The sequence below is a fragment of the Dermacentor albipictus genome, chromosome 10 (assembly GCF_038994185.2).
Source record: "Dermacentor albipictus isolate Rhodes 1998 colony chromosome 10, USDA_Dalb.pri_finalv2, whole genome shotgun sequence".
NCBI lineage: Eukaryota > Metazoa > Arthropoda > Arachnida > Ixodida > Ixodidae > Dermacentor > Dermacentor albipictus.
The window spans coordinates 36,090,980-36,163,068 of record NC_091830.1 but is presented as its reverse complement, the minus strand read 5'-3'; the positions used below and the strand labels follow the sequence as shown (position 1 = coordinate 36,163,068).

Below are 72,089 nucleotides of genomic sequence, written 5' to 3'. Positions count from 1 at the left end.
AGCTGCAGGGCAGTATTTGTGGCATTCAAGCAGAGAAACCGTCGGACTCGTGGGGGACCACAGTCCAAGGCATTTGTACACGTGCATGCTTTGTCTTTGTGGCAGTTCTGTAATACGCCGCGTCATTAATGACTGGTCACATGTGGCCGAATTTCCATATGATGAACCCTGACGCAATGAATATAACTAGTCTGAAATGTTTCTTGCCGATATCGGCACTTAGGTTTATGGGCTTATAACGATCATTGGACATAACAAAGGTACCTTCATGGCAGATGCAACTGTGCCATAATGACCAAAGGTGGGCACATGCCCTCACTTTTGTTTTCCTACCTCTCTCCCACGACGCAAGTCACATCCTCGCCCTCTTGCAGAAAAATTGGCCCACCCTCCTTTGCCCTCGCGTTGAACAGGCTACCAGCTTTCCGATCTGCTACAATTTCAAATACAGCGGAATTTCGTGGATACCGTCGAACCCACTTATTACGGTACTTGTTTTAAGAATTTTTTGGTTATAACAATGAGAAGCTGCTACAGCGTCAACTTCTGTATGTTTTCCATGGTGAAATAACCCGCTTACTACAATTCCCCGATGCCGCACCATCAGTTATAATGAAGTCTGGCTGCTGGGTGTCCGAGCCGAAAGGTAGTGAAATGCGAAATCCTCGAAGAGAAAGAAAGGAAATAAGAAATTGGAGCTGCTGCACAATGGGCCGCTGCTTCAACAGCCGCCGTGCGCTCCTTTTCCAGCATGCTTTCCAGCCATCTCTGTGCACTTCTCTCCTATCGCCCTTCCACCCCTCCAAGCACAAATGGGCTGCACCCATAGCTCTCAGTCTCCCCACCCTCTGAAACACGAATGCACCACACCAACTGCGCGCTGCTCGCAGATTGCTCGCATGTTGCTCACTGGCTCCTCATTCAGCGCAGTTCTGCAAGCAGCTTAATGGCTTGCGTTTGTCTTTCTTCGTTGCGTCAAAATCGTTCCTGGCCATGCGGTTTCTCAGCCTCGTTTTACTGTTAGTTGTTTTGACTCGCCACCGAAACGGAAGATGGCTGATGCGCCTACTGATCATCGGCAATGCACGACGTTGCTGGTGAAAATAAAAATGAAGATGGTGCCGCGGTAGCTGAATTGGTAGAGCATCACATGCATAATGCAATGATGTGGGATCGTTCCCGACCTGTGGCAAGTTGTTTCTTCATCCACTTTAATTGCATTGATTTATAATTTCTTTCATTCAAGTAGCAAGTTCAAGTAATTTCCCATGTGTTGTCCTTGGTGTCTTTGTTGGTAGCTTCTTGTTATATGATTAATACAAATCGCGCTCCTCAGTTAACCCCCTTTCTTCTCATTCATTACATAACAAGGGTCTCGAACCCAGCAACATTGATGCCTTCAGGTAGCATGTGTGGGTTTATTGACCGGTTGCGTTCTTCCAAAAAGATCGTGTACTCGTGACGCCTGCACCAGAAAAGATGTTCTACATCCACCGCCAACGTTTGTGAGTGATGGCACTGGCTAACACTCCCAGGGCTAGTTCTAGTGGTAACACATAATTGTACTTACTACCCCAGAAAGTGGATGGGAAGAAGGTGCCACGGTAGCTTAGTTAGAACATCGCATGCGTAATGCGAAGATGTGGGATCGTTTCCAACCCATGGCAAGTTGTTTTTTCATCCACTTTCAATTCCATTAATTTGTAATTTCTTTAGTTCAATTAGTAAGTACAAGTAATTTCCCCTGTGTTTTCCTTGGTGTCTTTGTTTATTCGCTTCTTATGACATGATTAAATACAACGTCGAGGTCATTCTATTAGCAGCAAGCAATTTGTCGCACTTAGATTTAAGTGACCGACCTTATATGCCTTCGCCAGCGAAGTTAAGCCATGTTAGGCCTACAAGCCATGAAATCGACAGTCGAATTCGGAATCAGTGGGTTGTAATAAATCAATTACACACTTTACTTGAGAGAAAGCGATAACCGCATTCACTTATTTTAGCTTATGAACCTCACGCATTACCACAAATCGAGCCCAATTTGGTGCTAGGTTAGAGCCATCGCTTCGATGCGTGCCACCGTTTTTGCTGACGCAAAGCTATTGGGGCAGCTTTTAGTGCTCCCGCTAAACCGGTGAAATAACTTGCCCAGCGCAAAACCTGAATGCAGTTTGAGTCTCGCACATGTCCAGTGGCTTCAATGCTATTTCTTTGGGGCCCCAAAACATTTGGGGGCCCCTATTCTAAAACTCCTTATTATACCGAATATTGGATGCAAAGAAGATATTTTCATGTTAGATGAGGGTTTGTTAAAACATGGTTCAAACAGTACTTAGCTATGATTAACTTGTTCCACTTACAGTCACTAAAGTTGCACAGTCAGCATAAAAAGCCTACAGGGCATTTGCTCCACCTGGTTGCAGGTAGAGCAAATGTCTTGGCACAAAAATATACCCCGTAGTCAAAGGACAAAGTAGACGTCAGTTTCTTGCTACTCACTCTCGGTTCTGAAGTTGTAACATGCACCCCTAAATAGAATAATTAGTGTCACTTTTCATTAGCTAACGTAACACTATACTTTATCGTGCTAGCAATGTTCGTCTTTTTAAGTTGGCCGCCTGAAGACGTCAAATTTCAATGCTTGCAATGTTTGCATGCTTTGTTTTGGAGGATCAACCAAGAACCAAAAAAATTCTGAATAAGTGTGACCCCCCCTCCCTCCTTGGCATCATAGTGCTGGAAAAAATTGAGGGGGGAGGGGGAAGGCAGCTTTTTTTGGGCTTTCACTGGGGGGCACTTGCTATATTTCAACATGCCGATATGTTTGTTGCAACCTACGTATCAGCATTTTTTTTTGCTTCTTTTTCAAGAAAAACAAAAGGTAAACCACTTTTATGTTATGGTTGGCCAGAATAGTGGCTCTCACAAAAGATAGGATGGTTATTGTATTAATTTTGCCAGCTTGACTATTTTCGTCACATGTTCGTGTCTGAAAAGTGCAGCACGGTAGTTTGTAATGTCCACATGCTTAAAGGGACTCTAGAGAAAAATAACTGCATCAGTTTAAATTGATAAAGTATTCTTTCAAAACTGTTTTCATTAATGTTGAGGTATTAGCTTGATTACTGGAAGAGTGCAGTGAACTTCAAAGTTGTATTTTTTTAATGTCTCACCAACACCCCTGTGGCAATGCGTCCATGTGACGCCATAGACTTGGACTATTTCTTGGACTTGGAATATTTTGGCTGTTGTGGCTTACTGAAATGTCCTTGAAACTTTCTAAGTTAATCCTTTAACTCTCTTAGAATACATTGGAGACCTCCTGTCCTGATAATAAGTTCACGAGGCTTGAGCTGAAGCTGTCAAAACCCGTGACATTATGGCGAGCTGGCACAGGAATTTCGATGCTGTGCCGTTTCCATTCTGTTATTCTTGCCTCTTTCCTGGCTTACCGAGTACTGTCTCCTCTTGGTTAGAGTGGCTTCCTTAATGCTGCAGAAGGGTAATTTACTAAAACAGGTCAAATAATTTTGCTCTTTAGTGTCCCTTTAAAGTGCACCTGTCAAAGATACACACATAGCCTAAAATTAACACATTTATCCAGAGTTCTCCGCCAGCCTTCTGTCCAGACGGCCGTACTGTGGACATTGACAGCATCTTGGACGTGATTGCGAGTGCTGAAAAGTTCATCCACATCGCAGTCATGGATTACATACCTGTTACGCTCTATGAAAAGGAAGCAAAGTAAGGTCCAAGTCTACTCCATCCCCTATTTAGCATTGGATGCTCTTGCGCCGGTTGTTCTCGTTTCTGGGCTACTCGTAGGGTTTAGAACATTCTTTTTTGTTTTGTGTAATTGTGATTTCCACACTGATTGTATGCTTAGTTCAATTGTATTCCACCTCAGTATAACAAATTATAGATATAAAGAAGTAAATTTAATTCATGGCTTAGAGTGAATATCAGATATAAACAAGAGTATTTTTGTATTGTGTGTAACTTTAATGAAGTTCAACTGTAATGTATATATCCAGTTCAGTAATGTGTTACCTCCTGTGTGCCATGTCAAGCATTGATCGATTACAAGTGCTTGTCAAATTATCAATATGTACACACACTATTAATCTTGTCACATTTAAGCTGCAACGTCTGCTCTCATTAGATTGCTTAAGTTAAATCTGTGTGTGACAAGCTGTTGTTGGGACGCAGGTTCTGGCCTCGTATCGACGATGCCCTCCGGGCGGCCGCGATTGAGCGAGGCATCGAGGTTCACCTTCTCATCAGCAAGTGGAACCACACCCACCACGCCATGTTCAACTACCTCCGCTCCCTGTCGGTACTGCGGTCACATCAAGTGAACATCCACGTCGTAAGTTGAAGAGATCGGCTTTCCTAGAACTGTGTATGTGTTGTGGTACAGATGTTTACGTCAGGTGAAAGGCACCTTCAGGAGAAGAGAATTTCATGGCAATGTGGATCTCCATTGCAGGGAAGCTGCACTGCGGCTTCAGAGAAATTGGCCCTAAATTCTGAATTTTCTTGATGACACTTCGTTTGTAGTTGAACTCCTTAGTTTGCCGGTGCGGATCATGTACCAGAATGTGTTACAGTAGAACTCCTCTGACACATTCCTCATTCTTATGTTTCCCCAGGTAAAATGTCACTAAAGCCCGGCCCCAGAAAAGGGCTCACAGACACTTATGTATTAGAATACCTTTTAATACTTTATTGTTGCCGCGTCATTTTCACTTGGTAATCTGCAACTTTGGTGCATAATTAAAAGAAAATTAATTGTGTGCCATTTATAATGAGAAAAATTGAAAAGAAAAATGTCAACCGTGCTAGATGCTCTGCTCCCACCTCTGACCATCACTAACGTGCCTGTTTAATGTGCCATGGTCTTGGCAGAAATTCTCCAAATTTCGGACTCCTTACAGTGCATTGTTCAATATTTGGGCTCTTCCTGCGTGACCGCCTGCCAATCTGGCCACAGAATCAGGCAAAAATAACAACATTTTTTTTTTAATATGTTGCTGGCTTCGTCCTCGGCCGTGTCCCAGGTGCCTCCACGATACCGAAACTAGCGAAGCCTAGTCGATCCAGTAGTCGCCAACGGCCCTGAAACAGCAAGACAAGCCGAGTCAAGCCACCAAGTGTTGAAAGGCTGCATTGGCTGCATTTGCGGTTTGTCACGCGAGTTCTGCGCGTCACATTCGCTCATTTACATGTTAAATAGTGACGGAGTCCCAAGCAACTTGTCCAGTTTAAAATGGCACCAAGTCTACCCTTGGCGTGTGCACTGGTGAAGGCGGTGATTATGTGAAGTGATGGGCAGTGACTGTTGCAAATAACCCCTCAATCATTTGGCTATTGCAGCTCAGTAGACTTCTGCTATGATGCCAGGGGATGAGGATTTGGTGCAGGCTTTGACTGTACATTCATCAGTCTGTAGCACCAACATGATGGTAGCCAAAATGCCGACTGACCTGGTTGCAGGCGAGCGTAGGTGCAAGCAAGAATTTGTTGAAAAACTTGGGCCAGATTCTAGGAAGGATGCTCACTCCGAAGATACTGTGGAACCCCGTTGATACGTTCCTCACTTACGTGTTTTCCCAGCTGCTATATTGCGTTTTCGTGGTCCCGAACTAATTCCCATTCTGTATTGTTCCTTCATCTTACATCGTCTTTAAATGCAGCAGTGATTCAAATTTAGCGGTGCAGAGGAAACTTTCTCTCGCACGTTGCTCCAATGACGGTAAATATACACATTGCAACGACCGGCATGTTACAAATGACTGATATGTTGAAACAAGCGACCAAAGCTCACAGTAAGCGACTGAAGTTGCACAAGCATTTAAAGGGGGAACGTGCATGGAGCAGTTGTTGAAGTCTTGGCAAAGCACCCAAAGAACTGCACCATTTGAAAGCTGGAAGTCCAACGACAGTGTACGGAGTAGCGGGCTTTGCGGCCGACGCTGTCGCACTACCAGCAGTCGGATCTTCAACAAAACACCGAATCTTTCGCTCCGTGGCCGTTGTAGATGCAATCTTGTTAAGCATAGCTTTCTCATGTGCTCTTATCCACTTCCTCTTCAGTTACGACAGCCGTGTTCAATTCTTAACCAAGTGTAACCGGCGTGTGGATATGCATGATCCGGCAAAGCGATGAGGCATCGGCGTTCGGCGGTCAGTTGCCAGGTATCCTGTGCCAACTGGCGACGATGGAATTGCTTTTGGAAGTTTATTGCATCTCGTACACTTCCGCCTTAATGATTCGTGGAACAAAACTTTGTCGGACCTCCAGCATGTCGAGCATCGCAGTTGCGAGACTGAGACAAAATGGCGGCTGTTTTCGTCGTTTGAGCGCTCGTGGTCCTTGGAGCCAGTCATGACTCGCGATCTGGATCACATGTTCAAACTGGCCAATAATAGCGTGCTCTGCGAATTTCTTTTTCTGTTGTTTTTTTCACGACCGCAGTGACGGCAATGGTGCCGCCCGTCGAATAATGAAGGCCAGAAATGTGCACTTTCATATGATACCAAAGTGACGCTGACAGAGCATGTAGTTATTGAGTTATGCATGACGAAAATCGGGCGAGATTTGTCCCCAATTTAAAGGGCAATGCTTACGGATTCGCATCTTTTGATCACGATAACGCAAGAACTACCCAGTATTCTGTAACCAAATTTCGGAGATAGGTGCAAAAACATGTCGGGAACGCGGAAAATAAAAATGGAAATTCGAATTTTGGGACGATTTTCAGTCCTAGAGACCCACGTCACCCCTTAAATATATGAACGCCATCCCCGGTCATGGTATGAGTCCCGAGGTGTCTAATAACTGAACTGCAGCCATTGAGAGCCATTTCTGATGTTTATTACTGTGGTGATGTGCGACTTTCTTTAATGTTACGTTTTCCCAGCTATTATGGTTTTTTTTCCATAGTCCTTTGAAATACATGTCAACGTGGTTCTACTGTACTACTTTCAATTCCATAGCACTGGATGCATTCATGGGCAACAGCATTACTGGCACAGTGATTAGACAGCAGGCCTGGCACAATGCCGAGAATTGCATCTCTTGGAGACACTGATGAGTGTCGTGGTAGCCACACACAAATATTGCAAAAGTGAAGGTGATCGTTATAGATACGGCACACAATTTTTGGCTGCTTGTGGAATAGGTCACTCACCCTCCGATGAATCCGGTATTTTGGACTCCAGAATAGTCTGACTTTTGTGTGGTCCCCGTTGAGTCCAGATGAGCTGTCGGTGAGCGTAAATGTTTTAGAGGTTTACCAGTGTATAGTGTTTATACCCGCCGTGGAGGCATAGTGGCTTTGGTGATTCAATGCTAAGCCTGTTGGCAGGGGATCAAATCCCAGCCACGGCAGCCACGTTTCGATGGGGGAAAATGTAATAATGCATAGAGAACGTATTAGAATGTATTATTATTATTCTTATTCTTAAATTTCCATCCTGTGAAGGTCAGTTCTGCAGGCTTCATCTTTTTTCAGGCATGCTCCATCCTTCTTGCAATAAAAAAATAAGCACTTGTGAGGCAACTGCCTTGTTTAATCCTGTGGTGCTTGCATGCCTATGTCTGTAATACAAATGTTTTCATGCCCCACCAGCCGAAAACAATCCCATCCGTCCAAAGCATTGTGCTTTGCGTCAAAACCACCTGAACGCCGTTTATCCTGAACAGGCTCACACAACCCCTTTTTTCTAAGCCCAATGGCACGGGTTCAAATCGCGGCCGCTGTGGCCACATTTTGATAGTGGTAAAATGCAAATACACTCGTGTGCCATGCATTCGGTGCGCGTTGAGGAACTCCAGGTGGTCAAAATTGATCCAGGCCCCCACTACAGCATACCTCATAAATCATATTGTCGTTTTGGCATGTTAAACCCCAGAATTTAAGTTTTTAACAACCATATTTCAACGGTATATTTTCTTCTTTAGCATATACAGCCACAGACTGGAACAATTTTCCCACCCGAATCGCCTTGATGACCGACCACCCCCTCATCAAAGGCTCTATTAACCCTTTCGCTGTCACGGACGTACGGGTACGTCATCGCGCTTCCCCCCCTACATGTCACTGACGTACCGGTACATTCTCTATTGCGCGTTCAAAATTTCGCGCCTGAGCGCAAAGCTGGCGCTCCTGGATTGGCCACGCTATCTGTTGACTCCTTCTACAAGTTCGTATATTCGCCCCGACCTGTCCAAGTCCATGTATTGAAGAGTACGGTGCGACTGCCACTCCCCACTTTCTCTTTGCTGAGTGGCGCGGTGGCTCCGCGTTCGCTGGATCATGCGTCGCGCGCGTGTGGTTATGGGTCAAGGGGTGTTCTGCCTTCTCCGCTGGTTTGAAGGTTTTTATTTTTCTTCTGTTGGTGTGTCTGCTACGGCGCGTCAAGTTCAGGCGCACGTGCCGTGTCCTCTCCGAAAAGAGTGACTCGATTGCTGCTTTCGCTCTCTCGCCGCCCCCTCGCTTCCGACTTGCAGCAGTAAACATAAATCCCTTCGAACTTTGTTTAGCCTTTTTCCATCTCCCTCTGTCTTGTTCACGCAACGTCCCATTTCTCTTGTGCGGGCGACTGAAAGCGCATCCTCCTCCCTGCGCGCGGTTACTTTCGGATGGCTGAGCGCGCGGGACCTTCGTCTGCTCATTGGAGCGGTGGCTCAATTCCGATTCAGAATACGAGCCGAGCTCGGATTCGAACTCGGACAGAGTCGCATGCGGGGAAGAGGGTTCTGCATCGTCAGATTCGGATGTTGAACGGATTTTATAGTCAGGCTGATGATGATGATGATGTTTACTAACAACAGCTGCAGAACACTGAAATGTGCATATTGCATTGACTATGTTATTTGTATACCAATTATAATCAAAAATAAATTGCTATGTTCATTCCCTGTTATGCTCGTTCCCTAAAACCAACCCGACACTGGGGGTGCGTCACGGCCAGAAAGGTCCGACAGCGAAAGGGTTAATAATGGTGATACTAATAGATGAATCATGTTTACTGCCATTGTAATACCTACCTCTCATTTAATACCCTTGAGCCTTTGAGGTGAGAATAAACTTAATTAAATTAAAGTAATAAAACTTATGCCTTGGGTTCTGATGCATGTTAAGGTTCGGGGCACGTCAGAATCAGTCAGACAGTAGTTCCTGGTCAGGCACACCTGCATAGGTGGTCAGTGTGACATCATTTTCTGTGGAAGTTCTGCTTATTGATTTTTGCTGACTTATCGGCATCTGCTAATCTCTGCCTTTCTTTCTTGTTTACTTTTAGAAATTGTTCGAAGTCCCCGCTTTCACGCCCGAGCAAGAGTTGATACCGTTTGGGAGAGTGAACCACAACAAGTACATGGTCACTGATAACAAGGCATACATTGGTGAGTGCGATTATATCATATATCATATCAGTTATACCATAAGGTTCCCGTGTTCTGTGGCAACATACGACTGCATTGCCGTTTCTCGTAGTCCCAACATTTCCATGCCAGCGTTCTCCACAATCTCTATTGCAGTCACATTAGTATGAATATTCGATGTCATTTTTCCTTACAAATGCACTGTTACAAGAAATAGAAATTACAAAACTTTTGCATGTATAGTCAACATCCGATGTTTTGGACTCCCGGGGGGCGCGAAAATGTCCTAAAAATCGCCCAGTGTGAAAAAAATGAATGTGTGCATTTTACTGCCCCCAAGGCCTCAAATCGCCATGGGCACATCCGAAATAGCTCTGAAGGCGTGCCAGTACACCTATTAAGTGTATCAGTGCTCATACGGTGATAGAAGACTTTGAAAAAAAAAGACTGTGAAAAAAATTTGTTGCTGCCGCGCATGTCGCCGAGCGATTTTCACTGGCAGCTTTCACATGCGACGGCACGATTTCCATTACAGTGACACCAAAGATTGAACCCTGCTTTCAATATCTTCATGCCCTCTATTGTTACAATTAGACATCAAGGAAACCAGGAATACGTCTGAATCTTGTTACTTATAAATAGAATATGCTGTATGCCTTGTGGTCATTAACAATGTTCTGCATTTATGATTACTTAGTACTTAACGGCGTAGACGCCGACACAACACGGTGTAAAATAGAGGTCAGCAGAAAAGCCTTACTTCAACGGCACTACCCATCAACCCTCCCAAAATCATGCCGATCGCTGTGACTCCACAACTGTGTAACCAACTTAGCAGAACCCAGTCATGGAGAGCTGTGACAATCGCAGCAGTCACGGAGTGATGGAAGTCACTGTGTTGTTGAGTGAAAATCGCGCCATGTGAAACAGCCTTGACACTGCTGTGTTGAGGCCAAGCTCACTTTTGGGAACTGGCACTATGCCACACGCCAAACTTTCCGAGAGTGCAAAGGCGGAGTCGGTGCCATTGCTAACAGCAGCAAATTGTTTGAACGAAAAACATGGCACCAAACAGCAAAAAGCTTGGTAGAGATCATCAAAGCAGCTTGGCCTAGCGTTGCCGCGGTGGTGGCTACGGCTGCCAGTGGATCTGCATGCAAGAGCGTCGGTCTAGGCAGTGATATAATCAAAATGGTGGTGGTGGTGGCTTTGATTAATGCTGTTTTGAACCTGTGGCCATGGCAAAAAGTCCAGAAAATCAGACGTTTTTGTACATTCGCTTCATGGGGTACATGGCGGGGCCGTAAAGGCATCTGAATTATTGGGCACGTCCAGAAAATCGGTCGACTGTTTGGTTGAGAATTAGTCAACTGACAGTCACCTGAAAATACCGCGAAGTTATAAAGCAAATTCATTAGACTTTCCCTTGCACTTGCATTCAACTGCCATACCATAACACTGGTGAAACCAAATACCAGATGCAGCAAAGTAAATCTCAAATATTTTTGGCTATGGTTTACTTCAATGAATGTTCTCCTGCCACAGTGAAATCTCGATACAACGAACTTCAAGGGACTGGGGCAAGTGTTTTGCTATTCTGAAAGGTGGTTATAGTAAAAGCCCCAAAATTAACCATTCAGCTCGCCAACCGATCAGCTCATCAGTCGTCACCATATCAGCTATGCCCGAAGATTTCACTGTTGGCTCTTGGGCCGCACTTTTGCTATTTTCCATTGACTTTGTTGCCCCACCCCATCGAAGCACCGTATAGTAAGAATAGCATGTACGCAAGAGACACTGATGCCGTGAAAACCACCGTCAAAGAGGAAGCGCTATGTCGCTTCCAAAGCACAATGTTTCTCTTTGTTTGTTTGTTTTTCACATTCCTTGCCGTGGACATGGCAACTGTCTCGCTCAGGTAGATACGTGAATTATTCCAAAGTGCAAGCGCGTGTAAACGACACCGTCTGGAAAGTGAGACCGTCTGGCATCCCTGCCAGCACAGAAGTTACTTTTCTCCGTGTGTGTATCTGGTACAGCTGCAGAAAGAAGTGCATGGGAAGGAAGAGGAGTGCTCGGAAAGAAGGGTGAAAGAAGGAAGAGACATGCCTCCATCGCTACGTGACACTTGTATGGGAGGAGCATGCGCTTGTGAAGCTTGATGCATCGTCTTCTCCGCACTAGAAAAAGAAGTCCCTTACTGCTTCTTTTTCCTTCAGCACTGTCTCAGGTTTTCTGAACCCATACGCCATGACATCTGCTTTCCGTGCCTGGTTGCCTGCTAGACTAATGTTCCAGCTGCCGTGATGGATACATGGAAATCAAAGAATTCCCAGATTTCGGAACATTAATTCGTAGTACTGAGGCATTGCTAAGACACGGAAACTGAATAATGAATGTTATTCTGAAAAGTTGGGTATCTTGAAGTTCGTAGTACAGTCGCCGACCGATTTTCCGGACTCCGAAAATTCGGACATGCCCGATTATTCGGTCAGCTTCGCGGCACCGCCATTCTCCCCATAGACCATAATGTATAACAACTGCCGAAAGTTCGGACACCTTGCAACCTCTCGTCTGATTTTTCGGACACTCCTTGAGCCAACTCGGTCGAGAGCACCATGCACCGACTCTGACCGGTGCATGGTTCGACTTGCCGAACGCCATTTTTGTTTTGAACGGAGCTTCCTTGCTGCCCCACGAAGTGGCGCTACTGGAAATCCCCGCTCATCATCATCGTTTCTGCCTGGTTCAACAGAGTGGCTCTGCAGCAGTTCCGGTTTCAGCTTAGTAAGCCATGTCAAGACAATCCAGTAGCTGATTTGTTTCTTCGCGCACGACGCTGAGAGCATGCCGCATTTTTTCGCTTTTGTGACTGGTGTCGGCACGGTGGTGTTTGCTTTGTGTGCTGTGTCGAGGTTTCGGTGATCCAACGCGGCATACGGAAACATCTCGTCAAGTGTCTAATGGCGCCGACAGTGCCCGCGCAGACTGCGCTGCGGAATGCCGGCAAGCGGGTGCCGGGAGGCCTAAGATTTGTCGCCTTCCGATGTGCTCCCTACCGACGCGAAAAATGTTCTGCCGAGACTTGCGCAGTGGTTGCATTGCGATTCCGGACACCGTCTCATTGACAGTTTCACAGGTGGTGACACTGCTGTACTGACATGCGCAGAACTCGACGACGGCGAGATCATTCGTCAGGTTTCTGCTGCACCGCCGGACAATGACCAAGTCGGAAGTTGACGCACCATGTGCTAAGCTGCCGTCGCATGCGGAGCGTGTACAAGCAGTGACTGTGCTTTCAGCCGCCTATAGTGACCGTACGACCCTCTCCGAGATTCAGGCTTATCTGATTGCGCGTAAACGGAACAGCGTGCAACGGCGCATTCGCGATTTCTTCAAGCCTACTGCCGAGCCCGAATAAGTGCGTGGAAATAAAGGATTTCATTTTTTTTTTCATAATCTGCTTTTTCGGACACCTGTTTATTCGGACATTTCCTCAGTCCCCGTGAGGTCCGAATAAACGGTCGGCGACTGTACTGAAATATTCTTACATTGAAACTACAAGCACTAAGCAGGGTATCTCAGGAAACTTTGTTAACGTGGAGTTCGTAGTAACGAAGTTTCAATGTGTAACAAAACCCAAAATATAATATCCGAGACATCAGTTCTGACAAAGTAAGCATTTATTGACTCACAGCTCAAAACGTGTGTTCTGGTAAGAAACATGTTAAATACTCGGTAAAAACAACTTGAAATACCATATTACAGATGCACATGCGCATTGTGGCCACCAGTGTGGCTTCGCTAGCTCGCAGCCAGCAAGCCAGCATACTGATCTTGTGTGATCATACCATTTGTGTGCCTTCTGTTTGACAGGAGACCCTCTGTGAGCCTCTCGGGGTTGCCACACCCACATTTCTTTCTCATTGACCCGATCGTGAATAACTGTTTTATTGCTGATACCAGCATGTATGTTTATAATGACTTCTATCAAATATATTGAAGGTATTTTCTTGTCTACTATGGCCTAATGAGGTTTGGTTCTACAGTCATGGAAGGAAAAATTGATGTCGAACTGAATCTTGCAAGGAGCTACAAAGAAAATCCATAAGAGTTTCCTCCTATTTACCTGTAAACTCTTTAAAGCTAATCCATACTTGCAAATTCTCCTGAATTTCTCATAAAAAAGAATTTGATCTCCTTTTATCATTTTATTAAGGTTGTTTTAGGTATGACAAAAACGTAGGTTCAGTTTGTGAAAAACTCATTGCAAACTCACTGCGAGATGAGAAAGAGAAAATTGCCTACAAGAAAGAAATTGTGATACAGTAGTCGCCATGTGCTAGATCGTTATTTGCTTTGGGTAAGTTTATTCACGAAGATCCTGAAGTAGGCGAAATCGGCAACAACACAGTCACTAAAATGTCAGTGCTCTAACAGTTGTTCTGTCCTTTTATTATTCAAAAGCCTCACAGGATCCAGTAAAAGTATTGTGGGATGGGGGAGATTATACAACATACTGTATATCTTCGTAATTGGAAGCATTACAAAGAATGGGAAGAGATAATGAGTATATAAGACGTATAATAAGTTACATAAAATGAGGTGACATCACGTAATAGTTAACGGAACGCGATATGCACTATTGGAATGAATGGTGACATACACAATGTAAGGTTACATCGTTTAACACCATCTAGTTTTACAAAAGTAATTTAAGGTTACATCTCTTGACATTGCCAAATACAGAAGTTAGTGAGAAGCTTCACCCGCCGTGGTGGCTTAGTGGCTGTGGTGTTGGTCTGCCAAGCACGAGGTCGCGGGATCAAATCCCCGCCCCGGCGGCCGCATTTCGATGAGGGCGAAATGCGAAAACACCCGTGTGCTTAGATTTAGGTGCAAATTAAATAACCCCAGGTGGTCCAAATTTCTGGAGTCCTCCACTACAGCATGCCTCATAATCAGATGGTGATTTATGCACGTAAAACCCCATATGTTATTTTTTTTAACTGAGAAGCGTGTACATAATTTAGAAAAGTTAGTGATAACAACTGATCAAGAAAAAATAGCGGTTATTTCATGACAAAATTTGACAGGGTTATGAATGTGGACAACATTATCAAAAAAACTATTGCATAGTTCAATTGCTATGGCAACAGTAATGAAATGAGAGCATTTATGTGCCCAGAGATGCGTTTGAAGGGGCGATGACTGCACAAACAGCGAGACGTTCTTAACGGTTGCTACACTGTTCCAACCGTTGTGTGTTGCTTGTCAGTGTAACGGTAAATTGTTAAAAAAATTACCGACGATTACGTTACTTCGTAATGCGAAATTTGAGCGCAGCAAATAAGCTGTTCCTGACTGTTTGCGAGCCTTTGTTTGCGTTTGGCCTCGGCCTCGGCCGCGCGAACGGTAGAGTCTTCTCTGCGACGGCGATGAGCTTCTGCTTCAGCCTCGCTTACTGCTGGTTGCTCTCGACGGCGGCGATGAGCCTCCGCTTCGGCGGTGCGAACGGCAGGGTCTTCTCAGCGGCGGCGATGAGCTTCTGCTTCAGCCTCGCTTACTGCTTGTTGCTCTCGACGGCGGCGATGAGCCTCCGCTTCGGCGGCGCGAACTGCAGGGTCTTCTCGGCGGCGGCGATGAGCTTCTGCTTCAGCCTCGCTTACTGCTGGTTGCTCTCGACGGCGGCGATGAGCCTCCGCTTCGGCGGCGCGAACGGCAGGGTCTTCTCGGCGGCGGCGCTTAGCCTCTGCTTCGGCGACGCGTACTCCTGGATCATCTCGACGGCGGCGACAGTAAGCTTCTGCTTCGGCGGCACGCACCTCTGGATTCTGACGGCGACGGCGCTGGGCCTCTGCTCTGGCAGCTCGTTTAGCAGCAGCAGCAGCAGCAGCAGACGGAGGACTTCCATCGGTCATCTCGCTCATGGCTCAGAAAGAACTGGCAGATAATTTCGCAGTGGCGAACGGCAGCAGCAATTTCGGCTCGGGCGGTGCACATATACAGATCCGCCGCCACCGATCTGGCTCTCTGATTGCCACCGCACAGGGCGAACGGCAGCGGCAATTTCGGCTCGGGCGGTGCACATATATAGATCCGCCGCCACCGGTCTGGCTCTCTGATTGCCACCGCACAGGGGTTGCATTGGAGGAGGAGCGAAGAAAGGAATTAAGTTCGAGCCGGCGCTTTGACAACCGGAGACTCGCAGGAAGAGGGGGGAGGGGGGCGGCGTGTACACCCAGCGGCAAACGATCGGGGCAGAAGCGTGCGCAGCAAGCGGACAACACGATAAAGGGAGGAGGGAAGAGATAGCAGCGACTGACTGATGCCGCTGACGCCGATAGTGAGTCAACCCCAGCTGCGGAGTTGGTTTCAGGGACAACGCCGCCGATGCCGACACAAACAATATGATACCCTCGCTTCCGCAGCGCTAAGAACCAGGTCTAGCCGTGGGAAGGTGGTCACGTATTCGTCGACGTGCCGGGGCCTACGTGAAATAACCGGCGCGTCGGCAACTGAAGAGCACCCTATCCGCCACACAAGAACAGGGGAGGGGGGGGGGGCAGGGGGGACCCTTTCCTCCTCTTTCTGCATGGCGGCGACGGTGTTCTATGCAGTCACATTATCTTGACTCTCTAGCGGCGTCAGCGGCATCCAGCGGTATCAGTCGGTCGCTGCTAGCGGTGGGAGGATGAAAGGGGGGCGGAGCTGGTTACAAAGCCGACGACAACGCCGACGACGACGCGAAACCCAGGAACGGACGCCAAAGAGCTGCGCTCTAAAAACTGCATATGTACCCCATAGAACATGTGTACAAGGGACAAACTCAAATGAAATTCTTGCTTTCATCTCTCCACCCAACATCTCTCTTGTCATGTCCACTAAATTTTTAGAAATGTCAGTCCTTATAGGTTGGCAGGTTGGCAGTCCAAAACTGTTCTCTTTGAACTTTGTTTTTTCATCATGATTCCGTCATGACTGCACATAACATACACATATTAAGCAATCTTAGCATCACCATTACTTTCGTGTTTCCTTCCTCACCATATTCATCATTTTTAGCCCTTTGGACTCGCTTCAATTCTAAAAATGTGTGTTTTTCAAATGCAGCCAAATTTGCAGAATATTTTAGCAGCAGACGTTTTAGAGCCTCTTTTTCTTGTGTGTGTGTGTGTTTTTTATTTGAAGACACAGGGTGCCCCTTCTCACAGCTAGCGCGTAAGGTATTGACTTTGCCTAAAATCTTCTCATTTGCAGGAACGTCAAACTGGACCCCTGACTATTTCATCAACACTGGTGGCGTCGGTCTCATTCTGGACCAATCGGGCAACAATGAGACGTCGTCCCAGCCAATCACAGATCAGCTGAACTCGGTATTTGAGCGGGACTGGAACTCGCCGTACGCCCGATGGCTGTGATACTCAAGCAGCGCCCTCACTTAGGTCGTGCTCAGCTCAGGAGAGTGCTCAGTCTTTGTTTGTGCAGCGCAAGGACAGATTGTTGAATGTATTTGTGCCTCATGATGGGAGTCAACGACGTGCGTGATCAACCAGCTCTCTATCGGTGGTGTGAAGAGGGAAGGTTGCTGACGTGTTTTCAACTTTCGACAATGGATTCATTACAGACAAGCTTGTACAGCAGATGAGAGCAGAGTAGAGTGGATGGGAGTAGAGTGGAGTGGAGTAGAGTTGGCTGATTGAAATGACACAGTGCATGTCTATGCGCCTACTGTTTGTCCAGTCCTGAGGCGTTGTTCTTTAGCGACAACTTTAGAGGAGCATTGCAGGTGTAACTATACAAGACACCTAGGGGTGTGGGCCGATTGATTGTCATGCGTTATGAGCATCATTGCCGTTTCAGGTTCTTTCACTGAAAACCAGCATGCGTTTCGACGTGTTTTACCCTAATCTTTCTCTAACTTGCCCCATGATACACCTGCAGCAGGTGTACAATGCCATCTGACATGGATATTTTGAACTGTCTCTGTTGAGTTGGCGCACAGGATGTTTGACGTAATTGAGTTCTGCAAGCACATCTTTCTAAGTTTCTTATACAAACTCATGCCTTGCATATTTACTTCAGCATGCAATATGGCCGTAAATGCTGTTCTGTTTTCATATTTTTATTATATTCTTGTACGTACTAATGACCTGGTGCAAAGGCTTTGATTGCACCAGGTTACTTTGGGTCTTTAAGCCTAATCAACTGATCTATACTGAGGGTGGCTGTGCCTCGTGATTAACACCTCAACTGCAAAGATGGTGCGCTCTGAAATAAACAATAAACAGCTGTGCTAGCTGGGAATTGCAACGCTGCATCATGCTAAACCAGCACTAAATACAGCCGTGACATTGCCAGAAGTCCAGAAGATGATTGCTGAACTATAAACGAAGTCCGTCTGTTCATGTTGCTTGGTCCTATGGTGTTTTGCTGAACAAGAGGTTATTAATCTGATTCCCATGGCAACAGTTTCCTTTGTTCTGAGAATGCAAATGCAAAACCACTCGGTATATGTTTGTGTTAATGAAGATGAGGTGTGCATTGTGACACCCCTGTGCTGTGCCTCTCATAGCCCAGATGTTACTTTGGGTCTTTAAGCCTAATCAACTGATCTATACTGAGGGTGGCTGTGCGTCGTGATTAACACCCCAACTGCAAAGATGGAAATGTACTGCAGTAGAGCTTAGTTACAGTTCAGTGTTTCACCACTGCACTTATATCTGGTCTGTGTTTTGTGCTGGTTAATCATGACAGACAGCTTGAGTTAGCTGTTAAGAGTTGAAAGGGGTCATTGTGTGGAGAGATCACGTTTTAAGCCGCACTTCTCGGGCATGTTATGGGCAATTTGCGAAATATGTTGTCACGAAAGCATATGCAATGCTGTTATTGGCCCGGTGCAAGTAAAGTGATGGTCATGTAGGCTGAGTGACAGGGGTACGTACAGAAGAATTTGTGGGCTGTGACTGGCGTAGTTGTAAACCTCGCTAGTACGAGTTGTGTTGGAAGGTGAATGCATTTGGGTGCAAGTGTCAAGAGTAGTTTTCTGTTGTACATTGTTGCAGCTTCTGTTCCAATACTCCCGTCTTGTTAACTGATGTCCAGCTACTCATTGAGTGCGATTAATTTTTTGCCTTGTGACATCACCATTGGGCACAGCATGGAGGGACACTTTGATATATCGTAGTTTCGTGCATTTAACCCGTACCAGAAATTTAAGAAATTTTAGCTACACAGTGCAAGTGCGGGTCGTAGTGTATTCTGCCTTCAGGCGGGACTTTGGAGCAATGCATCGTGCATTGCCGTGAAGCCACACTTGGAGGCAAACATCACTTTATAAAACTCTTAAACAGGAGAGAGGTTGAGGAAAACGAAGGCTGGAAGCAATAAACAGTTGTCGAACAAGAAATGTCGCTGGAGCTAACATTGTCCTCCGTCCGGGCAGTCGTACCCCAAAAAAGGACAGATCCCCTTGTCGAAACGTTAGTTCCAGCGATATTCTTTGCTCGACCATTGTTGAGCATTGTCAAGAAGCTGCACTGCTCATTCCAGCATTTAAAGTGGCTCAATGTATGAAACGAAACTGTTGCTTAGGATTTGTTTTGCACCGACAACTGTGCTGGCATTTCTTTTGTAAAGGTTTCAACACTTGTATGCAGTCAATTGCGCGGGTTATCGTCAGTCTTTATGTTCAGCTGCACCTTTCCCTACAACTCTATTTTATTGCTGCTCTGCATCAACCTTCCCCATCATATCCCTGCAAATTTTCCTACCTCGTCCCACTCTGCCATTCTCGACTGCATTTCACCTTTCCTTGGCACCTGTTCTGTAACTTAATTTAATTAGTAGTGGAATGCTAATCTGTTCTGTGCATTACAGAACGCTTCGAACTTCACCTCTTCTTTTTAATTTGAACCATAACATCAGCTACTTGTGTTAGGTCTTTAATTCATACTGGCATATTCCTGTCCCCGATGTTTGTTGGTTATACATGCATAAGCTTTCTTTTTTGTTTTATTTTTTTCAGTTGTAGTTTGGGGTTCACATTATATGTGGAATCATAGTATAACCAAAAGAAAAATGCAGATGAACTTTCCAGTGAACTTTCTTGGCGTGTTAAACATAGCAGATTAATTTTGGTCAAGTTCTGACCAACATTTAGAGAACATGATGGCTAAGGCTTTACAGGGTCGAAAAATGTTTTCGATGCGACATTCGGGCACTTTAATGGCACCTGTAGTATACGCAGTACAAGTTATTTCTTTGAATATGTGCTTCTGTTGTGAACTCTTGTCGATTATAGCAGTTAACTGGCAAAGGGGACTTGCTGGGCTTGTATCATGACAAAGAGCAAACCTGAAAGGCTTAGTACTATTTAACTTAGCCACGAACAGTGCACATAAATGTCTGCGTTAACACGATCATTAACTAGTTACTGCCTTTTCTGCCTTTTTTTTCTGTACCTTGCATCATCACTACCATGTGACGTGCCCGCCCTTCTCACTGAACCACCACATGCGACTCACTTCGCTTGCGTTGATGAATTCTCAAAGCAGTTACATGCAGTGATTCTTTTACACTTTTGTAATATGGTGAGCTCATGGTAATCCAAGATAGGGTGATTCGGACTTTCTTTGAATTGATTCAAACAAGTCTTAAAATTTGATCTAGATGATGATGTTTTGACCATATATTGAAGCCGCTTAATAGCAATAACTCGAACAAAGATTTTGGTTAATTCAAACTAAGTATGTGGCCTCCTAGGGACTGGTCATCAGGGCAAACATGAATGCTTGGAGGACATTTATGAGGCATGATTTCGCAGTACAGTTAGAGAACATAGTAGAGTTCCCGTTTCATACAATTTCCCAGCACCAACGTTTGCGACTAAGAACACGAAAGATGCCCCATACAGTGGCACTTTTTTTTACTACTTGATACATTCCCGAAAGACACAATCTTTTGGCACTAACGTTCAGCACATTGCCAAATTGCAGTCGTATCGTACGTTTTTTGGCCGCTAGATCCCGTGTAAAGAAGAACTTGAAATTTTTGGTTGGGTCAACTTCAAATTTGGAGGTAGGCCAACTTAAATTTGGGGGTTGGCGAACTGAAAATTTGGGGGCCAACTGAAATTTGAGGCGAGCCGACTTCAAGTTTCGGCAGGGGCCAACTTAAATTTGGGGGCAGGCTAGTGCACAATACGAATTTCTCCAAGAAAATGCATAGCTTATATAATATGTAAGGGTGCTTTCCATTTGGAGGTGGCACAATAAACAATTTTAAAGCTTTTTATGCTATCCGGTAGGGTTTTTTTTTGTTCATTCACTACCCTCCTTTTCCCCTCTTAAATTCTTGCATTCTTTTATGTAGAACGTATGAATGAGGCTCTACTGTAAATGTACAAGGTGCAGGTTTTTGGCACTAATACGTGAAGTTGTTGATAATGCCTTAATTTACACTTTTATTCAGAGATTCTGACTACTAGATTTCAATTATTTTGTGTTGGTGATATTTTCATGAAATATAGCTGCTTACTTTAAGCTATCATCATCATCATTGGCCTATTTTATGTCCATTGCAGGACATAGGCATCTCCCTACAATCTCCAATTACACCTGTCTTGCTCTAGCTGATTCCAACTTGCGCCTGCAAATTCTCTAATTTCATCACCCCACCTAGTTTTGTGCCGTCCCTGACTTCCCTTCCCTTGGCATCCATTCTGTAAGTGTAATAGTCAACCGATTATCTACCTTACACTTTATATGGCCTGCCTAGCTCCATTTTTTCCCTCTTAATGTAAACTAGAATATCAGCTATCCCCGTTTTCTCTCTGATCCACACCATTCTTTTCCCATCCTCTTAACGTTATGCCTGACATTTGCATTCCATCGCTCTTTGCGTGGTCCTTAGCTTGTTCTTGGGCTTCTTTGTTAACCACCAAGTTTCTGCCCCATGTGTATACCTTAAGCTATAGCATTGTAAAGTTTTGATGTCATTCGATGGATGCTTACATTGCGTACCCAAGATTCAGGGTCTCGTTTAAGGTAATGATGGGACAACGATCACACTGCACACAAATTTTCAGTTATCAGCATGTTAAATGACTTGGAGGCATGCTTGCGATTAACATTTATGCACATATTTGTTTGCACTGTTGCTCTAACACTGAATGCAATATGTGTCGATAGATATACAAGTTAAAGAATGTGGTAGGATAAAGCGGGGAGAGGTTGGCCAGGTGAGCTGCAGGTATATGTATTATATACTTGCAGGTATACGTGTTGATGGTACACATATGTACCATCAACATAGATTGGAATGCGAAAAGCAAATAACTGATCAGAATTCCTGCTATGCGTAATTTCATAAAAGTGCAACATGTGATCGCTTTGTTGGAAAAATCTGTGGGAAAAGAAAAAATTTTTAACTACCTGACAGGAGCACGAAGCTGCAAGGGAAACCGAGATGGGCTTCTCAGAAAGCCTCGCAGTTGTTGAAAAGTGCATCTTGGTTCATTTCCCTTTCATAAAGCTTCCTCCACCTAGCAGGTTTTCACAGAACTGATTTGCCATATGCATTGCGGGAATGTTTGAAGAGTGATGTTGCACGAGACTGCATTGTCATGCGCACATCGTCACGTTGAATGAAGAAATGCAAAGTTTTATATGACTGGGCAACAGTGCTCACAGAAATATGATCGAGCGGTAGCATTTGTTACAGGTACATCTAAGCATGTGCAAGGCCGGTCTGACGTACGCCCTACGCTTGGCCAACATTTATCAAGCACTGAATGGCACTCTATGTCACTTACGTATTCTCCTCTTATCAACTTATTTTGTATCATTACTATTTTAATACTTAAGTTCACTCAGAACCTGTTGCATGCTGCTGATTACCCCGCCACTGCTGCCAGAGTGGTGGGACAGATCGCAGGTTTATAGCCAAGCTGTTAGAGTGAAGATGCTCACTGCGTTGACCATCAACGTGTGGTTATTGTGATTTATGTTACCACTGCAGGCCATTGCGTCCTTGCACTTTGTTTGATCTCATGCACTCTTTCGAAACGCGGCAGCATATCAGGCCTGCTTGAGGGTGGCGATTGGTGTGGTATTTCCTTTCGAAACGGTGCAATGGCTGGCACAACCATGCTCCAGCGTACTATTCAAGTTTTTATGCAACTTTGTAATGTTGCTATGTTTTAATTCCCACTCCTCATTGTCTGTATAATAAGCACATGATTACACTATCCTGTGGCCACGTATTGAAATTTTTCATTGTCACTTTGATTCTTCTCTACTTGTATGCCACCAATTTTCAACGTCTTTTTCCCTCTGTCCGTCTCAACAACCTTCAAGGCAAGTGAGCTCCCTCTTGTAGCTGCCATGCAGTGTCCTGATTTTAATCAAAACATGGCACAAGAGTTGAAATTAAGCTTATATGGGATTCAATATGTTTGAGTTTGGCATTCAGATAATCCCATTCAGACACGGTAAAGGTTTGCAATTTTGCTGAAATATGCATGGCAAATGTATTACTTACTGCGACGAGTTAATTTCTTGATAAAAATATTCGTAATAGCAAGGCTCTTGAGTGTTCACTTATTGAGCATAGTATGTCATGTCTCAATGACAACTGGTTTTACAAGTTTGACCTGTAATGACCTTCGTAATGAAGTGAGAGCCCATATTTCTTTGGACTATATGCCAAACAGCAAAAATGTATAGCTTTTTCACTGCTGGACCATTGGCATGCACATTTATTATTGATTTCTTTAATGTCATGCATAAAATCATGTAAATGACATTCAGTATTCCTAAAGGAAATCACTTGTATGTCTGCACGTAGTTTCACTGCTGTACTATTTCTTGTTTTTGCATAGGCAGCTGAATATACTCGACAGTAAGTTTTCTTTCTTCTTTTTGCACAAAATCTAGTTGACATATCTCCAGAACAAAGGTTAGCTAATTTTAGATTGATTCACTGGGAACATTTACCAGTAATCATGCGTCTAAGGAGCTGGAGCTTCTTGTGTTAAGCTGGCTGATTCCTATTGTTTTGTTATTCCTATTTCTATTGTTATTCCTATGAGCTGTGCACCTTTTCTTATGCTATTTTGCACGATGCAGAAAATGCAGTGGAGGCTACTTCACCCCTACACTTTTATGTTCTTTGTTAAGTTTCACAACGCTTTAAAGATGTGTATTTTGTTTGGGGCCTCAGTGGTACGGTGTACTGTTGCGCCAGGCCAACTGTTGTTAGTGCCATGAAAAATCCCGTACATAATGGTCGGTTTTGTATAATGAACTATGTAGGCAATTCTTTCTATTGTGACTTCTTCCTCTGTGTTAGTGCACGAGACCAGATAACGTAAGTGAGTGAACCTTTGTAGTGATCTGTGCTCCAGATTGTGTCTAGTAAAACCATGTAATCCGAGTAAATAGTGGCAATTCCCGCAGAATTTGCTTGAGGCAGGCTGCTCTCATTTGTATAACGCTTCCCATAGGCTGCAAGCATGTTTTTGTGATTTTTCATTGTTTTATTTTCTCAGTCTTCAATTGAGTGTGCTGATTTGAAGGATGTTTTGACATGGACATTCACTTGTTTGTAGTCTTCGCGGCCGAGCAACACAATGTTCACGTTTACTGAATGCTAAGCCACCTCTTCACACCCGTCTAGTGAGGAATTGTTCAAATGCCACGGGAAGTTTGTTTTTGTTTTATTTTTTCTTGCAAGGTACTTAGAAATGAGGTAATGTAATGGTTGGTTGCGTATACCAGACCATAAAGGTTACAAATGCTTCTGGAGGAGAAGCCACTAGAGCCACCTCCAAGGACAGGTGAAGCCATAGCTGCATAATCCTGGGTCTGAAAGACAATGCCATGTCTCAATGACAATCCGAGTAGTATGCAAATCATGTTTCATGATAAATTGCACAATTAATATTCAATCAAAACTTGCGGCGAGCAGTTCAAATGCTTACTTTCCATTTGCTACTTCCTACTGGTGATCTATTTCATAATCATTGGTAGAATTTATCTTCATTGACATATGTCAGACAACACGTACTCAACAGCTTGCATGCAACGTGCAACTTGATTTCCAAGTTGAGGTCGCAGAATATGCTACGGGTGTGTTTTGATTGTGACCAGCATTGGTGACAGTCTGTGTTGTCTGCTAAAGAAACAGCTTCGAGACCAAGTAATGGAACGGATCTGAAATACGTCTCTGCAACTTGATGCCATTTCGTGTCGACAAGAAAGAGCCAAAGACACATATTATTGCTTTCTTTTAACTTTGTTCAAATGTATTGAAACCACAGCGTAGCATGCATAGAGTGCATGAGGAAATGTGACTGCATTGTCTTGTGTGCAGAACAGCCCTCCCGTCGAGTTTCAAGATATTCTACTTGGCTGCCATCATGTTTGGACAGAAAAGTAGTCGGCATTGTTTTTTACTTCAGTGCCGTCTTCATGAAGCTGTCTCTTTTGCCGGCTTCATCAGAATTGGAACAAGACTTACAATTGCTCCTGTCCGCTTAGCTTTCTATTTAGCCATCTCCAACGGGCATTGCTGCAAAGCCTAAGTTTTCTGTTGCTCGCAGGGCACTACAGATTTTCGTGCTCATAATAACATGCTGTTTATACTTTGCTTTCTGAATTCCTTTTCCACTCCAGAAGTCATTTTGTATCCTCCTTGGGGAAGTGGTATGAAATTTAGAGGATGTTTAAGCTTTGCCTTTAAAGTGGAACACGACAGCATTCAAAGATCCCCAACTGCTTCTCATGCTTCCGAGCAACTGCAGCATATGTAACCATAATGTTTTCCCGGAAACGCTGGCAGCGAACGCTATGTACGAAGGCAGCTTTCTGTGGTGCGCCGCAGAAGACAGACCTCAAGGGGCAGCTGGAGAAGGGGTTTGTGTCTGCGTAACGGAATTATGTTTTCTCGTATATTCAGATTACACTCCGACGTTATCATGCCTGGAGGCTGTGTGTGAATCGTACTTTACGAATTTTCTGACGCATTTTGCTTTGAGAAATTCAATTTGTTCAGTAATGCCTATGCACCATGTGGAGGGCCTGCGTGGGTCAGGATGCGGGGATCAGGGTTTTTCTCGTACAGACAACGGCGCCGACGCCAGATTTTGTGCGACACGGGGCCCTTAATGCTATCGCATTAAAACACATCGCAAATGCCTAATGCACTACATGATGATGCACTTTGTATATATGTACAATGAACATCTGAACATCACATCTGACAGTGTTGCCGAGTGCCAATGTATTATCTTTGCTGTGACCAGACGTAGTGGTCTTTGGCTGTAAAAATGGCAAAAATGAATGTATTCAATACGCCTCTGACTATGCATAAGGTGCACGGTGACTGTCTCCCTGATACATGCACCAGTGGGGTTCTGCGTTGATGTACCATCTGCATTTTCACTTGCCTGTTATTTTCCTCGCATTTCCCTGAGGAGCACATAAGAGGAATGTGAACTTGAGACTCCTGCTGAAGCATTATGCCAGAAGGCAGACTCTCTATATCTATTGACAATGTACAACTACTATTTGTATAGTTAAGTGTGTTTGTTAGAATGTATAATACAACTGCAGAGCAACAGAGGGGTTCATGAACTCACTTTGTACAGAAAAGTGCCAAGTAAATAAAAATTTGTCAGTCCAAAATTCTTTCTTTCAGTCTTTTCTTCTCTCTCCTTTATTTTATTATTACTTTTGGTCTATTATTTCGAAGCATGAAAGTCAGAGTTAGCTCCACACTTTAGAGCACACACAGGGGAAATTCTCTTGTGAAACTAATAGACATTTACCGAACATTTATTTTAACATGCACTGCTTTTTCTTCGTGGCTCTTTGTAATTCCTCCTCCATCTTTGCACTTTAACATCACAAGAAAGGTCACATATGTTCATTGTCCTTGTTTTTAAAAAATGGAGGACTCTTATGTTTCGCCTTTAAGAGTGGAACGCGATAGCATTCAAATATCCCCGACTGCTTCTCACGCTACCCGGCAACTGCAGCTTACGTAACCGTAATGTTTACAGGGAAACGCTGGCGGCGAACGCTATGTGCGAAGGCGAGACTTCTGGTAGAAACGCGGCCTCTGCGTGGGCCGATCCCGGAGGTACTGCACGGCCGTGCCAGAAGATGACATACATTCAGGTTTTTGTTATTGTATCACCCTTTTAACATTTCAGTCTGAGAAGATTTAACACAAAAGGCATGCGCTAGCTGTCGGTGTTTTGTTTCATCACATTTGTTTGTGGGTTGTCAGTCTCAAAACTCCGAGGAACAACTTTGAATCTAAGACGAGGTATGAGCAATTTTAGAGATTGAATGGCGTGGCAATATAACCCGCATATGCCGCATGTCATATAGCAAGGCACTGTATGTACATATACCTAAATATATAGTTTAAATATAATCTAAATATTCTCTGGCGGGGACGCCGACGCCGGACGCTGACACTGTATTTTCTGCGATACTGGGCTCTTAACGCTATCGCGTTAAGCAGAAGGGTTGAAGTCTGGGCCAGTTGGTACATACTTGAAGGAAAAAAACCAGTCAAAAAACATAAAGGACAAGGACTGGGACTACAAAGGACAAGGCTGGGACTACACCGATTCTAATAAAGCTCAGTTGATAGTCCAGTCGTTGTGGTGTGAACCTTTCCTCTTGTCCTTTGTGTTTTTTGAGTGGTTTTTTTCCTTCAAATATCGCGTTAATATCTGTTGATAAGCGGGAATGTATGCTTCATGCTTAGCTTGAGGCCAGCTTTGATATTGTCATCTGCATGCGAAATACAAGATTGTCCTCGGTAAGTTACTGTTGAGGCGATTTGAATTTCAATGTTTAAATCTATAGAAGCTCTTGCGAACAGATTTTTACAATCTCGCCGTACACTTTTTTTTTTTTCTTACTGATAGACTGCGAAAAATCAGACCGTGTTTCCAAGGATACAGAAGCACTAACTTTACAACTCGTATTTGAATTCTGCACTCTGTATAATTAAGGCGCTTGACATACACAAATCTCATCTATCAGTTTATATGAAATTGATAGTTTGCTTATGCGACTTTACAAGTTATCTGTGTCTCACTTTCTTGAAATGTTCGGCATCTTTTGCGAAAATACTCGGTCCTAAATCAATACTCTGTTTAAAGCGGGCAGGTATAACTATTTCTTTTTCTTTATTTGACTTATTTAAAACGGCAGTAAGTAAAAAAAAATATCTAACATTTCCTTTGTACTTGGATGGGTGTCCTCAGATGCTAAAGCCGTGGTAAAAGAGCTCCTCACCGCTGTTTAAACTGTTTAAATTAGGTCTTTAACCATTTTTACAGATATTGACAAAATGCGGGGAGAATTCCAATTGAAACGTAGCATGAAGTTTCAAAATCTCTGAATCAACAGAGAAGTATCACGTGCAAATTCCCCAAACAGCATCTAAACACACACGGGCTGCTGAGCACGAGGTCGCGGGATTGAATCCCGGCCACGGCGTCCGCATTAGGATGGGGAAGACATGCGAAAACACCCGTGCACTTAAATTTGCACGTTAAAGAACCCCAGGTGGTCGAAATTTCCGGAGTCCTCCACTACGGCGTGCTTCATAATCAGAAAGTTGTTTTGGCACGTAAAACCCCATAATTTAATTTTTAACGCACACGCACGCACACACACACATATCGTCGTGTTGTTTTGAAAAATAACCAATAAATTCAATTGGATTTTTGAAACAGACTCAGGCAACAAGACAGAGGGATGCCGATCGACGTCTTCCATGCTTAGCCTCGGCGGGCCCACTGTACGAACCGCAGGATCAGCGCTCCCGAAATATCGCAGGATCCCCATGTACTAGCTGTATCTTAAGTATGTGAGCTTTGTAACTGCGCGAAAAACTGTCACTTGTGTATTTGGTTAGTTCTATATCTGTGCCCACCGATGATCATTAAGAGTTACGGAATGGATTCCAAGGGAAGGGAAGCGTAGCAGAGGGCGGCAGAAAGTTAGGTGGGCGGATGAGATTAAGAAGTTTGCAGGGACGGCATGGCCACAATTAGTACATGACCGGGGTTGTTGGAGAAGTATGGGAGAGGCCTTTGCCCTGCAGTGGGCGTAACCAGGCTGCTGCTGCTGCTGCTGCTGCTGCTGCTGATGATGATATCTGTGCCCTAGCGCCCATACACCTTCAACAGCACGCGCGAGACGTTTCACGTACCCCAGTGCGACTGCGCCCCCATACAGCATATATCCTTTTTTTTTTTGTCGGCGTAGCAGATATATTTTTATCGCCCTGTTCCGGTGCTATATAGGTTACTTCGAGTTCGTTTCTTGCAGGAGCCTCCATATCGCCGAGTAACTCACACTTTCAATGCAATGCAAATATCGCCGCACAAATATAATGCTTACAGCCAATACAGCCATGAAAACATTCAAACTGGACTCGGGATCAATCGCCTTCCTTCAGTGCTCCGCCTTTGAAAGGTAAATATTCTTTTTTTCGCTGTTCACGCAAAATATCAAGAAACGCTTCCGAGGCGTTTAAACGAGCGCGTCAAGCGAGCACGCCTTCGCTCAATACGTCAGCATTCAATACGCTAACAGCATTCGTGCCAGGAATTCTGAAAACGTCATGCACCGGGGATACTCAAAAAGAGCGAAATAGAGAGAGAAAGGGGGGTCGCTTTCGTGAGTGATAATGAAAGCGCCGCATTCAAAGCGGCCGCGCGCTGCACCAGAATCGGCAAGGTCTACACAGCTAGAGAAACCGTTAAAGCTTGCTGCGTTCCTCGATCTCAATTGGTTCGCTAGTTTTCCACAAGGTTTGTAGTGCTGAACACGCCATTCAGTCCTAGGTTAGTCCTATCAACAGTGTTTACGTTGGCCACTTAGGCTAATCACCCATGTTCATTTTATTGTCGATTTGCCTTGGCATGTGAGAATTCTCGTGCAGGCTCTGTTGCCCTTTCCCGGAGATGTCTGTTCCTTGTGTTCGTTAAGGTTCATTTCATTTATAAAGTACTTGAGCAGGCCCGTAGTGTCCAAGTGGCACCGTAGCCATCTGACCGCATGCGTGAAACCAGCGTTTAAACCTTATGCAATTGCTGAGCCTTTTCGTTAGGACTCACTTGGTCTTCTGGCGGACTGCACCCGTGCCACAGGCATCCTCGATATGAAGGCCATCACTGCCGTGGAAGCCTGGGGAGACAATCGCGAAGGCAGCGCCGTGGTGAGGCAGTATCTGAAACTACTTCGCGTGCTGGGCTGCTGCTTCGTGGAGGGCCTATTCTCCGAGGACGCGTCTCAGCTGGAAGCCAACCGATGCTCCTGGTACCTCGCCTACAGCGCGCTCGTCCTTTCGGCGCTGTGGACCACCGCGGTCGTCAACATCGTCCGCTTCCTGGTGGACGGCACCATAATGTCCGAGATCCTGGCCATCGCCTGCTTCATGTACGTCGTCCAGCTCACGAGCGTGGTCGGGCCGGCTTTCTTCAACGCGCCGACCATCGTGCGGGCCTTGGCGAAGAGTGCCCGCTTCGAGCTCGGGAACCCCAGCCGGCGCTTGGTGGACGAGCTTGGCCGAGAGAAGGTGAGGGAGCTGTTTGAAATGTTGGAGGCGCTCGGATCTTCAATGTTACGGGAAGCAATTAACGGGAAGCTTTAAATAGCTCGAGGCCAGTATTACCGCCCTATGATTACCCTGAGTGTGTATCATACTTATTATATGTATTCAACTCCCGTTAATTCGAATTCTCGCTTAATTCGAGAAACCATACATCAGTATAAAAAGAAAGCTCGTATAGTTCGAATGCGAACGCGTGTTGCCTCGGTTCTATTCTACCCCCACCGGTCGTCATCATGCCTGCAGCGGTCATCATCATCATGATGACCGCTGCGGGCATGAGCTGCTGCGGTGGCGTAGAGGTAGAGTATCCGCCTCGCGTGCAAGAGGTCCGTGGTTCGAATACCAGTGCCCCGCAGTTTTCCAACGGATAAAAAAAATCCGCGTGTTGATAAAATTGCATAAACAGGCCTGGAGTGCTGCCTGATCCCAGTGACCAGAACCGGCAACGCACTCGCTCACCAGAGTAGGATTGGCCACCCTGGTGCAGTACTTGGCCACAACCTCGTATATGAATATACAACAAGCATATTTCCAGTAATCTACATCAAATAGCGACATTGTTATCTTTAGTTTCGCGAAAGTGCGATTGGCAGCTCGTTGCTATATTTGAGAAAAAGGTGTTATATACTGATTATGTCTGCCTTAGATATCCTAATTAGAGCACCTTACTCTACCGATGTCTGTGTTTGTTGCAGAGTTATGAAGTCGTGAATTTGATACATCAATCTCTGTGAAAGTTCTCCAAATTCTATAAGATTTCGTTTTAAAAAATTGGGGTTCGAAATTAAAGACAATAAATTCTTGCAGCACTCGGGAAAATATCCGCATTTATTCATAAATGCAACAACTTTAATTAAAATTCGCTCGGCGACGGCGCAATGGGTGCGTATACAGGGTGTCCCAGCTAACTTCGGCCAGAGTTTAAAAATATGCGGGTGCCACGTAGTTGGACGAAACCAAAGTAATGTTATTTGCCGTTGCTTGAAAATAGTGAGATTATATTTTGCATTCCGCCTAATTACAGAATTTGCCTTAATTGATCGACTTCTCAATTATGATTAGATGAAAAATCTCCATGAGAAAATTTAAGAGCAACATGAAAAACTCCCAATACAGTTTTCTGTTGCTCAATACGTATACATAAAATTGTTTTTCCGAGCGTGAAAGAATCCTGCGAATACACGCTAAGGGCCTCGAGCGGCCAGTCGTGCTGCAATCTTGCGTGTATTTGCGAGCTTCTTTCACGCTCGAAAAAAGATATATGTCTCACGTATTGTGCAACATAAAACGGTATTTGGAGTTTTTCATGTTGCTTTAATTTTCTAATTTAGACGTTTCATGTAGTTAGAATGGTTCGGAAGTTAAATAATTAATTAATTATAATTATCTATATAGGCGGAATAAAAAGATCTGGGCATCTCCAAGCGACGGAAAACAATTATTACCTTGGTTCTGTCGAGCTACGTGGCATTTGCATATTTTTAAAGTTTGGCTAAATTTACGTGGAACACCCTGTATATGTTTGCGGTGCAACAAATTGGGTGGGTATGAGCTGATGCATGGTAAGAATTCAATCGTTTTTCTTTTCATCGATTTGACTGATTTTCTTGGAGAGCCCTGAAATTAAAAGAGAATGCCATAATAATTCTGCTCTTGACATAGATATTCAATTTCAATGAGCAGATTGTCTTTAAAATACTGACATGGTTCAGTTTAAAGAAACATAAAAAGCCAAGCTTACTATCGGTTTAGTCAACACTGCAGTAAGTCTCGCACTCTTGTACTCTGTTTCTGCTAGCTCTCTTGAAGTGGAAGAAACTAACAGAATGCTGCAAAAAGTGATACGTCATCGTCTTTAAGGTTCTTCCATTCGTTCTTCGTTAAGGTTCTTCCAATTTTCGTTGAAGCTTCAGTGCACAGGGGTATGGGAAACTCTTCCGGCAGTTTCTATATTATACAATTCTTTTGTAAACGCAGCAACCTTTGTTAAAATGGGTACCGTGATGAGGCAATGGGAGCAATGTTGCCCTTGGGATGCATAAAATTTGACGGCTATGATCCTAAAAGATAGCAACCATAGCGGACGGGACCGCAAGTAATGCGCAAATGAGTGAAGCCCCGCCATGAAACAGCAAAAGAAAAAGTGAAGCTTGCGACAGTACCTTACATTGTGGGAACATGCAAAATCCTTGCAAAAATTTGTGAGGGCTACGCTGTGCAAATCGCCCACGTGTCTTCCCGAAAACTTGGCCAACAGCTGGTCCGAGCGCTCGTTCCGCACGGACGTGTTTTTCCGTAGCTCCGGATTTTCGCCCCGTTTGCTGGTTTCTTTTCCCCGCTACTGGAACTCTGTTGTTTATGGACCGCTTTGGCGGTTCGTAATTACTACTGGCGCCTATCTACAAGGTACGTCGTCATCTACACCCTCCTGCTGCGCCGTCGAACTCGAGTTCTTGTGCGGCTTCGCGAGTGCGAGTGCCCCCGCGGCACTCGCCGCGCCGGCGCGGAGCATCCAAGCTGCTGTCCGCTGCGTCGAGGGAGCGGAACATTACCGATGCAACTGCCATCCAAGCCAGGGACGTCTCCTCCGTGGGGACAAGTGCAACGGGTGAAGGCGGCACCCTGAGCATGGATACCACCAACATGGAGCAGAACAGCCCTGCTGTCGTGGCGCACACCTCAGCCAAGAGGACGAAGGAAGCTACTGGCCTCCCATCGGATGAAAATGTAGCTCCAGCAGCCCCGAAAAGACCTCGCTCATCACAAGGCCTGCCTGCACGACCGACACGCACGTCTCCGGAGTCGCCAACGACATCGTGGTACAAAGTGGTTATCAAGCCTCGTGCTAGATATGACATGTCCACTCTGCACAATCGTATCATTCAAGCGGCCCTGGACGCCTGCCTCGAGACTTCCCGATTTCAAGGTTTTGCTCTACACAACCCACTAATACGGTCTCAGTATGGGTGTCTGCTATGGCACTAGTTTATAAACTCGAAGAACTGCAACAAATACAAGTCTCAGAAGAGTGTGTCCTTCCAGTCCAGGCGTACCTCGCCAGTGGTACAGATTTAAGACGCTACGTGGTTAATGGCGTTGACCTTGACGAAGAACCCGAGAGGCTCCTGCAGGAACTATCGTGTCCCACACACAAGGTCGTGGCTGCTCGCTACCTAGGCAGCGGTCGTACGTGCCTAATCACGCTTCAAGGTCCTAATTCCCCACCTGAACGTATCCTGTATTACGGCTGCGTACTGCGCCCGCGTCCGTTCAAGCCTTCCGTTGTGTACTGCTACTCTTGCTTTAGACAGGGACACATGAAATCATCCTGCCCCTACCCACCTAAGGACGACACCATGGAGCCTGAACCGTCGGCATCGTTTAGATGCGGCCTATGCCAAACAAACGATCATGACATCACTTCCACGACGTGTCCTACGAAGTTGAAGGCCACTAAGAAGGCTCGGCAACGCCATTCTCGACAGCCAGCAAGGACCCCTCGAGATTCATCAATGAAACAAGTCCCTGTGTACAACCGTTACGCCGTTCTGGCCTCTCTGGAAGAGGATGCTAGCCAGGTGACAGAAGCATGTAGAGAGACAAGTGATGCTGCCACTCGTACCTATAGCGCAGCTGTTAGGTCGTCCACTTCACGGCCGCAACGGGCATCTCAATTGATAGAAGACACGCCGCTTCCTTTGGCAGACGAAGAGTTCGAGATCGACGCTCGCCTCGCCAACCTTGAAAGGGAGATCCAACGTCTCAAGGACCGCCGTACAGTGCTCCGGCGTCGTCATGACGGAGCGCGGCCGTCGCATTCGCCGTCGTCGTCTAGTCCTGCTCATATGGCTAACCCGGCATCTGTGTCGAAGCCTCTTTCACCCCAAGAACTCCTGCGCTTCGTTGCGCAACAGCTCCAGCATCTCACCTCGGTTCTACTGGCCAATCTTAATCTATGATGGCTGCTACGTCTTCAAGAGTGCCAGAAGGCATCTTACAGTGGAACTGTCGCGGCATCGCGGGGAAGGTCGGAGAGCTGCGTCAGCGTCTCAGATATGGGAAGCTGCGTGCTTGGGCTCTACTACTTCAGGAATCCAACGGCCTGCCACCCATTCCAGGATTTGTGGCATACTCATCGCCTTCAATGTTGGATCGTAGGAGTGCTACGCCCGATGTCCCTCCAGGAAAGGTTGCAGCGTATGTAAGATGCACTCTTCATCAGACTCGTGTTGATCTTTCACGGTGGTGTACTCTATGGCAAGAAGTCGTGGCCGTATTGGTTCGTCTCCAACGCACGGACGTTATCATCGTTTCATACTATGCCCGGCCTTACAGCGGTCGTGCGGCTCGGTTGTGTCTCGGCTGGCTGGCGCACCTACGACAGAAACATCCTGGTTGCCCCATTATGGTCGCAGGAGATTTTAACGCGCCCCACACCACATGGGGATACGCTATTTCCAGTGCGCGTGGTACATGTGTGCTGGACACATTTACGGACGCCCAATTCACTCTCCTTAATAATGTGTCAGTGCCTACTCGTCGGCGAGACCACCCTTGCGCACCGCCACACTCACCGGACTTATCTTGGTGGCTAGGAAGGACGACCATCTCGTGGTCATGTGAACCCGACTGCTGGGGTAGGGACCATCATCCGATTCACCTTGGCTTATCTTCGGGCGGAACAAGCCGCCTCCGCCGCCTATGTCGAGTGGTGGACTGGGATCGATACAGGGTGGTATCAGAAAGCAATGTATCCAACTTCATGGTGGACCCGTCCCATTGTCTTAAGGCGGCATTGGTTGAGGCGACACGTACGTCGTGGGTTGATGAATCCCGAACCGCTCCTGATTTGCAACTTCTGCGTCTCTGGGCGTCGCGCCGCCAAGCAGAACTTGCATCAGAACGTGACCCTGCATCAAATACCCTTCGCTTAGAGGCCCAACGCCTTACTGCAGTAGCTCGGCGCCATGAACGCCGCTTAGAACGTGGCCGCTGGATGGACTGGTGCTCTTCTCTCGGACCTTCGTCGTCCAATGCCTCCATTTGGCGCACCTTCCGAGTAATGGAACGTGGTCGGCGCCCTCCAGAGCCCGCAGCCTGCGCCCTGTTAGCATCGGGCCAGACACCAGCAGTATTCGCAGAAACTGTCGCCCACACCTTTTTTCCCCCTTTGGACACAGCACCGCCTCCCTTCGTTGTTCAAAACTGCCTTCCTGCGGACGCAGGCACGCCACCTACGCTCTCTGACATCGAGGGTATACAAGCTCCTTTCACTATGGCGGAATTTTTAGCGGCAATCGACCTGTCGAAGCCATGCAAGGCACCAGGACCGGATGGCATACCGTATGAACTTTATAAAAACACGGAAGGCAAGGTTCTCGAAGTGCTGTTGGGGGCCATAAACGAAGCTTGGGCTACAGGAGTCATTCCCAATTCTTGGCGGCATGCAGAAATGGTCCCTATTCCCAAACCCGGAAAACCCCAAGATAATATCGCTCATATGCGCCCAATAGCACTAACCTCAACGTTAGGCAAGCTGATGGAGCGTATGCTCGCGACACGTATTACATGGTGGCTCGAGCGGTACTCATGGTATCATCCTGGCCAAATCGGGTTCCGTGCTCATCTAGGCGCAGAGGATGGCCTTGCGTACCTATCTTCTATGGTTCTCATCGGAGGCCGCTCCCGAAGAATTCGCACGATTCTGGCAATGGATATTCGTAAAGCATACGACCATGTGAGTCACGAAGCAATTGTCGGAATTCTCCATTGGCTTCACTTCCCTAGCCGTGTCTGCACATTCGTCGAAGCCTTCCTGTGCGCTCGCACCTTCTCCATTCGCCTGGCTGGCCAAGCAGTAGGTCAGTTCGTCGCACATCGGGGTGTCCCACAAGGATCTGTGCTCGCACCAGTCCTTTTTAATATTGCTCTCCTTCCACTAGCCTGGAAGCTAGCCACGATACATAACGCACAGTACATAATGTACGCAGATGACATCACTGTCTGGTCAGTTGATCCTGAAATCTGCCACCAAGAACAAGCGCTCCAAGAGGCCCTGAACATGACGCACAACTGGTGTGCTCAGATAGGCCTTGACATTTCCAAGGACAAGACGACGTACATGTCAGTAGCGAACAAGTATGGGCGCCGTCTACTGGCACTCCGGCCTCTTCAGTTAACTCTGAATCAGCAACCATTACACGAGGCTGCAACTCTCCGTGTACTCGGCCTTGAAATGGATTCCTCCGGATCTGCGGGACCGTGGGTCAAGAATGCAAAGCAACAGGCCGCAGAAACGATACAGTTGATACGTCGGATTGCGAAGAAATCTGGTGGAGCGAGCACCAACATGGCTCGCCTTCTGGTCCGTTCTGTATTGCAACCACGACTCGTCTACAGAGCCCAGTTTCATCATCTCAGGAAGGCACAATGGGCTCGCCTTGAGGCCATTAATAATGAAGCTATGCGGGCCATAACGGGATTACCACGTCTCACTCCGTTGCCAACTCTACAGGTTGAGTCCCAACTCAACACTATTGACGACCTCGTACACCAACGTCGGTGCGCGCGCGCCCTAAAGCCATCATATTTCGGCTCGGCTGCTTCACTGGCCCGGTACATGGGGCACGAAATAGACAATCCAGCATCTACGAGACCCGATGTAGCTCCGTGGGAAAGGGTACAATTAAGTGACAATAAGCCTCTTGGTCGTCTGTATAGCCCGGTTCCTCGTCAGGCGAATGCCCATATTTCCCGCCTTCATCGCGCCGATGACAACCAAGACGATACGACTCTTGTAGCATACACTGATGCCAGTGTTAATGGCACCATGATTCACACAGCTCTCGTGTGTCCATTGATACCAGAGGCAGGCCAAACGTGCTCGTATGTTGCCGATCCTGCACCACCGGCCTACCTTGCCGAGCTTGCTGCCATACGAGACGGCTTGGCCGCGTTGCTACCTACTGTTCAAGATGCTCGATACTCTCAACTCATCATTCGCACAGACTCGACTCAAGCCATCCACGACATACGTAGGGTATCTCGGTCCACCCTATTGTCAGATAGCATTCACCGTCTTGCTGCCACTACGAATATCCTCATACGCGTCCAGTGGGTGCCTCGAGCAGCCCTGCCGGGTCTCCTTGAAGCAGATATGGCAACCCACCCACAGATTACAACATACCCACTTCCACATTTTCCTGAAGACGCCTGTGGACGACTGATCCGGGAAAAGGAAAACCTCCGACGCACCACACGAGCTCTCATACCTCCGTGTGGGTCAGACCTCCCTGGCGGGTTAACCCGCCGAGAGGAGGTTACGTTAAGGAGGCTACGTGTCGGGGTCGCGCTCACCCCGTCTGTGACCGCTCTCTGGCCACAACAATACCATGGTCCTTACGGCTCATCGTGCCCATTTTGCAACACAGGAATCCAAAATGTGACAGTAACACACCTATTATGGACGTGCCCAGGGCTTCATCTAAGCCGTCTCCACCATCTCCGGGCAACAGGCCTTCGGCCTGGCCGCCCACCCGACCTTGAACGTTGGATTCATGGACCCCATCATCGTTCACTTCTAGATTTTTTGTACGAGTCGAATCTGTTCGTGTATTTCTAACATCTTTTGTATTATGCCTAAGGTCATGCTTTCGAATAAAAAAAAAACAGCTGGTCCACGCGAAAGGCCCTTTGAAGCAAACGAACTACCCGGGATTGAACTACAAGATACCATGCAATGAGTGTGACGTGTCGTACATGTGCGAGAGCGCAAATTTTAAACGGCGCTTGAAGCAACACGTGAATGACAAGGCCCATACAACCGCGAACAACCTGGCGTAACATCGCGAACTAACCGGACACAGCATTGACTGGGATTCGGCAGCCATCATCGCAACTGAAAAACATTTACCGGCCCGTTTGTTTTCAGAATCACGCTACAATCGACTGTACGATTGATAAACAGGACGCAGGGTAATCTTCCCGATAGATTAATTTTTTTTATTTTTTTTATTTACTAACCCACAGCGCCACAGTGGCATTACAGCCGCACGCTGCACCCCTCACCCTTAGATAGTTGTGCTTGCTTGCTTACATCTTCATTGTAATCGAATTGTAAACTTCATGTTCTTTAATAACTTTATTTTTTTTTATTTTATCCATGCCGTGTTCATGTTTTTTGGCACTAGTATGTTTCCTCGCCAAACGAGTTTTCTTCGAACACTAGACAATGAGCTGTACATAATGCGTCAAAAGATCCGCAGTGAATGGTCATTTCCCTCATGCGTTCCTCTCTCGTATTCATGTTTCGAGTGGCTGTCATTAAAGATATAGCTCCATAGACGCCGCGTACTATCGTCTGTTGTTCGTCTGCTGCACGCAAAAGGTATGTGCAATAGCGATGTCGTATGCTAAGTCACCCAACAGGTCTGGACGCCGCCTGCCGGAAGCGTACGAGCGCCGTCTTCGCCGGAACTGCGTGGCAGTGGCGGTTTTCATCGTGGGCCAGATCGCCATGAAGGTCTACTTTCTCGTGATGATCTTCCTCCCGCTGGACAGCGCTGCCAGCGTGGCTCGCTTCAGCGCCATCTTGGCCATCATGGCGGTGGCGACCGTCTGGTCGGGCGCTCCTGCCGTCTGCACGACTCTGGTTGGTCGCTGGCTTAGCGCCCACGTCCGCCTTATTCGTACGAACCTGGAGACTGTCGGTACGTGGTGGCAATTAAGCACAGTCAAAATATATACACCATCCGGAAAATAAATGTTGAATTTTTGAGGGTGTTTCTGGTCCCAGTGTGGTAGCCATACATCATCCTGTCGTAAATTCGTGTCCGCCGTAGTGAAATCATGTGTCCGGATCCTGACGTCTTGAAGAAAGGTCGAAAGCTGATATTGTTGCTGTGCGTCGCTACGAGCATACTTGAAGACGGCACGAAAAGGCGAGGTGGCGTTGTCACATGTTCTCCCGTCCTTTCGTGCTGTCCTTACTTTCCAAGCATTCTCACATCTTGTTGAATGGACCACTAAAGATTAACCCTAAATTAGTTCAGATTTGCAATATACTTAAAAACTTCTTCACTCAGAGCAGGAAAACGTTTGTGGTTGGCATGAAATTTAAACTCCTGCGGTAACCCGGTATAAGTATACTGTGTTGCCACAGCTACCGGTTTTCTTTTTTTTCAACTTTTTAATGATTCAGTGATAAATGTTTGTAATCTACCAGTTTTTGGAATTTTCAAAAAAGAAAACAGATGTGAAATTTACTGCATTTTCAATATTTTACACTTTTTCTACTACTTTCGGTGAACTCTACAAATGTCTTATTAGGGAATTTCAAAAGGGCGCTCCACTTTTACTTGGCACCAGATATGTGCCGTGTTTTCTTTTTATTTTTAAGTTATTTAAGCCTTGTTCAAAACACACTGAAGGCTGTCATCCGAGGCACTTCCAAAAACTGTATGAAAATAGCAACAACGAATTTTTTTTTTTGCAATTATAATGTTTGAGATTGCCTGTCTGCCGCGTGATTTTTTAAACCACGCATACCGCGCCAAGAATTATGTAGGTAATTGCAGATGGCAAATTGCAGAACTGACAATAAGCAGCCGATCCTCGCCAGCAACTAATACCACTTTTGCCTGCGCAAGAAAGCAAGATCTACAATACCTACAGATTTATTATGCCAAAAGCTACTGTTATCTTTTATGTCTTGGAGCAACCCTTTGAGTATCATGGTGCGAAAAAACGAAGACAAGCAAACGCACATAACGGACGCCAACCTAACCTCGTGACGAACCTCGTGACGCATTATGCGCTGCCATATTTTTATTGCTGTCCTGAACGAGCTCGTGCTCTCAGCGACGATGACCCCACAGCAAGTACCGTTATACATAAAAGTAAGAGAGCGCCAGGTCTCAGACTTGACTATTTTGCACATATTTCGCGCATGATCCCAAGATGGATCGACGATACCGAATGGGCTTTGAACTTCGGCAGGAATAACCCTTCATTTCTGAGAGAGTGAGATAATATCTGCGATCTGAATGCATGCAACTGCTATAGAGATTCGCGCATGTGATGGCAGGATTGTGTTTGCTTGGTAAATTTAGCGCAGAGCTAAAGATAAAAAAAATATAGCGTTATAGCAATGCTTTTGTTTGAGCGAGTTGTTCAGACATACTGGGATAGGTATATGTGTTATGTTATGAACATCATTTAATAGTAATATCAATAAAATAATAACAAATCAATCAATCACGCAAATGTTTATTGGGGTGCCCAGGAACAGCTACGGTGGAGCACCTTCGTACTGGTGCAATTAAAAAAATAATACGCCAGACAACTTGTACGCAGACGACAAACGTGGTTTAAAAAAGAACGTTACACAAAGCAACAAATAAGGAAACAGAAGACAAGAAGTTGGCGTAAAAGAGAGGTAATCATAGAATATGATTATCTACATACATACAAAACACAGGAAATACGTTCGGAAATATGTCTATGCAGACAGAATACTTATTACATGCCTTTTCGGAGTCGAGCAATAATAATAATAATAATAATAATAATAATAATAATAATAATGAAATCTTGGTGTTGCACAAACACTTCACAGTACGGGACTGTCAGAGCCTGACAGGGGCTTGAAGGGCAGAGCCCTACAATTGAGCATATCGAACCAAACAAGTCAAACGGCAAAACAGAAGTGTAAATTCAGCTGGTTTCAAATGGGATTTCTTTTGTCTTCGAATTTTCGAGCTCGTCAGACGAGTGTGCCTGCACCAACTAAACTAGTTCAAACAAAAGCTATGGTAACCCGGTATTCCGTGCAGATTATTACGTTTAAGTATAGTCGCGTGCAATCTGAGCTGCAACATGGTGCCCGAGTTCAAAACGGAATGAGGCTGCAGGGTGCCGCCGAAATGCGAAAAATTGGTGTAATGAAAACAAGGGGGTGGGCACAGTTTCACCCGAAAGGCGAAGCAACGATTTCGATAGCAAATGAGCGGACAGCTATACTATAAGTAAGGATAGTAGTTTTATCGACCTTACAAACTAATAAACACAGGTATGCTAACTAAATTAACAAGCATGCTGTCACGCGCGCGCGCAGGCCAACATGAACATCTCACTCGATGACCGCGGATACTCGCTGTCAAAATGCTGGAGCGAAGCAACGCGGCAGCAGCCGTGAGCGAATTCACCTTCGCGCTGTGCCTCGCATCAACGCGAAGCCGCAGAAACACAGCGTGCGGTGGACTATGTCCCCGTCGAAAATTGCTTTCAAGATACAGCGGCCCGGGTGGGCGTGCGCGGCCGCCCGGAGTAGTAGAGTTGACTGTTGGGCTAGTTGGTCGTCCATATTTGAAGTAGTAGCTTAGCGCAAATAAAACCACGAACACAAGGGAGACAGACAAGGACAAGCGCTTGTCCTTGTCTGTCTCCCTTGTGTTCGTGGTTTTATTTGCGCTAAGCTACTACTTCAAGTCCGGAGTAGAACGCGTCTCCTCACCCCCCCCCCCCACACACACACACACACACACACTGTTCCCGAAGCTTCGCGCGGCGGAAGGCGGCGTGCTTCCTCCCCGTTTCCCTCCTCTGCGTGCGAGAGGTTGAGTTGGGATCTGACGATGGAGGGGAACTGGCGATCGCGGCGGAGGAAACGGAGGAAAGTGGGGAGCCGGCGTGGGAGGGAGTTGGGGGGGAGGAGGGCTTCTACTCCGCCAGGAACTGCTTACATTGCGCGGTGGCGCACGGTCTCGCGGCGCTGTATTTTGAAAGCGACATGCAGACTACTCATAGCTTTGCGCGTGCTGTTTTCTCGCCACTGTTTGCGTTGAGCGTTAAACACACAAGTCACTTCGCTCGCTGCTGCTGCCGCTCTTGCTCACGCCAGCGTTTTAAACGACAGTGAGTGTCCGCGGTCATCGAGCGTATAATGTTGTTCATGTTTGCCTGTGCACGGTGACATTGTTGTTAATTCAGGTAGTCAGCGAATGTTTCCAAGTTTATACGGCTGATAATAAAACTACTATCCTTACTTCTTATTGCTGTCTACAAATTCGCTATCGCATTCGATGCTTCGCCTTGCGGCGAAACTGCGACTCTTTTCCGGTTCTTTCTTTTCTTTCCCCCGCATGGCTGTCTCGGATGGATGGATGGAAGGAGGGATGCTATGAGCGTCGCCTTTGAGTCGGGGTCGTGGGTTAAGCCACCAGGCTCTTGTTAATACTTTCCCTAACGTCTTAGCTATAGTTAAAAAGAACGAAAAGAAAAAAAACAAGAAAATATAAACAGAATTCCCCGCATCAAGCTTTCTTAACCACTACTGGGAACATTGTTTTGTGCGCCTCCGTTGGTGGTGACCTCCATTCTTTTCTACTCCGCGGATGCGAGCGCCATCTGGTGGTGGTGCAAGGAACCCTGCGGCTGGGACATCGGGTGCGCGCGCGCGTCCTCCGCTCTGATTGGCTCACCTATTCGGCTAGAAACCCGCCGTGGTTGCTCAGTGGCTATGGTGTTGGGCTGCTGAGCACGAGGTCGCGGGATCGAATCCCGGCCACGGCGGCCGCATTTCGATGGGGGCGAAATGCGAAAACACCCGTGTGCTTAGATTTAGGTGCACGTTAAAGAACCCCAGGTGGTCAAAATTTCCGGAGTCCTCCACTACGGCGTGCCTCATAATCAGAAAGTGGTTTTGGCACGTAAAACCCCAAATATTATTATTATTATTATTCGGCTAGAAAACATCCACGCCACAGCACCCACGGTCACGAAAAACCGGCGAGGTTCGCAAAAGAAAAGCCTCGCCTTTAATACCGGTAAATATAACGGCATTCGGTTCTCCAATTATTCTCATGTCGGCGCCCCCACTCACTCTCAGGACTCTTTCGAACTCGGACACCGTGTTGCAGCTCGTATTTGCACGTGAACGCACATGCTAAAAAATCTATGGGCACTTTGCTGAGCTAAACTGCGATAGGCGAAAGCCTTTCTATGACTGCCTCTGTTGCTATTGTCTGTAGTGTTCTGCAAACGGACGCCGCCGTGGATCACATGATTGGTCGCCGCTTTCCTGCGTCCACCACGGACTGTACACGGACATTTCATGAGCCACTAAAGGCTTACGCCTTAAACTACCTGCTGCGGCCGGCAGTAGATAGATAGATAGATAAACATTATTAAAAGAATAATCAGAATTATCGCTAATGGTCGGGGCCCCTAGTCCAGGGCTCCGCTGGCTCATGCCATCTTCTGAGCTCTCTCTATCAGCTTGAGCTTCCCGTCGAGGGCCGAGCTGGACAGCAGGGCCTCCCCTTGCTCTCTCGTGGTGTTCGTGTCGGCGTGTTCTATGTTGTGTAGTGTGCGTTCCCTCCTAATGTGGTATAAGGTTGGTGTGGCCCCACACCACGGGCATTCGTCCCTGTAGGCTGTGGGGTGTATGCGATGTAATATGCGCAGGTTCGTGTAAGTGCCTGTCTGGAGCCTATACGCCAGGTAGCGGCATCCTCTGTTTTATGCGGAGCATATTAGCCGCACAACCACGCTCTTGCTGCGCCGCGCGCGACCGCGTAGCTACCATATGACGTCATAACAGCTGCAAAAGCGGAGGCTCAACTCGTGCGCTCGCTTGCGGCCGCGTAGCTACATAGCCGGGTCTCAGCTCGTGCGCTCGCCTGCATGAGTTGTTTCTTCGTCTAGCCGAACCAAATATAGCCAAGCAACAGCAGTTCACCAGGCTAAACAGTGGTTCAACAACTAAAATAAAGGCTAGTATGCTTCGCATCCTGGGCTTAACCTTAGCTAAGCCACAACCATTCTTAGATTTCGGTGGTGTGATGGATGTCCCAAGCAGTGACGGGCGTTCTTGCGCTTCAGCCGCACAGAGACAGCACCGAGACAGCGACCGCGTCTCCGGCGGCACGCCGCTCTTCACCGCCGACATGCTGGTGGCGACGCGGCGGGACCTGTCCGAGCTGCGACGCATCCTCCGCGCCTGGAACGGCTCGCTGCAGCCCGGTCTGCTGGCGCAGTTCGCCAGCGACTCGCTGGGCATGTGCACCGCCCTGTACATCCTGCTGGCGGGCGAACAGCGCTGCGTCCGCGTCGTCGCGCAGGCGCTGGTGCGGTCGGCGCTCGCCGGGTTCGTCCTGTTCGTGGCCACCTGGAGCTCGGACGACGTCGCCAAGCAGGTGCCGCGACACCGCGGCGGGGAAGCGGGTTGGAGGCGTGGCCTCCGAGATGGGAGCGCGTGCCCGATCTCGGATGCCATTGTTGGAGTTATGGTTTCACCAGAAAAATTGACTGGACTGGACCCCGACTGCATATCGTGTTGACCGCAAATAAAGATGGGGACAGCGAAAGAGAACACAAAAGCAACACGGATGGTACCGCCCGTGTCGTTTTGTGTCCACTTCCGCTGTTCCCGTCTTTATTTGCGGACAATATGATATGCAGTAAACACCAACTAGGCCAAACTGAAGTTCTTCTGAACCCTGACGCTGCGATCGTTCCTTCGAGGCGGGAACGACGGGCAATGCGTTAATTTGCCTTCTTCGTGCTCGTGGCTAGTGATTTTCCCGCGGTGTTATTTGTTGCGCTTTAACTTTCTTAATAAGGTGTCGATCTGGGCTAGTCGGAATGGCGAGCCCATGGAATCGATGAGCGTAGAATGTGCGCAAGAGGACAAACAACGACTAGAACACGTTCTAGTCGTTTTTCGTGCTTGTGCCTGCGTTCTGCGCTTACAAATAGCAGTGTTTATTGTCCTAAATTTTCATTAAAATATATTTTTTATAAACGCGCGCAGACAATAAATTTTTGTGCCCACTCATTACCATTGCAAATTGTCGAATTTACAAGGGCCTCTATTCACTTTTATATTGTTCCTGCGTATTTTTCTTCTTAATAATTTGCTCCGAGGCGACATCGCCGGCACATGACTTTGACTTCGTGGGTTTCAAAGTTTGGGCCGTTGTGCCGCTGTAATTGTTATAGAACCTCCCTGATTTCGTCGTTTTGAAACACGAAGGCTCTTTAAGAACCTTCGTGTTTTATCAGACGGTCAATGCTGTTGAAAATGGTAACTGAGGGGGAGCAGAAGTCGTCAAGATTCATGACGTCGTGGTTACCTGGTGCTCAAATTTCAAGGCGGAGCCTCGACCATTCCCTGTTTTTTTTTTACCTTTTCCGGCTTTAAGAAACCTCCTGTCGTGGTCTCCGATGTTGCACGGTTGCATATCGAAGCCCACGCTCCTGTTCTGTTAAGAGTGGTCGTCTTCCTACTGCTGAAGCGTAATTTCCTATTTACCGGTACAGCTTGTTTCTCTGTAGTGAATGCCTGCCGACTCCCTCGACTTTTTCGTAGACTTTACAATTTTGGCCCTTTCTACGACTTTACAAATGTTTCGTCATGTTTTACGAAAAATAAACTCACTGCGCGAAAAAGTTATGAAGCTGTTGACAAATGGGCCTGTGCGAGATGGCAAAAAAAAATGTACGCTGCTAGGAAATTATGTTACTTTCGCCGCCATCTTGTGCCAGTCAAAGACGCCGCATAGACGCCGCACTTGCTTCCAGCAAATAAGTTCATTCAGTATAGTTTCTAAAGCAGGTAACGTCGGCGTCGGCAGCCACTGAAAAAAGTCACTGTGGTCATATAACAATACGTTGCTTGTGAGTCCATGCTGCGCCTAGTTTGCTACTGCCTCTGATGCGTCTAAAGCTAAGTCATTGATAATGGAGAGTTTTTGATTAGTGGGACGCAAGCGTCGGGGCCCCCTTGCGCATGCGCAGTATACCGTCGCCCCAACGGTTGCTTCCCCTTATTCTAAAACTCTCTAATAAAGGGCCATAGAAGGTGTGTTCTCAGCGCAAAGATCCTAAAAATGCGTGCTCCCCAGCGCTAAACTCCTCCGTCCCCTCCTCCTTTTCTGTTCACGGCATTCTAAAGCTTGCAGTTTGGCAAGTATGTTGCTGTGTCTTCTCAAAGCAGGTCAATGAATGAACATTCTTATTATTTTTTTTTGTTCTGGTGCAATTCACGATTACTTTCTTTATTTTCAGGTGGAGAAGCTTAAGTACAACATTGACTCGTACGTGGAAAGCGGTCTCGTGTGCCCTCGGTCACGGAAAGAGGTATCGCATACGTACCGCGAACAACGCGTAGCAGTGACGAAAACTAGGGAATGAATTGGTTCGGTCATAAGTTAGTAAATGGCTTGGTGCACTTCAGTGGGTCGTAGCCAATCAATTTCTGTTATTCTTTTTTTTCCCACATTTTTCTCAACCTTATATCCGGATACGCGCCAATTTTACCGTGTTTCGTGCTCATAGGAAATACCAGGTGACTATTGTAGGGGAAAAAAAACTATTAAATATAACCTTTCTCGTATAACGCAATTCTGTCACACCACTAGCTGGATCACTTAAAGCAACAGACATTGCTTGCAAGAGAACCCGCAGAGTTATGTTGGCATATAAGCAAATTTCAGTAATTATTACTCTGATAAGTACCTTTAAGGCAGACGTGCCAAGTGTATAATGGAAACCATACAGGTACGGAGTCGTATCCACTTAACCGAAATTCTGCTCTTTTCACCAGTTCGGTGAAATCAGTCTTCAAAGTCTGTGGCGACTGTTCTATTGCACATATCAGAACTGCATTCTCCCGCTCAATTGATGTGTTGCCAATACTGCTGATTTCAAATACCACTAGGACATCTCAGCTTAATTTTATAATCACAAATTACTGAAGATTTGTTACCTTACATTTTACTGCGATCTTGTTGAGCAAATGTTTCCCGCTTCTACACGTGATTAATCTGTTGTGACCGGATTGGTATATCGGCTACAGGAGATTACTATTCAGGTTCTTTACACTCAAGGGGATCATTTATTATTACTATATTCACCCTTGCCTGTCTTTGTCAACTCAGTCAGACATCACCTATCTGTGTTACTTATCTGGGATATAAGCTTTACAAACTGCCATTATTTTTCTTTAGTTTCAGACATTTCTGCTATCATTGAGCAGCAAAGAGTTCCTGTTCACGGCTACTGGATTTTTCGACTTGAAGCTGTCCCTATTGTCGAAGGTGAGTGGCTTATCGAAGCCTCACTGACTTTGCAGTCAAGATGACAGGCGCGCAATGCACTATACAATATGGAATAGAGATCGCGGCGACCTCAACGTGCTGTGTGCTTATCACGATGTGTTAAGACGGGAACCAAAGTGAAAAATAAATAAAACAAAAATGAAAAACAATACGATAAGGCAAGCAAAGATAGTCTGCCCTTGTGATTTTCTTTGTTTCTTTTCGCTTTAGTTTGTGTCTTAACTCATCGGAATAAGTATAAACCGACTATTCCAGCTACAAGTATAGTGGTACTTGAAATATGGTTTTTGAATTAATTCCGCTGGCTAGCCTACCCTTTCGATCACCCCACAGCCTTTAGAAGACGCTTTAGTTCGGGAACTCCTATCAAAACACTTGGGAAGGGAGAAATCGTTTTCCTTGGCAGCCATAAGTCCGAGTTTGATGAGGTTTGCTACATATGAAAGGGAGAAAAAGATACAGTCTAGAGACGATGATGTATTATGCGGCGCTTTTAGATATATCCCTGTTTTGTTAGCAGGGCTTTCTGCAAAGACCTAGTAGACATTGTAACAACTTGTAACTTCATGTCACCTGTAAATTCGTGTGTCAGATTTTGTACTCTTCAGATGCTCTAACATACACTATACGGAACTGCAATATTTTCTTTTGGTGCTAAGTTACGGACTCCTAAACTTCATGTTTCCATTTTCCTGACAAGTACCACTTTTCTGGAAATTTTTGTAGCATTTTCAGATCCTAAATCGAAACTTTACTGCTCTAGTCACAAGAATTTGGATTTTTCTCTCAAATGCAACAAGTTTTATTCAAATTGGTCCAGCCATTGTCTCATAAAAGCATTTCTGCGTTTTACGTGCATAGAAATGGGAAGATACTAATAGACCCCAGAGCTAAAAAGCTTCTTCTCAAGAGTTGTGTGGCCCACATTTCCTTATATTATTCAGCACACAAACCTTAAGCATTTCCTGTAAATATTTCCTTAAATAATAGTCAGCCTGTTTTATGAAACGATTGTTAGCCAGTTTCTATTTTTCTATGTTGGACTTATGTATGTTTGCATGAATGATGATAACAGCGAGCGCCCGTGATATACAAGTCACCTACAAGGCCCCCGTTCAGGGTAACCGCAATCATCAAGAAGGGCAGGAAGCACTGTTACGTAGTCATCCAGCGTCAGAGAAGTTTTACATCGTCACACACGGAGTAGTTAGGGCGCGTGTATAGTTGATTAAGTGTCCTGCGCTTGAACGGTGCTGCTTTTTTGATAGAACAGCTCCTTTTATGTGTGACATTGCAAGCACTAACGCGTGCGCAGACAACAATCTTTATTCCTAATTTAGCATATTGCTCATAGTGATGCCATTTGGTTATTCTTTCCAGCTTGCCGGCGCCGTGTTTATACACACTACCATCCTCATCCAGATGATGCGCCTTGGTCGTGGCTGCGTCGGAACCGGGGTCCCTTCTGCGAAACAAGGCGAAGACGAAATGGGCGAGCACGGGAGGAATTACATTGCATCGTACTTCTACTAGAAAATTTGTTTCTGCTGTAAAGCTGCATGGATAAACAAAAGCCGCCGTATAAGAAAACGTAGGTACCTAAACAGAGCAGCAACGCATTGGTGGGAACGCGAATATACGTATACATTCGTAACTCGCGTACTTGTCTCACAAACTTGCATTAAGGCGAATCTGCTGCTCGGAAGCCTCCGTTTACTGTACTCGCCTACAACTGAGAAACGCTTTCCGAGATCCGCAGTTGCGCAAAAGTCGTAATGCGTGCAGTGCGTTCGCGTCGCTTCGTCGTTTTCGCGGCCAACCGCAGCGCGCGCCCGCGCATGCGCTGTCGATAGCGGGACAGCACGGCGGCGGCGGAGGGAATGGGCCGCCGGTGACCGTATAAATGCTGTCGCACTAAATGGCGCCACTTTCGCAAGATGGTGCGCACAAGTTGAAAAGATGTATAATTGCTACGGTAGCAAAACATATTAAAACACACTCACGAAGAACAATGCCAATGACGCGTTTGTCCGTAATGATATTCCTTGCTGTTCTTTCGAAGGCGCATGCTTTGACACAACCGTCCTCCTCACCATCGACGAAGTGAACTGTTTGCAATGATCTATAGTCGGGGACGCCCTCAGAATCACAATCAGGTTCCACCCACACAGTCCATCTGTCCTTCACCTCTGAAAAATAGCCGAACGAGCTGGAGTCACTTCTCACCGCTTAATGACCTTGCTCTGCTAATGGAAACAATACGCTTATTGGAAAATAAAAGCGAGTTGTCTCAAGCTAAAACGTTACACGTGAATGAGAAGTCCTATCAGAATTTACAATGAAATTCGCCCTATAGACATTTAGATTTCATTCTGAAACTGGTGCGACAAAGACCAGTCTGTAGGGAGAGGGGGAGGGGGGGGGTTAAACATGCAAAACCGTTTGAATAAATACACGAATCAGTTCGGCTGGTGCTACTACTGCACAAACATGGACAGTGGTGCTTTCACCTGATTCCTGACTTACCGTGACAAGTGAAGGATTTTCATTGGCAACCAGTGAGTCATTTTACCTGCAATAGACACACTTGAACGCTGAGAAGTGCTACTGAATGATGAATGCATGCTTTCAAGAGTCACGGACAAGACCCGTATGACAATGTGGAAAAGACGATGACGCCGGTAGACGAAACGGAGAAGAGACCCGCAGGCGAGAAGCGCGTGAAGCGCTAGAGAAAAGAAGAAATTCAGAAAAAGGAGACGGCAGGCGCAGATGAGCTGGCATTGCCGACGTGGTCGAGAAGCAAGACAGTGGCATCTCCAGCTGTGCTCTTGAGACGGGAGGCAGCAGCTTCGGGGACCACGGACCGGAGAGGGGACGTTCGTGAGTTGGCCAGCGACAACTCCAGCTCCTGAGCCTCGACCGCGTCGCCGTGGCTGTGTTCCACGGCCCCGGTCCAACCCCACGCTGCCGTAACCGGTTGCTGTCCCGTGCCACAAAGACAACCACCTGGCCACGTCAGCGGCACAACGGCCGACGGGCCCGGACCGCGTCCTGTGTCACGCGGGTCTCTGCGGAAGACAACGTCATCGCTCTCGTCGGAGGTCGACGCCGACGCTGCGTCGGAACCACGTAGGCCAAAGTCCCTTGCCGCACTGGGCCGGAGTCCCACACGACTGGCGATGGTCAGAACGTTCATTTGCTCGTGACGTAGCGTTGGTTAGTCGAGCGCAAGAACAATGTGCAGTTGAGGGCTTGTTTGTTGATATGTGTATAGCTAGTTTTTGGAGTGTCTCGTGTGTGTATAGTGTTTATAGTGTATCATTAGGGTAGTTTGCTGTTTGTTTAACATATTCGAATTGTGTCTCTGTCCATTTATGGACATTAATGGACAATTCGTGACACATGCACTGTGCGCAAAAAGAGAGCAATGCGGCTGTAGTAAAGGGGTGCGTTTTGACACGCACCTTCCGGAAGTTGGTTGCAAGAATGTTTGGGGTAACCCTGGCGCGGCCACCCCGACGTCTAGATTAGTTTGCAAGTCTCGTCTACTGCAGCGCTAACTACGTTTTGTGGTGCTTCCGCAACCTTGTAGAATGATCTGGGCAATCAAACAAAGCAATGTGCCCCAGACTGCAGAATCTGTGGTTGATAGTACGGGGTCATCTAGAAGAACACGGCGAAGCAGAGTTACTTCGGCGCTGGTCTACGCGGTACTCAACCGTCTCTCGGGGCAAAGTTTTCCCACAGCCAGTTATGATGCACAAATTTTGTTTTTGTGAGTAGACTGGGTGCCTGTGTGTGCCCCGGGTGTCAATAATTTTCGAGGTTAACAATAATGCCTTTGCGTATACATTGTTTGAGCGTCTTTGAAGTGGGAGTGGCATAGTCAGTGTCAAGCAGACATCATTTGCTGTTTCGTTTGCTCCTTTGTTTTGTTTATCTCAAGTGCGATGTATTGCAGGCTCGCGATATGTTATGCTGTACTCAATGTTCATACCACAGTTGTACGCGTGCCTACGGGTGAATAAATGTTCTTGTGGTCTATGCAAATTGTGTGTGTATTGAAGAGGGCACATATGACCTATTATTTCTTGGGTTGGCCCCGAATATTAGTACACTCTAACTGTGTCTGCTAATCGTGAAATGGCCAACATTCGTTACGATCGTAGCGTAGTGATTCTACTCGGCCTTTCAGATTCATATTCAGATTCAAGTTTATTGTTTCATTAGCAGTTCACATGTAGACCCAATGTAGCTACTGACGTAGGCAGTGCGCTGTTGACAATAGCGATGACCAATCGGAGTTTTTTTCTCGCGCCATAGGAATGCACATGACCAAGACGTTTCTCATTTAATTTCTCTTAATGCAGAACAGTTATGAAGTGCCCATTTCGCGAGGGAGTTCACCTGACATTTCAGAAGAGCTCGCAAGGCAAATCAATAGGCATTTCAGCGTAGATGTATTTTTAGAACGCACGGTGTATAGCCGCGGCACCAATGCCATCAATGCGAAGCTCCATTGGAATGCACGCTGGCGAACACGTCAAACGCTCTTGAACTTGTTATCCCGTACAGTTATCTTAAGTCGCTGATAATCATAGATGATACTGGCACGCGAGAAACTTCACATGCACATCGGCGATAACGTTTCCTCTACTTTCGTTATGTTTCATCTTGGTGAGAATTGAAGATCGCCCAAGTCAGCGGACAAAATTTTTTTCACCGTTCGTAAAAGACATACAAGGCTCTTGAGCGCTATGGTACATAATTCACTGCGAAGGCCATCATTAACATACACTGGAGAACTTTTCCTAACTATCACTCATATCCTGCTTCCTATATCATTAAAACATAAAATAAGGTGACCCGTTTAGTTCACGGAGGATACCGCCGAAAACATGCCGCGTCGAACTCTTTTTTATCATTTCATTTAGAGATTTAGACTTACGCAGGAAGGGAAAATTAATGCAGGTGATAATGTTCCAAACAACACGAACGAATACATAATTTATAAGAGAGAAAAGAAAAGACTGCGTGAGATTTCCTTTTCACTGAGAGGCTCTCATGCGTTAAACAGGTATTTGGGGCGGGCTCTACCACTGGAAAAGCTGGCGCCGCAGTCGGCGTGACGTGGAATGTGGGGTCACGTGGGCACAACGGTCGCGTCGGCTGCTTTGGAAGCGCCGAAGCTAGCTGAAAACGAAAGTTCAAAGTTCCATTTGCGCTGCGGTTTTTCCGCTTAGGGTGTCTGCTTGACTTGAAAGCACTATAATAGGTAGTGTCTGCCTCTGAGGGCGCCCGAAATGGTAGGCAAAATGGTACGTGCAGCAGCGCCGCACGCACGCAACGCAGTCCGGTTTCAGCCTTCACACGTATCCGCAGGACAAGAAGCTGCGTGAAGCTTGAATCGCAAACTTAGAACCGGCAGGTGGCCATCAGCATTGTGAAACATAGTTCCAGCGCACATTTGAACAAGGACGAGGCGAGAAAGACAACACGAACGCCGGACTTCAACTGAGTTTTATTCATTGGAAACAGGGCTTTATGTACACAGGGGATGGGGTGGGGGACTGCTACTGCACAGGACCACTAAAAAATATATCCTTGGTCTAGCCAAAGGTCATCACAGGTGTCAAAACAAAAATAAGAAGAGAAACTTTTCCCTCTTTTTTTTCTTCTCTCTTCTATTTACGTAACTCAGTACGATCTTGTTCATATCCCGCCCTGCCTAGCTGATTCGACACACCCGTTTGCCTAGTTGATCCGACACACCCGTGTTGTCTTTCTCGCCTCGTCCTTGTTCAAATGTGCGCTGGAACTATGTTTCACAATGCTAATCATAACCAACTAGCCCAGCTGTCCATACTTAGGTGGCCATCGGCTACAACTCTGGTGTGCAGCAAGCACTTCCACGAGGAAGATTTCTGCTACGGCGTCGGGACTGGGGAGCTCGGTGAGTAGAGGAAGGCCCACACTGAGACGCCCGCCAGCGCGCTGCCCGGCGAATGTCATAAAGATTTGGTCTATCAACTATTTTATGCTGGATACCGGTAAGTTCACTGCAATGGAGAGGCAACGGTAAGAAGCATATTAGAAATCACGAAGTGCGCATGCACCTCCTGATTCGTACGGAATAAAAGCAGTCACGCTATCTTCAATAAACCATTCCAATTGCTTGCACCTACTGCGTCTGTTGTTGCTACCCGCGCTACAGCAGGGACAGGTTAATTTTCTCGAGAAAAATGAAAAAATGCCAAGGCTATAGCCCATGAAATTAGTCATTTTCGACAGGAAAAATGAGGTCCGTCTAAAGCCCTCGTTCTTCGGATATATCTCTCTCCACGCATGCGCCGATGCGTACTTACGCGATGAATAAACGAATGGGGACCGAATAACTTTCTCGAGAAAAATGAAAAAAAACGTCAAGTTTATAGCCCATGAAATTAGTCATTTCCGACAGGAAAAATGAGATCCCTCTAAAGCCGTCATTCTTCGCATATATCCCTCCACACGCATGCGAGCATGCGTATTTACGTGATAAATAAACGAATGGGGACAGAATAATTTTCTCGAGAAAAGTGAAAAAACGCCAAGGCTATATATAGCCCATGAAATTAGTCATTTCCGACAGAAAAAATGGGATCCCTCTAAAGCCTTCGTTCTTCGCATATATCCCTCCACACGCATGCGAGCATGCGTATTTACGTGATAAATAAACGAATGGGGACAGAATAATTTTCTCGAGAAAAATGAAAAAACGTCAAGGCTATATATAGCCCATGAAATTAGTCATTTTCGACAGGAAAAATGAGATCCCTCTAAAGCCCTAGTTCTTCACATATATCCCTCCACACGCATGCGAGCATGCGTATTTACGTGATAAATAAACGAATGGGGACAGAATAATTTTCTCGAGAAAAATGAAAAAACGTCAAGGCTATAGCCCATGAAATTAGTCATTTTCGACAGAAAAAATGGGATCCCTCTAAAGCCTTCGTTCTTCGCATATATCCCTCTCCAAGCATGCGCCGATGCGTATTTACGCGATAAATAAACGAATGGGGACAGAATAATTTTCTCGAGAAAACTGAAAAAACGTCAAGGCTATAGCCCATGAAATTAGTCATTTCGGACAGGAAAAATGAGATCCCTCTAAAGCCGTCATTCTTCGCATATATCCCTCCACACGCATGCGAGCATGCGTATTTACGTGATAAATAAACGAATGGGGACAGATTAATTTTCTCGAGAAAAGTGAAAAAACGCCAAGGCTATAGCCCATGAAATTAGTCATTTTCGACAGAAAAAATGGGATCCCTTTAAAGCCTTCGTTCTTCGCATATATCCCTCTCCAAGCATGCGCCGATGCGTATTTACGCGATAAATAAACGAATGGGGACAGAATAATTTTCTCGAGAAAAATGAAAAAACGCCAAGGCTATAGCCCATGAAATTAGTCATTTTCGACAGAAAAAATGAGATCCCTCTAAAGCCTTCGTTCTTCGCATATATCCGTCCACACGCATGCGAACATGCGTATTTACGTGATAAATAAACGAATGGGGACAGAATAATTTTCTCGAGAAAAATGAAAAAACGTCAAGGCTATAGCCCATGAAATTAGTCATTTTCGACAGGAAAAATGAGATCCCTCTAAAGCCCTCGTTCTTCGCATATATCCCTCGCCCCGCATGCGCGCATGCGTATTTACGCGATAAATAAACGAATGGGGACAGATTAATTTTCTCGAGAAAAGTGAAAAAACGCCAAGGCTATAGCCCATGAAATTAGTCATTTTCGACCGGAAAAATGAGATCCCTCTAAAGCCCTGGATCTACGCATAAATCCCTCCCCCCGCATGCGCGCATGCGTATTTACGCGATAAATAAACGAATGGGGACAGATTAATTTTCTCGAGATAAATGAAAAAACGCCAAGGCTATAGCCCATGAAATTAGTCATTTTCGACAGGAAAAATGGGATCCCTCTAAAGCCTTCGTTCTTCGCATATATCCCTCTCCAACCATGCGCCGATGCGTATTTACGCGATAAATAAACGACTGGGGACAGAATAATTTTCTCGAGAAAAATGAAAAAACGTCAAGGCTATAGTCCATGAAATTAGTCATTTTCGACAGGAAAAATGGGATCCCTCTAAAGCCTTCGTTCTTCGCATATATCCCTCTCCAAGCATGCGCCGATGCGTATTTACGTGATAAATAAAGAATGGGGACAGAATAATTTTCTCGAGAAAAATGAAAAAACGTCAAGGCTATAGCCCATGAAATTAGTCATTTTCGACAGGAAAAATGGGATCCCTCTAAAGCCTTCGTTCTTCGCATATATCCCTCTCCAAGCATGCGCCGATGCGTATTTACGTGATAAATAAAGGAATGGGGACAGAATAATTTTCTCGAGAAAAATGAAAAAACGTCAAGGGTATAGCCCATGAAATTAGTCATTTTCGACAGGAAAAATGGGATCCCTCTAAAGCCTTCGTTCTTCGCATATATCCCTCTCCAAGCATGCGCCGATGCGTATTTACGCGATAAATAAACGACTGGGGACAGAATAATTTTCTCGAGAAAAATGAAAAAACGTCAAGGCTATAGCCCATGAAATTAGTCATTTTCGACAGGAAAAATGGGATCCCTCTAAAGCCTTCGTTCTTCGCATATATCCCTCTCCAAGCATGCGCCGATGCGTATTTACGCGATAAATAAACGACTGGGGACAGAATAATTTTCTCGAGAAAAATGAAAAAACGTCAAGGCTATAGCCCATGAAATTAGTCATTTTCGACAGGAAAATGGGATCCCTCTAAAGCCTTCGTTCTTCGCATATATCCCTCTCCAAGCATGCGCCGATGCGTATTTACGTGATAAATAAAGGAATGGGGACAGAATAATTTTCTCGAGAAAAATGAAAAAACGTCAAGGCTATAGCCCATGAAATTAGTCATTTTCGACCGGAAAAATGAGATCCCTCTAAAGCCCTGGATCTACGCATAAATCCCTCCCCCCGCATGCGCGCATGCGTATTTACGCGATAAATAAACGAATGGGGACAGATTAATTTTCTCGAGATAAATGAAAAAACGCCAAGGCTATAGCCCATGAAATTAGTCATTTTCGACAGGAAAAATCGGATCCCTCTAAAGCCTTCGTTCTTCGCATATATCCCTCTCCAACCATGCGCCGATGCGTATTTAAGCGATAAATAAACGACTGGGGACAGAATAATTTTCTCGAGAAAAATGAAAAAACGTCAAGGCTATAGTCCATGAAATTAGTCATTTTCGACAGGAAAAATGGGATCCCTCTAAAGCCTTCGTTCTTCGCATATATCCCTCTCCAAGCATGCGCCGATGCGTATTTACGTGATAAATAAAGAATGGGGACAGAATAATTTTCTCGAGAAAAATGAAAAAACGTCAAGGCTATAGCCCATGAAATTAGTCATTTTCGACAGGAAAAATGGGATCCCTCTAAAGCCTTCGTTCTTCGCATATATCCCTCTCCAAGCATGCGCCGATGCGTATTTACGTGATAAATAAAGGAATGGGGACAGAATAATTTTCTCGAGAAAAATGAAAAAACGTCAAGGCTATAGCCCATGAAATTAGTCATTTTCGACAGGAAAAATGGGATCCCTCTAAAGCCCTCGTTCTTCACATATATCCCTCCACACGCATGCGAGCATGCGTATTTACGTGATAAATAAACGAATGGGGATAGAATAATTTTCTCGAGAAAAATGAAAAAAACGCCAAGGCTATAGCCCATGAAATTAGTCCTTTTCGACAGGAAAAGTGGGATCCCTCTAAAGTCCTCGTTCTTCACATATATCCCTCCACACGCATGCGAGCATGCGTATTTACGTGATAAATAAACGAATGGGGACAGAATAATTTTCTCGAGAAAAATGAAAAAACGTCAAGGCTATAGCCCATGAAATTAGTCATTTTCGACAGGAAAAATGAGATCCCTCTAAAGCCTTCGTTCTTCGCATATATCCCTCCACACGCATGCGAGCATGCGTATTTACGTGATAAATAAACGAATGGGGACAGAATAATTTTCTCGAGAAAAATGAAAAAACGTCAAGGCTATAGCCCATGAAATTAGTCATTTTCGACAGGAAAAATGGGATCCCTCTAAAGTCCTCGTTCTTCACATATATCCCTCCACACGCATGCGAGCATGCGTATTTACGTGATAAATAAACGAATGGGGACAGAATAATTTTCTCGAGAAAAATGAAAAAACGTCAAGGCTATAGCCCATGAAATTAGTCATTTTCGACAGGAAAAATGAGATCCCTCTAAAGCCCTCGTTCTTCGCATAAATCCCTCACCCCGCTTGCGCGTATGCGTATTTACGCGGTATATAAACGAATGGGGACAGATTAATTTTCTCGAGAAAAGTGAAAAAACGCCAAGGCTATAGCCCATGAAATTAGTCATTTTCGACCGGAAAAATGACATCCCTCTAAAGCCATCGATCTTCGCATATATCCCTCCCCCCGCATGCGCGCATGCGTATTTACGCGGTATATAAACGAATGGGGACAGATTAATTTTCTCGAGAAAAGTGAAAAAACGCCAAGGCTATAGCCCATGAAATTAGTCATTTTCGACCGGAAAATGAGATCCCTCTAAAGCCCTCGTTCTTCGCATAAATCCCTCCCCCCGCATGCGCGCATGCGTATTTACGCGATAAATAAACGAATAGGGACAGGATAATTTTCTCGAGAAAAGTGAAAAAACGCCAAGGCTATAGCCCATGAAATTAGTCATTTTCGGCAGGAAAAATTGGATCCCTCTAAAGCCCTCGTTCTTCACATATATCCCTCCACACGCATGCGAGCATGCGTATTTACGTGATAAATAAACGAATGGGGACAGAATAATTTTCTCGAGAAAAATGAAAAAACGTCAAGGCTATAGCCCATAAAATTAGCCATTTTCGATAGGAAAAATGAGATCCCTCTAAAGCCTTCGTTCTTCGCATATATCCCTCCACACGCATGCGAGCATGCGTATTTACGTGATAAATAAACGACTGGGGACAGAATAATTTTCTCGAGAAAAATGAAAAAAAACGCCCATGAAATTAGTCATTTTCGACAGGAAAAATGAGATCCCTCTAAAGCCTTCGTTCTTCGCATATTTCCCTCCAAACGCATGCGAGCATGCGTATTTACGTGATAAATAAACGACTGGGGACAGAATAATTTTCTCGAGAAAAATGAAAAAACGTCAAGGCTATAGCCCATGAAATTAGTCATTTTCGACAGGAAAAATGGGATCCCTCTAAAGCCTACGTTCTTCGCATATATCCCTCTCCAAGCATGCGCCGATGCGTATTTACGCGATAAATAAACGACTGGGGACAGAATAATTTTCTCGAGAAAAATGAAAAAAACGTCAAGGCTATAGCCCATGAAATTAGTCATTTTCGACAGGAAAAATGAGATCCCTCTAAAGCCCTCGTTCTTCGCATAAATCCCTCACCCCGCTTGCGCGCATGCGTAATTACGCGGTATATAAACGAATGGGGACAGATTAATTTTCTCGAGAAAAGTGAAAAAACGCCAAGGCTATAGCCCATGAAATTAGTCATTTTCGACCGGAAAAATGACATCCCTCTAAAGCCATCGATCTTCGCATATATCCCTCCCCCCGCATGCGCGCATGCGTATTTACGCGGTATATAAACGAATGGGGACAGATTAATTTTCTCGAGAAAAGTGAAAAAACGCCAAGGCTATAGCCCATGAAATTAGTCATTTTCGACCGGAAAATGAGATCCCTCTAAAGCCCTCGTTCTTCGCATGAATCCCTCCCCCCGCATGCGCGCATGCGTATTTACGCGATAAATAAACGAATAGGGACAGGATAATTTTCTCGAGAAAAGTGAAAAAACGCCAAGGCTATAGCCCATGAAATTAGTCATTTTCGACCGGAAAAATAAGATCCCTCTAAAGCCCTCGTTTTTCGCATATATCCCTCCCCACGCATGCGCGCATGCGTATTTACGCGGTATATAAACGAATGGGGACAGATTAATTTTCTCGAGAAAAGTGAAAAAACGCCAAGGCTATAGCCCAAGAAATTAGTCATTTTCGACCGGAAAAATGACATCCCTCTAAAGCCCTCGTTCTTCGCATATATCCCTCCCCCCGCATGCGCGCATGCGTATTTACGCGATAAATAAACGAATGGGGACAAATTATTTTCTCGAGAAAAATGAAAAAACGCCAAGGCTATAGCCCATGAAATTAGTCATTTTCGGCAGGAAAAATTGGATCCCTCTAAAGCCCTCGTTCTTCACATATATCCCTCCACACGCATGCGAGCATGCGTATTTACGTGATAAATAAACGAATGGGGACAGAATAATTTTCTCGAGAAAAATGAAAAAACGTCAAGGCTATAGCCTATGAAATTAGTCATTTTCGACAGGAAAAATGGGATCCCTCTAAAGCCCTCGTTCTTCGCATAAATCCCTCACCCCGCTTGCGCGCATGCGTATTTACGCGGTATATAAACGAATGGGGACAGATTAATTTTCTCGAGAAAAGTGAAAAAACGCCAAGGCTATAGCCCATGAAATTAGTCATTTTCGACCGGAAAAATGACATCCCTCTAAGGCCATCGATCTTCGCATATATCCCTCCCCCCGCATGCGCGCATGCGTATTTACGCGGTATATAAACGAATGGGGACAGATTAATTTTCTCGAGAAAAGTGAAAAAACGCCAAGGCTATAGCCCATGAAATTAGTCATTTTCGACCGGAAAATGAGATCCCTCTAAAGCCCTCGTTCTTCGCATAAATCCCTCCCCCCGCATGCGCGCATGCGTATTTACGCGATAAATAAACGAATAGGGACAGGATAATTTTCTCGAGAAAAGTGAAAAAACGCCAAGGCTATAGCCCATGAAATTAGTCATTTTCGGCAGGAAAAATGGGATCCCTCTAAAGCCCTCGTTCTTCACATATATCCCTCCACACGCATGCGAGCATGCGTATTTACGTGATAAATAAACGAATGGGGACAGAATAATTTTCTCGAGAAAAATGAAAAAACGTCAAGGCTATAGCCCATAAAATTAGCCATTTTCGATAGGAAAAATGAGATCCCTCTAAAGCCTTCGTTCTTCGCATATATCCCTCCACACGCATGCGAGCATGCGTATTTACGTGATAAATAAACGACTGGGGACAGAATAATTTTCTCGAGAAAAATGAAAAAAAAACGCCCATGAAATTAGTCATTTTCGACAGGAAAAATGAGATCCCTCTAAAGCCTTCGTTCTTCGCATATTTCCCTCCAAACGCATGCGAGCATGCGTATTTACGTGATAAATAAACGACTGGGGACAGAATAATTTTCTCGAGAAAAATGAAAAAACGTCAAGGCTATAGCCCATGAAATTAGTCATTTTCGACAGGAAAAATGGGATCCCTCTAAAGCCTACGTTCTTCGCATATATCCCTCTCCAAGCATGCGCCGATGCGTATTTACGCGATAAATAAACGACTGGGGACAGAATAATTTTCTCGAGAAAAATGAAAAAAACGTCAAGGCTATAGCCCATGAAATTAGTCATTTTCGACAGGAAAAATGAGATCCCTCTAAAGCCCTCGTTCTTCGCATAAATCCCTCACCCCGCTTGCGCGCATGCGTATTTACGCGGTATATAAACGAATGGGGACAGATTAATTTTCTCGAGAAAAGTGAAAAAACGCCAAGGCTATAGCCCATGAAATTAGTCATTTTCGACCGGAAAAATGACATCCCTCTAAAGCCATCGATCTTCGTATATATCCCTCCCCCCGCATGCGCGCATGCGTATTTACGCGGTATATAAACGAATGGGGACAGATTAATTTTCTCGAGAAAAGTGAAAAAACGCCAAGGCTATAGCCCATGAAATTAGTCATTTTCGACCGGAAAATGAGATCCCTCTAAAGCCCTCGTTCTTCGCATAAATCCCTCCCCCCGCATGCGCGCATGCGTATTTACGCGATAAATAAACGAATAGGGACAGGATAATTTTCTCGAGAAAAGTGAAAAAACGCCAAGGCTATAGCCCATGAAATTAGTCATTTTCGACCGGAAAAATAAGATCCCTCTAAAGCCCTCGTTCTTCGCATATATCCCTCCCCACGCATGCGCGCATGCGTATTTACGCGGTATATAAACGAATGGGGACAGATTAATTTTCTCGAGAAAAGTGAAAAAACGCCAAGGCTATAGCCCAAGAAATTAGTCATTTTCGACCGGAAAAATGACATCCCTCTAAAGCCCTCGTTCTTCGCATATATCCCTCCCCCCGCATGCGCGCATGCGTATTTACGCGATAAATAAACGAATGGGGACAAATTAATTTTCTCGAGAAAAATGAAAAAACGCCAAGGCTATAGCCCATGAAATTAGTCATTTTCGGCAGGAAAAATTGGATCCCTCTAAAGCCCTCGTTCTTCGCATATATCCCTCCCCCCGCATGCGCGCATGCGTATTTACGCGGTATCTAAACGAATGGGGACAGAATAATTTTCTCGAGAAAAATGAAAAAACATCAAGGCTATAGCCCATGAAATTAGTCATTTTCGACAGGAAAAATGGGATCCCTCTAAAGCCTTCGTTCTTCGCATATATCCCTCTCCAAGCATGCGCCGATGCGTATTTACGCGATAAATAAACGACTGGGGACAGAATAATTTTCTCGAGAAAAATGAAAAAACGTCAAGGCCCGTGAAATTAGTCATTTTCGACAGGAAAAATGAGATCCCTCTAAAGCCTTCGTTCTTCGCATATATCCCTCCACACGCATGCGAGCATGCGTATTTACGTGATAAATAAACGAATGGGGACAGAATAATTTTCTCGAGAAAAATGAAAAAACGTCAAGGCTATAGCCCATGAAATTAGTCATTTTCGACATGAAAAATGAGATCCCTCTAAAGCCCTCGTTCTTCACATATATCCCTCCACACGCATGCGAGCATGCGTATTTACGTGATAAATAAACGACTGGGGACAGAATAATTTTCTCGAGAAAAATGAAAAAACGTCAAGGCTATAGCCCATGAGATTAGTCATTTTCTACAGGAAAAATGAGATCCCTCTAAAGCCTTCGTTCTTCGCATATATCCCTCCACACGCATGCGAGCATGCGTATTTACGCGGTATATAAACGAATGGGGACAGAATAATTTTCTCGAGAAAAATGAAAAAACGTCAAGGCTATAGCCCATGAAATTAGTCATTTTCGACAGGAAAAATGGGATCCCTCTAAAGCCTTCGTTCTTCGCATATATCCCTCCCCCCGCATGCGCGCATGCGTATTTACGCGGTATATAAACGAATCGGGACAGAATAATTTCCTCGAGAAAAATGAAAAAAAACGTCAAGGCTATACCCCATGAAATTAGTCATTTTCGACAGGAAAAATGGGATCCCTCTAAAGCCTTCGTTCTTCGCATATATCCCTCTCCAAGCATGCGCCGATGCGTATTTACGCGATAAATAAACGACTGGGGACAGAATAATTTTCTCGAGAAAAATGAAAAAAACGTCAAGGCTATAGCCCATGAAATTAGTCATTTTCGACCGGAAAAATGACATCCCTCTAAAGCCCTCGTTATTCGCATATATCCCTCCCCCCGCATGCGCGCATGCGTATTTACGCGGTATATAAACGAATGGGGACAGATTAATTTTCGCGAGAAAAGTGAAAAAACGCCAAGGCTATAGCCCATGAAATTAGTCATTTTCGACCGGAAAAATGAGATCCCTCTAAAGCCCTCGTTATTCGCATATATCCCTCCCCCCGCATGCGCGCATGCGTATTTACGCGGTATATAAACGAATGGGGACAGAATTATTTTCTCGAGAAAAATGAAAAAACGTCAAGGCCCGTGAAATTAGTCATTTTCGACAGGAAAAATGAGATCTCTCTAAAGCCTTCGTTCTTCGCATATATCCCTCCACACGCATGCGAGCATGCGTATTTACGTGATAAATAAACGAATGGGGACAGAATAATTTTCTCGAGAAAAATGAAAAAACGTCAAGGCTATAGCCCATGAAATTAGTCATTTTCGACAGGAAAAATGAGATCCCTCTAAAGCCCTCGTTCTTCACATATATCCCTCCACACGCATGCGAGCATGCGTATTTACGTGATAAATAAACGACTGGGGACAGAATAATTTTCTCGAGAAAAATGAAAAAACGTCAAGGCTATAGCCCATGAGATTAGTCATTTTCTACAGGAAAAATGAGATCCCTCTAAAGCCTTCGTTCTTCGCATATATCCCTCCACACGCATGCGAGCATGCGTATTTACGTGATAAATAAACGAATGGGGGACAGAATAATTTTCTCGAGAAAAATGAAAAAACGTCAAGGCTATAGCCCATGAGATTAGTCATTTTCTACAGGAAAAATGAGATCCCTCTAAAGCCTTCGTTCTTCGCATATATCCCTCCACACGCCATGCGAGCATGCGTATTTACGTGATAAATAAACGAATGGGACAGAATAAATTTCTCGAGAAAAATGAAAAAACGTCAAGGCTATAGCCCATGAGATTAGTCATTTTCGACAGGAAAAATGAGATCCCTCTAAAGCCCTCGTTCTTCACATATATCCCTCCACACGCATGCGAGCATGCGTATTTACGTGATAAATAAACGAATGGGGACAGAATAATTTTCTCGAGAAAAATGAAAAAACGTCAAGGCTATAGCCCATGAGATTAGTCATTTTCTACAGGAAAAATGAGATCCCTCTAAAGCCTTCGTTCTTCGCATATATCCCTCCACACGCATGCGAGCATGCGTATTTACCGCGGTATATAAACGAATGGGGACAGAATAATTTCTCGAGAAAAATGAAAAAAACGTCAAGGCTATAGCCCATGAAATTAGTCATTTTCGACAGGAAAAATGGATCCCTCTAAAGCCTTCGTTCTTCGCATATATCCCTCCCCCCGCATGCGCGCATGCGTATTTACGCGGTATATAAACGAATGGGGACAGAATAATTTTCTCGAGAAAAATGAAAAAAACGTCAAGGCTATAGCCCATGAAATTAGTCATTTTCGACCGGAAAAATGACATCCCTCTAAAGCCTTCGTTCTTCGCATATATCCCTCTCCAAGCATGCGCCGATGCGTATTTACGCGATAAATAAACGACTGGGGACAGAATAATTTTCTCGAGAAAAATGAAAAAAACGTCAAGGCTATAGCCCATGAAATTAGTCATTTTCGACCGGAAAAATGACATCCCTCTAAAGCCCTCGTTCCTCGCATATATCCCTCCCCCCGCATGCGCGCATGCGTATTTACGCGGTATATAAACGAATGGGGACAGATTAATTTTCGCGAGAAAAGTGAAAAAACGCCAAGGCTATAGCCCATGAGATTAGTCATTTTCTACAGGAAAAATGAGATCCCTCTAAAGCCTTCGTTCTTCGCATATATCCCTCCACACGCATGCGAGCATGCGTATTTACGCGGTATATAAACGAATGGGGACAGAATAATTTTCTCGAGAAAAATGAAAAAACGTCAAGGCTATAGCCCATGAAATTAGTCATTTTCGACAGGAAAAATGGGATCCCTCTAAAGCCTTCGTTCTTCGCATATATCCCGCCCCCCGCATGCGCGCATGCGTATTTACGCGGTATATAAACGAATGGGAACAGAATAATTTTCTCGAGAAAAATGAAAAAACGTCAAGGCTATAGCCCATGAAATTAGTCATTTTCGACAGGAAAAATGGGATCCCTCTAAAGCCCTCGTTCTTCACATATATCCCTCCACACGCATGCGAGCATGCGTATTTACGTGATAAATAAACGAATGGGGACAGAATAATTTTCTCGAGAAAAATGAAAAAAAACGTCAAGGCTATAGCCCATGAAATTAGTCATTTTCGACAGGAAAAATGGGATCCCTCTAAAGCCCTCGTTCTTCACATATATCCCTCCCCCCGCATGCGCGCATGCGTATTTACGCGGTATATAAACGACTGGGGACAGAATAATTTTCTCGAGAAAAATGAAAAAAACGTCAAGGCTATAGCCCATGAAATTAGTCATTTTCGACCGGAAAAATGACATCCCTCTAAAGCCCTCGTTCCTCGCATATATCCCTCCCCCCGCATGCGCGCATGCGTATTTACGCGGTATATAAACGAATGGGGACAGATTAATTTTCGCGAGAAAAGTGAAAAAACGCCAAGGCTATAGCCCATGAAATTAGTCATTTTCGACCGGAAAAATGAGATCCCTCTAAAGCCCTCGTTATTCGCATATATCCCTCCCCCCGCATGCGCGCATGCGTATTTACGCGGTATATAAACGAATGGGGACAGAATAATTTTCTCGAGAAAAATGAAAAAACGTCAAGGCCCGTGAAATTAGTCATTTTCGACAGGAAAAATGAGATCTCTCTAAAGCCTTCGTTCTTCGCATATATCCCTCCACACGCATGCGAGCATGCGTATTTACGTGATAAATAAACGAATGGGGACAGAATAATTTTCTCGAGAAAAATGAAAAAACGTCAAGGCTATAGCCCATGAGATTAGTCATTTTCGACAGGAAAAATGAGATCCCTCTAAAGCCCTCGTTCTTCACATATATCCCTCCACACGCATGCGAGCATGCGTATTTTCGTGATAAATAAACGAATGGGGACAGAATAATTTTCTCGAGAAAAATGAAAAAACGTCAAGGCTATAGCCCATGAGATTAGTCATTTTCTACAGGAAAAATGAGATCCCTCTAAAGCCTTCGTTCTTCGCATATATCCCTCCACACGCATGCGAGCATGCGTATTTACGCGGTATATAAACGAATGGGGACAGAATAATTTTCTCGAGAAAAATGAAAAAACGTCAAGGCTATAGCCCATGAAATTAGTCATTTTCGACAGGAAAAATGGGATCCCTCTAAAGCCTTCGTTCTTCGCATATATCCCGCCCCCCGCATGCGCGCATGCGTATTTACGCGGTATATAAACGAATGGGGACAGAATAATTTTCTCGAGAAAAATGAAAAAACGTCAAGGCTATAGCCCATGAAATTAGTCATTTTCGACAGGAAAAATGGGATCCCTCTAAAGCCCTCGTTCTTCACATATATCCCTCCACACGCATGCGAGCATGCGTATTTACGTGATAAATAAACGAATGGGGACAGAATAATTTTCTCGAGAAAAATGAAAAAACGTCAAGGCTATAGCCCATGAAATTAGTCATTTTCGACAGGAAAAATGAGATCCCTCTAAATCCTTCGTTCTTCGCATATATCCCTCCCCACACATGCGCGCATGCGTATTTACGCGGTATATAAACGAATGGGGACAGAATAATTTTCTCGAGAAAAATGAAAAAACGTCAAGGCTATAGCCCATGAAATTAGTCATTTTCGACAGGAGAAAATGGGATCCCTCAAAAGCCTTCGTTCTTCGCATATATCCCTCCCCCCGCATGCGCGCATGCGTATTTACGCGGTATATAAACGAATGGGGACAGAATAGTTTTCTCGAGAAAAATGAAAAAACGTCAAGGCTATAGCCCATGAAATTAGTCATTTTCGACAGAAAAAATGGGATCCCTCTAAAGCCCTCGTTCTTCACATATATCCCTCCACACGCATGCGAGCATGCGTATTTACGTGATAAATAAACGAATGGGGACAGAATAATTTTCTCGAGAAAAATGAAAAAACGTCAAGGCTATAGCCCATGAAATTAGTCATTTTCGACAGGAAAAATGAGATCCCTCTAAAGCCTTCGTTCTTCGCATATATCCCTCCCCCCGCATGCGCGCATGCGTATTTAGCGGTATATAAACGAATGGGGACAGAATAATTTTCTCGAGAAAAATGAAAAAACGTCAAGGCTATAGCCCATGAAATTAGTCATTTTCGACAGGAAAAATGGGATCCCTCTAAAGCCCTCGTTCTTCACATATATCCCTCCACACGCATGCGAGCATGCGTATTTACGTGATAAATAAACGAATGGGGACAGAATAATTTTCTCGAGAAAAATGAAAAAAACGTCAAGGCTATAGCCCATGAAATTATTCATTCTCGACAGAAAAAATGGGATCCCTCTAAAGCCTTCGTTCTTCGCATATATCCCTCCCCACGCATGCGAGCATGCGTATTTACGTGATAAATAAACGAATGGGGACAGAATAATTTTCTCGAGAAAAATGAAAAAACGTCAAGGCTATAGCCCATGAAATTAGTCATTTTCGACAGAAAAAATGGGAACCCTCTAAAGCCTTCGTTCTTCGCATATATCCCTCCACACGCATGCGAGCATGCGTATTTACGTGATAAATAAACGAATGGGGACAGAATAATTTTCTGGCGATAAATGAAAAAACGTCAAGGCTATAGCCCATGAAATTAGTCATTATCAACAGGAAAAATGGGATCCCTCTAAAGCCCTCGATCTTCGCATATATCCCTCCCCCCGCATGCGCGCATGCGTATTTACGCGATAAATAAGCGAATGGGGACAGAATAATTTTCTCGAGATAAATGAAAAAACGCCAAGGCTATAGCCCATGAAATCAGTCATTTTCGACCGGAAAAATGACATCCCTCTAAATCCCTCGATCTTCCCATATATCCCTCCCCCTGCATGCGCGCATGCGTATTTACGCGGTATATAAACGAATGGGGACAGAATAATTTTCTCGAGAAAAATGAAAAAACGTCAAGGCTATAGCCCATGAAATTAGTCATTTTCGACAGGAAAAATGAGATCCCTCTAAAGCCGTCGTTCTTCACATATATCCCTCCACACGTATGCGAGCATGCGTATTTACGTGATTAATAAACGAATGGGGACAGAATAATTTTCTCGAGAAAAATGAAAAAACGTCAAGGCTATAGCCCATGAAATTAGTCATTTTCGACAGAAAAAATGGCATCCCTCTAAAGCCTTCGTTCTTCGCATATATCCCTCCACACGCATGCGAGCATGCGTATTTACGTGATAAATAAACGAATGGGGACAGAATAATTCTCTCGAGAAAAATGAAAAAAACGTCAAGGCTATAGCCCATGAAATTAGTCATTTTCGACAGGAAAAATCGGATCCCTCTAAAACCCTCGTTCTTCACATATATCCCTCCACACGCATGCGAGCATGCGTATTTACGTGATAAATAAACGAAAGGGGACAGAATAATTTTCTCGAGAAAAATGAAAAAACGTCAAGGCTATAGCCCATGAAATTAGTCATTTTCGACAGAAAAAATGGGATCCCTCTAAAGCCTTCGTTCTTCGCATATATCGCTCCACACGCATGCGAGCATGCGTATTTACGTGATAAATAAACGAATGGGGACAGAATAATTTTCTCGAGAAAAATGAAAAAACGTCAAGGCTATAGCCCATGAAATTAGTCATTTTCGACAGGAAAAATGGGATCCCTCTAAAGCCCTCGTTCTTCGCATATATCCCTCTCCAAGCATGCGCCGATGCGTATTTACGCGATAAATAAACGACTGAGGACAGAATAATTTTCTCGAGAAAAATGAAAAAACGTCAAGGCTATAGCCCATGAAATTAGTCATTTTCGACAGGAAAAATGGGATCCCTCTAAAGCCTTCGTTCTTCGCATATATCCCTCTCCAAGCATGCGCCGATGCGTATTTACGCGATAAATAAACGACTGGGGACAGAATAATTTTCTCGAGAAAAATGAAAAAACGTCAAGGCTATAGCCCATGAAATTAGTCATTTTCGACAGAAAAAATGGCATCCCTCTAAAGCCTTCGTTCTTCGCATATATCCCTCCACACGCATGCGAGCATGCGTATTTACGTGATAAATAAACGAATGGGGACAGAATAATTTTCTCGAGAAAAATGAAAAAACGTCAAGGCTATAGCCCATGAAATTAGTCATTTTCGACAGGAAAAATCGGATCCCTCTAAAACCCTCGTTCTTCACATATATCCCTCCACACGCATGCGAGCATGCGTATTTACGTGATAAATAAACGAATGGGGACAGAATAATTTTCTCGAGAAAAATGAAAAAACGTCAAGGCTATAGCCCATGAAATTTGTCATTTTCGACAGAAAAAATGGGATCCCTCTAAAGCCTTCGTTCTTCGCATATATCCCTCCACACGCATGCGAGCATGCGTATTTACGTGATAAATAAACGAATGGGGACAGAATAATTTTCTCGAGAAACATGAAAAAACGTCAAGGCTATAGCCCATGAAATTAGTCATTTTCGACAGGAAAAATGGGATCCCTCTAAAGCCCTCGTTCTTCGCATATATGCCTCTCCAAGCATGCGCCGATGCGTATTTACGCGATAAATAAACGACTGGGGACAGAATAATTTTCTCGAGAAAAATGAAAAAACGTCAAGGCTATAGCCCATGAAATTAGTCATTTTCGACAGGAAAAATGGGATCCCTCTAAAGCCTTCGTTCTTCACATATATCCCTCTCCAAGCATGCGCCGATGCGTATTTACGCGATAAATAAACGACTGGGGACAGAATAATTTTCTCGAGAAAAATGAAAAAACGTCAAGGCTATATAGCCCATGAAATTAGTCATTTTCGACAGGAAAAATGGGATCCCTCTAAAGCCTTCGTTCTTCGCATATATCCCTCTCCAAGCATGCGAGCATGCGTATTTACGTGATAAATAAACGAATGAGGACAGAATAATTTTCTCGAGAAAAATGAAAAAACGTCAAGGCTATAGCCCATGAAATTAGTCATTATCAACAGGAAAAATGGGATCCCTCTAAAGCCCTCGATCTTCGCATACTATATCCCTCCCCCCGCATGCGCGCATGCGTATTTACGCGATAAATAAACGAATGGGGACAGATTAATTTTCTCGAGATAAATGAAAAAACGCCAAGGCTATAGCCCATGAAATCAGTCATTTTCGACCGGAAAAATGACATCCCTCTAAATCCCTCGATCTTCGCATATATCCCTCCCCCTGCATGCGCGCATGCGTATTTACGCGGTATATAAACGAATGGGGACAGAATAATTTTCTCGAGAAAAATGAAAAAACGTCAAGCCTATAGCCCCAGAAATTAGTCATTTTCGACAGGAAAAATGGGATCCCTCTAAAGCCTTCGTTCTTCACATATATCCCTCCACACGCATGCGAGCATGCGTATCTACTTGATAAATAAACGAATGGGGACAGAATAATTTTCTCGAGAAAAATGAAAAAACGTCAAGGCTATAGCCCATGAAATTAGTCATTTTCGACAGGAAAAATGAGATCCCTCTAAAGCCGTCGTTCTTCACATATATCCCTCCACACGCATGCGAGCATGCGTATTTACGTGATTAATAAACGAATGGGGACAGAATAATTTTCTCGAGAAAAATGAAAAAACGTCAAGGCTATAGCCCATGAAATTAGTCATTTTCGACAGAAAAAATGGCATCCCTCTAAAGCCTTCGTTCTTCGCATATATCCCTCCACACGCATGCGAGCATGCGTATTTACGTGATAAATAAACGAATGGGGACAGAATAATTCTCTCGAGAAAAATGAAAAAACGTCAAGGCTATAGCCCATGAAATTAGTCATTTTCGACAGGAAAAATGGGATCCCTCTAAAACCCTCGTTCTTCACATATATCCCTCCACACGCATGCGAGCATGCGTATTTACGTGATAAATAAACGAATGGGGACAGAATAATTTTCTCGAGAAAAATGAAAAAACGTCAAGGCTATAGCCCATGAAATTAGTCATTTTCGACAGAAAAAATGGGATCCCTCTAAAGCCTTCGTTCTTCGCATATATCCCTCCACACGCATGCGAGCATGCGTATTTACGTGATAAATAAACGAATGGGGACAGAATAATTTTCTCGAGAAAAATGAAAAAACGTCAAGGCTATAGCCCATGAAATTAGTCAATTTCGACAGGAAAAATGGGATCCCTATAAAGCCCTCGTTCTTCGCATATATCCCTCTCCAAGCATGCGCCGATGCGTATTTACGCGATAAATAAACGACTGGGGACAGAATAATTTTCTCGAGAAAAATGAAAAAACGTCAAGGCTATAGCCCATGAAATTAGTCATTTTCGACAGGAAAAATCGGATCCCTCTAAAGCCTTCGTTCTTCGCATATATCCCTCTCCAAGCATGCGCCGATGCGTATTTACGCGATAAATAAACGACTGGGGACAGAATAATTTTCTCGAGAAAAATGAAAAAACGTCAAGGCTATAGCCCATGAAATTAGTCATTTTCGACAGGAAAAATGGGATCCCTCTAAAGCCTCCGTTCTTCGCATATATCCCTCTCCAAGCATGCGCCGATGCGTATTTACGCGATAAATAAACGACTGGGGACAGAATAATTTTCTCGAGAAAAATGAAAAAACGTCAAGGCTATAGCCCATGAAATTAGTCATTTTCGACAGGAAAAATGGGATCCCTCTAAAGCCTTCGTTCTTCGCATATATCCCTCTCCAAGCATGCGCCGATGCGTATTTACGCGATAAATAAACGACTGGGGACAGAATAATTTTCTCGAGAAAAATGAAAAAACGTCAAGGCTATAGCCCATGAAATTAGTCATTTTCGACAGGAAAAATGGGATCCCTCTAAAGCCTTCGTTCTTCGCATATATCCCTCTCCAAGCATGCGAGCATGCGTATTTACGTGATAAATAAACGAATGAGGACAGAATAATTTTCTCGAGAAAAATGAAAAAACGTCAAGGCTATAGCCCATGAAATTAGTCATTATCAACAGGAAAAATGGGATCCCTCTAAAGCCCTCGATCTTCGCATACTATATCCCTCCCCCCGCATGCGCGCATGCGTATTTACGCGATAAATAAACGAATGGGGACAGATTAATTTTCTC

The 72,089-nt window shown here is 45.0% G+C and overlaps 2 protein-coding genes across 7 annotated transcripts in view; both read left to right on the top strand.

Annotated features, from left to right (window-relative positions):
* LOC135911901 (5'-3' exonuclease PLD3-like) overlaps nucleotides 1–21,954 on the top strand; it is a 355,720-nt gene extending 333,766 nt beyond the window's left edge. For all 6 annotated transcript variants that reach the window (XM_070526974.1, XM_065444254.2, XM_065444252.1 and 3 more), the window contains 4 exons: nucleotides 3,605–3,744; nucleotides 4,210–4,369; nucleotides 9,310–9,412; nucleotides 16,652–21,954. In XM_070526974.1, coding sequence (XP_070383075.1) covers nucleotides 3,605–3,744; nucleotides 4,210–4,369; nucleotides 9,310–9,412; nucleotides 16,652–16,812 — 564 coding nt within the window. In that variant the 3' untranslated portion in view covers nucleotides 16,813–21,954. The remainder of the gene's footprint in view (nucleotides 1–3,604; nucleotides 3,745–4,209; nucleotides 4,370–9,309; nucleotides 9,413–16,651) is intronic.
* Nucleotides 21,955–29,110: 7,156 nt separating this feature from the next.
* On the top strand, nucleotides 29,111–49,538 carry LOC135911867 (uncharacterized). The gene is made up of 7 exons (XM_065444198.2): nucleotides 29,111–29,237; nucleotides 29,577–30,004; nucleotides 38,457–38,748; nucleotides 43,922–44,235; nucleotides 46,109–46,180; nucleotides 47,050–47,139; nucleotides 48,541–49,538. Exons 1-7 carry the CDS (start codon nucleotides 29,114–29,116, stop codon nucleotides 48,691–48,693), a joined length of 1,473 nt encoding a protein of 490 aa, XP_065300270.1. The 5' UTR covers nucleotides 29,111–29,113; the 3' UTR covers nucleotides 48,694–49,538.
* Nucleotides 49,539–72,089: the final 22,551 nt, after the last annotated feature.

Excerpts from the sequence above, each read along its gene's own strand:
- LOC135911867 (XM_065444198.2), top strand. The coding sequence starts at position 29,114 with ATGAAAGCGCCGCATTCAAAGCGGCCGCGCGCTGCACCAGAATCGGCA. Across the intron at positions 29,238-29,576 it reads GTTCGCTAGTTTTCCACAAG|GCATCCTCGATATGAAGGCC; the intron begins GTTTGTAGTGCT and ends CCCGTGCCACAG. Across the intron at positions 30,005-38,456 it reads ACGAGCTTGGCCGAGAGAAG|TCACCCAACAGGTCTGGACG; the intron begins GTGAGGGAGCTG and ends TCGTATGCTAAG.